Raw genomic sequence first — 68,951 nt, forward strand, 5'->3', positions numbered from 1 at the left:
GGAGACACTAATCAATCTATTCAAATCTATACAAGGAGACACCACTAGAGGCCCTCAGACGATTAATATACTCAAAGAGTTGGGACAAGAGGCAGGCCTAGGAAAAGTAGAAGATGGTGGATAAAAGCAAGTACATGATGACCTTGATTTGCCAACTATAGTATGAAAACAACCCGGATCATGTACCAGACTGCCTATTGAAAGGTTTATCTCTTATTAGGCCCTTTCATCAAAATATTGTGCCTTTGTTTCTCACCTGCACAGGATCAGAATTCCCAACAACATAAATGAAGCTCTAGGTAGTTCATAATAGAGACAGGCTGTTATGGAAGAGATGAAAGCCCTGGAAGCCAATAGCACTTGGCATGTCGTTGATCTGCCTAAGAGAAAGCAACAAGTAAGGTGTAAATGGGTGTTTACCCTAAAGTACAAAGCATATGGGAGCCTTGACATTTACAAGGCAAGATTGGTGGTAAAGGGTTTCTGCCAGGTTCATGGCATAGATTTATATTGAGAGATTCGCACTAGTAGCAAAATTGAACATCATTAAAATCCTTTTGTCCTTAGCAGCAAATCTAGATTGGCCATTACATTAGATGAATAGGGAGTTGAAAGAAAAGGTATACATGAAGCTGCCTCTATGATTCCGAGCAAGAGGGCAAATCAAGTGTTCAAATTAAGCAAGTTACTATACGAGTTGAAGCAGTCTCCCTAAGCATGGTTTGAAAGATTTACACGAGCATTAAAAGCTCAAGGCTATGTACAGGGCAAAGTGATCATATTATGTTTTTCAGACGTCTTAGTGGAAAAATCGTAGTCCTAGCAATATCTGTAGATGATATTTTTCTCACAAAAGATGATCTAGTAGACATTGATCAAAGAAATGAAATATTTCCTCGCAAATCAAAGAAAAGAAATCTGTATATCACAGAGTAAGTTATTCTAGACCTCCTAGAAGAGATAGATATTATGGGTTGCAAGCCTAGCAATTCCCCTATTCAGGTTATATAGCCTTAGGAAGATATCAGTGCATGGTGGGAAAATTAATCTACTTGTCACCCGCTCGACTTGACACTACATTTGCAATGAGTGTCCTAAGTCGACATTCCCATGACCCTAAACAAAATCATCCAAATCACCAGGGCATGGTCTCTTATTCAAAAAGATAGTCAAGAGGAAGATAGAAATGTTTACAAATGCTGATTAGGTACGTGATCAAAATGATAGAAAACATCTGGATACTTCACGTTTGTTTGGGGTAACCTAGTCACATGGCATAAAAGAACCAAAGTGTGGTAGGAAGTAGCAGCGCTGAAGCAGAGTTTAGAGTGATAGCACTCGAGAACTATGAAGGTAATCGGTAAAATGAGTACTCAAGGAGCTCAAGATGATTGTAAATCTACCTATTAAACTCTACTCAGACAACATGGCAGCCATCAATATCTCTCATAACCCTGTTCAATATGATCACATGAAGCATGTTGAGAGAGACAAGCACTTTGTAAGAGAGAAGATTGATGATGGGGTAATTGTTCTCAGATCCATACCATCAAAAGAATAGACAATAGATGCTTTTACAAAAAGACTAGCCCGAGGAAAATTCGAACACTTCATTGGCAAGTTGGCATGATCAACATCTATATTTCAACTTGAGGGGGATAATATAGCTGATTATAGGAGAAATTATAGGAATTAGTTGTAAATATTATTAGGAGATTTGATTGTAATCTGATTCTCTCTTTCTCTTTATTGTAATTCCTATGAATCCTGCCCATTTATCTTGGCCTTGATTCCATTATTTTTGTGCATATATCTAACTAAATTCATCAATGAGAATTACGGAAGAATTATTCAAGTTACCCACTAGTCAGGCAGATTCTTCCATTTAATGAGAAGTTGTAAAATTTCATCCCTTTTTCTGCACATCTGCTTGACTAGCTCTAGTTGCACTTACAATTCCAATTCTTTAGTTAGCCCTTCTAGTAATAGTTGAGCTGTAGTAGTAACTTTGAGGGCTGTCTTTAATTGGGACACACAGAAATACATTGTGAATTTTGGCAGTAGGTAGGAGCTCCAACTATTAAGCAGCTTCTCCAATTTTTTATAGAAACCGATACGACCCATAGTAATGTGGAGACAACTTCTCATTAGACCTCGTAGCAAGTGATTTGACTTGATATGGTTTCAACCTGAGGTAAATAACATCTCATACCTCAAAAGTGTCCTCTCTACGGTGGTTATCAGCCTGGTTCTTCATTTGAACTTGTGCCGTTTGCAACTATTCTTTACGCTCCTCTAGGATAGCATTCCTCTCTTGTAATTACTGGTCCACTTCTTGCACCCTTGAAGGTTGATCTCAGGTCCCTCCCATATAGAGCCTTGAATGGTGCCATCCTGGTTGTTTCATTATAAGTAGTATTATCCCAATATTCAGCACAATACATCTTAGATCATTTCTTATGCGTATTTCCAGCAAAACACCTCAAATAAATCTCTAAGCTTCGGTTTGCCACTTCCATTTGCCTATTGGTCTCCAAATGATAAGAACTATATTTAAGTGTACTTCGAGCCATGCTAAACAACTCTTTCAAGAACTGACTGATGAATACCCTATCTCAATCAATCACAATAGTGCTAGGAAAGCCATGTAACCTTACGATTTCCCCAAGAACACCTCAGCTACTGTTTTTACATCATAAGGATGTGACAAGGGAACAAAGTGGGCATATTTATGAACCAGTCTACCACCACCACCAGTATGTTGTCATAGCGACTGCTTTTAGACATCCCTCCTATAAAATCCATGCTAAGATCCTCACATGTAGCTTGTGGGATCAAACGAGGTTGTAACAACCCAGCTGAACTCAAAGATTCATATTTATTTCATTGGCAAGTGTCACATCCTTAAAATGTTTAGAAAGTATTCCAAGTGAAGATAATTCGCCAGACTGACAGTGACAAAATTTGCAACAGCATATCTTACTTTAAGTTGCATATTGCAACAAAAGAATGCTCTTCGAACCATGTTTGCTTCAAATGATTGGGTGTCTAGCTATTTGGACATAAAAGTGAGGGTAAGCAAGTAGTGGACATGGCTTTTAGGGATTCTAGATTTTGGTGTTTCATCAGATATTGCTTAAAGTGTGTGAGTCCGCTTGTCAAAGTTTTGAGACTTATAGATGGTGACTCTAGACCTGCTATATATTTATGAAGTAATGCATAGAGCCATAGAAGAGAATGCTAACAATTTTCAAAAGAAGGAATCAAAGTATAAAAAGCTGTGGAAGACAATTGTTACTTGTTGAAATTTACAGCTATATAGACCCCTACCATGTAGCTACCTACTTTTTAATCCTAAGTAAGTTTTACACACTTCAAAATTTAAATATTTATTGTTTACTAATTTAATTGTATGTTAGAAAAACATAACTTATTCATTGTTTTCTTAAGTTTCATTATGATGAAAAATTTAAAATGGATAGAGAAGTTTATTTTGGTTTATATGAAACTATTGAGAGAATGATTTCAAATAGAAAGACAAGATCTTTAGTTGAACAACAACTTGAGACGTTTAAGTCTGCTAAGAAGCTTTTTGGAAGGAGCATGGCAATAGATACTAGAGACAAAAAAGCAACCCAGTATCGTTTTCTAGTCTTATACTATTTATAGGAATTTAATTTTTAATCCTAATAATAAATATGAATTTGACAAAACATTCCTAATTATTTCTTTTTTTTTTTTTAGCTCTTTGGTAGGAAGGTTATGGAGGAAAAGGAAGGAGTTATAAAAAATAGTTATGAGAATTTTGAGTCTCATACGTAGTGCTACTGGATGTGAAAGAAATTGAAGCACATTTAATCAAATGCATACTAAGCAAAGAAATCACTTAGAACAACAAGCACTTGTATTTGTCAACTTTCAACTTGAGATGAGACAGAAAATTAGAGGGGAAAAAAAACGAGACATATGATCCAATCTGTTTATCATATGTTGAATCTGATGATGAGTTGATCACTGAAAAAGAAAATCCATACTTACCAGTGGATGATCATGGATATGATAGATATACATGAGAGTTTCACTCTTGATGAAGGAGCTTGAAGCAAAAAAGAGAGATATAATATTTTAAAACTAAACTTAAGTTGATTTATATCTAAATATACACCATCATGGTTTTTTCCTAGGTCCAAGAAAATTGAATATATACTATCATGCAAAGGAAAATCTATAGTAAGGCAAGAGAATAAGAATAAAGATAATGTTGAAGATGGGGAGGAGGGAAGAAGGTGATGAAGAAGTGACATTGTTAATGGATGATAATCACGAATTAAGTGACATTAATCTTGGAGATGATGAATGATTGATTGAATTTTATGTTTAGTGACTCTTGTCTTTTGAAGTTAGAATTTTGATTTTTGAACTGACTTTAGGGACCACTTGGGTTTGAAATTTCATATGTTGGCTCTCTTTTTTTTTTTTTTTAGGAGGCGTATAGCACCTAATATCTACAAACTTTTGATATTTTCTTATATAAAAATTACTTATATATCATCCTTAATAATTGTTCATGAATTGTACACAATTCAAGATTCAAAAAACCGGTTTTCTAATTCACGATTCGTATCCTGATTTGATAACCATGTTCTTAAGTAACCCAAGTGCCCTCCAAGAGGGGAATCATGGAACTGCTTGATAAGCTCAATTGTCTTGGAGGAGTGACGCGGCAGCACTTGCTTTCCTTTATAAAACACGACTTCATTTCTCATGGCATACCCTTTTGGTCCCTCCTAGCCTTGCATAAACTGCTGCATTATTTCTTTGAGCCCTTCATCCTGTAAATCTCATGTTTTAGTTCTATAATGCCATCATATTGCCAAAGTAAGAGTACCTAAGCTCCAAGTAAGTATCTTGCCTTGACAAAGCACCTGGCACTCGGTTTTCTTTCCTCCTCTGTCTGATTCGGTCTGTGTTTCTAGTGACTCAAGAAGCCTCAAACCATGGCATCTTCTCTTGATGGGTCCGACAGTTTGAAAACCCGAACTCCCCACGGGTTGAGTTCTGGTTTCGATGGTTCTTCAATATCCAATGTCTCGGAGAAACTCACATTCACCAATTATCATGATTGGGCTCAAGCCATTCAACTCGCCATTAGCGGTCACGAAAAGTTGGGTTATCTAACTGATGAAGCAGTGATGCCCTCCAACAAGTCGTCTGCCGTAGTGACCCAATGGAAAATTGACAATTCTCTCATCTCCTCTTGGTTAATCAATACAGTGTCCCGCCAACTCAAACGCAACTTCATGTATCTGCCCACTGTGAAAGAAATTTGGGATGCTGTGCGCGATTCCTATTCAGATGGGAAGGATCACTCTTGCCTCTTTGATCTTCAACACCATATCTGGCGATGTGAACAAGGCCCACGAAGCGTTATGGAGTACTGGCTTGAATTGGTTGCTCCATGGCAGGAATTGGATCTCTTAACTGAGGGAAGTTTGGACCTCTTCTGCTGATGCTGCTCATCACAAATGGAATGTTGACACCAAACGTGTTCTGCTCTTTCTAGCTGGCCTAAATACTGTATTTGATGATGTCCGTGGCCACATCTTAAGTCATACGTCTCTAGCTTCCCCATTAGAGGTCCAGTCTGTTGTTCGACGAGAGGAGTCTTGGTGACAAATCATGCTTCTTGAACCAAGACCGACTTCCTCTAATTCCTCTACCTTTGTTAGGAAGGGGCATGACCTTGCTACTCCTGGACGAAACCGACCCACGTGTGACCATTGCCACAAGGTAGGTCACACTCGTGACAGATGTTGGGACCTACACGACAAACCAGCTGATTGGAAGCCCCGTAAAGGTAAAGCTTGAGCCCACCAAGCTACATAAGAGGCTGATTCCCCAGCTCCTGTCTTCAGCAAAACAAATGACTCAACTCATGGAGGTTTTTAAAACTTTGCAAGCCGAATAGAAGCCTGTAGCTTTTGCCTCCATGGTTCATAAAGGTACATCCAAGGTTGCTTTGCATACTTCTCTTCCTTCTTCAAAGTGGATTGTTGACACTGGTACCCCTGACCACATGACCTCAGAAGCAGAAATGTTTGTTTCCTATAAACCTTTAGTAGGGAAGAAGAAGATTACCACTGCCACTGCACTGGTCTGCCTGCTCTAATTGCTAGAGTTGGTTCTATCAATATTTCGAAATCACTACACCTTGATTCTGTTTTACGTGTTCCTCACTTGGCTTGTAATCTACTTTCGACTTTACTATCTAGATGTTTCTACCGTGACTGCATTATGCTCTAGAATCAGGAACTCTGTTTTTGCTTCTGATGATAATAACCTTTTGTTATGGCATAAAAGGCTAGGTCATCCTAGTTTTTCCTATTTACAAAAATTGTTTCCCAATTTTTCATCCAATAAAGATTCTCGTTTTCATTGTGAAGTCTGAGTTAGCTAAACATCATCGTATTACTTTTTCTCCGACTGTTTATAAGGCTTCCCGACCTTTTTCAATCATTCATAGTGACGTGTGGGGCCCATCAATAATTCCAAATCGAACACATTCCAAATATTCTGTCACGTTCATCGATGATCACACGCGGATGACTTGGGTGTACCTCGTTAAGAATAAAACTGATGTTTGCAACATCTTTATTGAATTCTTTAATTATGTCAAGACTCAATTCAACACAACAATCCGAGTTCTTCACACTGATAATAGAACTGGGTACTCTAATCACACCTTTGGCACCTTTCTCACCCAACATGGCATTGTTCACAAGAGTAGCTGCCCTCATAGTCCACAACAAAATAGGATTGCTGAACATAAGAATAAACATCTCCTTGAAGTTACCCGTGCCCTTCTCTATACTCATAATGTCCTTAAATACTTTTGAGGGAATGCCATTCTCACTACCACACACCTCATTAATCGCCTTCCCAGCAGTGTGTTTTCCTATACTTCCCCGCTTGATGAACTTCGCAAAATGGGAGTGTTTCTCATCTCGATTCTACACTTCTTCTTCGTATCTTTGGGTGCCTTGTCTATGTTCACATTCATCATCCTTCTTCTAAGCTAGATCCCCGTGCCCCTCAAATGTGTCTTCCTCAATTGCTCTAACTTCCAAAAAGGCTACAGGGGCTATGATCCTGTCTCTCACCTTCTATTTGTGAGTCGTGATGTCACCGTCTCTCACCCTCAGTCTTCAATTCAGGGGGAGAGTCAGAGTGAATTTCAGTCTATAGAGTGCACACCCGAACCTATACCTCCCACTAACCTACCTATCAATGTGCCATCTAGTACTAGTACTCGACAGAAATGGGGCAAGACTTACTCACGACGGAATACTACTACAAATGACCGTCCTTGCTCTGAAGAAGTGCCGATCTCCAACCCAGTGATGGATCCTATAGAAGTCCATGATAATGTGAATCCTCCAGCTAATGTGAATGATAATCTTGACAGACCCATTGCCTTGCGAAAAGAGCCTCATACTTGCACCAAGCACCCTATTCAGAAGTATGTATCCTATGCTGCTCTTTCTTGAAATTACTATAATTTTGTGACTAGTCTTAAGAATATTAAAGTACCTAACAATGTGTATGAGGCATTTGAGATTCCTAAATGGAAAGCTGCAGTGTCAGAAGAAATGAGGGCCCTGGAGAAGAATGGTACTTGGGAAATTGTAGACCTACCAAGGGGAAAGAAACCAGTGGGCTACAAGTGGGTCTTCACCCCAAAATATAATGCAGATGGTACATTAAACAAGTTCAAAGCCAGATTAGTTGCCAACGGTTTACCTAGACAAACGGGATTGATTACAATGAAAATTTTGCCCCTGTAGCAAAACTTAACACCATTAGAGTTTCACTTTCAATCGCAGCAAATTTGGATTGGCCACTTGAGCAACTCGACATCAAGAACGCCTTTCTCAATGGTGATCTCAAAGAGGAAGTATGCTTGACACTTCCACCAAGTTTTGATGAAGGAAAAAGACACCAGGAATGCAAACTTAAAAAATCCATCTATGGGCTAAAACAGTCACCAAGAGCTTGGTTTGACAGATTCTCCACTATTCTTAAGGCTGAGTGATACAAACAAAGTTTATCTGATCACACTATGTTTGTCATGAGGAATGAAAAGTTAATAACCATCCTTATTGTGTATGTTGATGATATCATAGTCACTAGGAATGATGTTAAGGAGATAGACCGTATAAAGGTAGCCTTGAACAAGGAATTTGAAGTTAAGGACCTTGGAAAACTGAAACATTTTCTAGGGATGGAAGTAGCAAGATCTAAAGAGGGAATATATGCCTCTCAACAAAATTATATCCTAGATTTACTCAAGGAAACTGGAATGCTTGGATGCAGACCAAGCAGAGTTCCCATCAATAGATTAGAAAAAATGAACAAGCTACTAAAACCGAAAGAGAAGCTGCAAAAAGGAAGAAACAAGAAAAGGATGAAGTTGCTGCAAACAAAGGCCAATATCAACGACTAGTGGGAAAACTCATTTATCTCTCACATACTCGTCCTAACATTGCATTTGCAGTAAGTGTAGCTAGCCAACATATGCATTCTACAAAGAAAAAACATATGGATGCAGCTTATAAAATACTCAGGTATTTAAAAGGTACACCCGGCCAAGGGCTGTTCTTCAAGAAGAGCAATCTGAGAACTATTGAAATCTATACAGATGCTGACTGGACTGGTTCATAGGAGGACAGCAGATCAACTTCAGGATACTACACCTTCATATGGGGGAATTTAGTTACTTGGCAAGGTAAGAAACAACAAGTTGTGGCAAAAAGTAGTGCAGAATCAGAACTACAAGCCTTGGCCCAAGGAATCATGGAGGGGCTATGGCTGAAGCGAGTAGCAGATGAAGCACAAATACAGATAGACTCTCCTTTGAGACTCTTCTATGACAACAAGGCAGCTCTTAATATGGCACTGAATCTTGTAAAGCACAGCAGGACCAAACATGTTGAAGTGGATCGCCACTTCATTAGAGAAAAGGTGGAAGAAGGAATAATCTGTCTCTCCTATGTACCCACAAAGTTACAGCTTGCTGATATACTTACCAAAGGCTTACCGGAAGAAGTGTTTGAAAAGTTTGTAGGGAAGTTGAACATGATAAATATCTATGATCCAACTGGAGAGGGAGTGTGGTAATTATGTAAATACACTATGTAAAATTCTGATTTAGACTGATTCGTAGGAGAAAATTTCGGTTAGGATAGCAGGAGAGTATTGATGGGATATTGGGTCTCAAATTTCCTGATTTATTGTTGAGGATTTCCCTCTTGTAATCTATTTAATCCCAAGGCTCAGAGAATGTGAATATACCAGATTTCAATATACCGAAATTCTTCAAATGGTCATGGCAACTTCGAGTTCTTCAAATGCCTCTTGTGTCTTCTCACCCCACTGAATGAATATTTCTCAAGAAATTGGGGTAGTGGAGCTGTAATTCGACTGTGTCCCTTGACAAACTTTCTGTAGTACCCTATCAAGCCCAAAAATCCTCTTAAAGCCTTCAAATTTTGGGGCTTAGACCACTGCACCATAGCTGTGATTTTGGAGGGATCTGCTTAAACGCCTTCAACAGAAATTATATGGCCTGGTATTCTATCTAACTTTGCCCAAGCACACACTTTTTAGATTAATAACCAATTGACGCTGCTTCAACAACTTCAACGAAATTATGACAACTACACTAGATAATGAAACAAAACAAAAAGAAACTGAAAATGAAATAAACAGCACACTGTCACTGGTTTTCGAGAGACCATGACCTCTCCCATAAACCAATCACCCTGTCTACCTCCTACGTTGCTCATGCTACTTTTATTTCAAGCGTTCCACCACCCTGACATTGTTAGATGATCGTTAGGCTCCCTAGTTCCCAATATGCCCCTGACTTTGGCCTGCCTCCCCTGTTTGGGCCTTCTTTTATAGATCTAGCCCTAAAATGTAGTGTTAGGTAGAAAGAATGAAGACTTTGAAGCCTACTTCATATACTGGAAAAATTTCAATTTCACCTTTACTGTTCCAAGATTAAGCAAAGTTTGCAAACTGTTTGGTCAAATCTACGTAATAAATCAACATGCCCATGAAGCAAATCATATACAAAGCATTATGCAAAACATATGCGATCACTAGATTATCATTGAGAAGTGCAGAAAATTACCATATCAATTGCCTACTTGTATCTACAACTGGCTGTGATTTCACCTTCACAATAATAGAAAGAGTGGGTCAAATAAACGAGCACGTGACTATTTTACATTGCCATTAACAATGTAATACGATGAACAAAAGTATGAAATAGAATGAAGAAACACTGGTATATTTTCAAAGTCAAACATTTTTCATCATTTCACTAATAAGAATTTCTTTGATTGAACTGAATATTTGATGTAGCAAAATGCACAAAATTTTAAAATTGAATATACAGAGTTAAAAATGTAATATAGATAATCTATTCCTTATTTATTAGGTCCACTTATATTACAATTATTTCATTTTACCTTTCTGTCATTACTTAATATCAATTAGGTTTTGAATTTAAGGGATTAAAATATCACATTATAACACTTGATGATAGTCCCTCAGTTATGTATCTTGGTTTATCTAGCATTTTGGGAAGAAAATATACAGTGCTTGTACTGCATAGTTTGCGGATCAAAGTTCTTGTAATCCTTTCTCTTTTTAAAATTCAGCCCTGTATTCTACACGATAGCAGAGCCCTTGCCATTATGGTGTTTTGATCACAAGGGAGAAGAGAAATTATGTCTTCATCATTTTAAATGGTAATTCTCAATTGCTCCCAATAGTTTTACATCTCAATAATACTTAAGCACTTTTGCCATCATGCACATCTGAAGAATGTGACTATTCCAATACAATTAATCAGTGGTATTGTTACTTCCGAGAGTCCTCCTTCCTCTACTTTGGCCAAAAATTTCTGTTTTTGCCAGCAGAATCTACCCAGATTAGTAAAGAAACTTTTAATGGTATAAAGTGGAGGTATTTGAGATGAATGTATTATCATACAAAAAAATGATAAGATTCATATTGAACATAAATGAGGATGAGTTAGAGCGGTGTCTATTATAGAGCAATTGTAGAAAATCATTTGAGGTTCTTTAGACACATACAAAGAAGACTACTGGATACATTGGTAAAGAGGGCAAATCAAGCAATACAGAATCCTCTAAACAGGGGTAGAGAAAAACCAAACAAACACTCAATGAAGTTATTAGCGGGACCTTTTGGTTAGTAATATATCAAAAAATTTGTTTGTTAATAGAGTCCAATGATGCCATACGATCTGTGTAGTTAACTCCACCTAGTAGGATAAGGCTCATTGTTATCATCCCATAGCAGAACTACTCTTCTAACACCTTAACTAAGCCTAAACATAGATTTTATATTTGGACAACTATAATCCTGCCAACGACACACCCAAATCGCAATGCTAACAATGAAAATCAAGGGGCAACATTACGGGCCATAAACCCAACAAGGACAACTACCCACTTTGGAGTGGTATGTGACTAAGTACACTTGCGTGGGAAAGTAAGGTACTTGACCAATGACAAAAATGCTAGGCTCAACTGATCTGAAATATAAAACATGGAAGGCTAGGAATAATCAAGTAATGGCATGGCTGTCCAACTCTATCGAGCGACACATCAGTGGGACCTCCATGCAAAATGAAACAATTGTTGAAATTTGGGAAGCTGCTGCAAAAGCACATTCAACCCAAGAAAGTGCAGTAAAGATATTTGAGATCAAATGTGCTATTCATGAGGTAAAACAAGGGAAAAAGCCAATGACAGCATTTTAATAAATTGTCTAAATTTTGGAAGCAACGGGACCATTTGGAGATACACATCTGGAGCTGAGCTGAAGATATTGAATGATAGGTAAAGATTTTAGAAAAGACGCATATCTACAAATTCCTGATGAAGCTGAATGAGTTTTGATGATGTTCAGGTAAGGATTCTTGCCATTAGACCTCTTCCAACTTTAAAAGCTGTTTTTTCTAGAGTCAGAAGAAAAGAAAGTAGGAATAAGACCTAGCAAGGAATGCCTAGCAGCAGTGGAAAGAACTATGCTTGTGCTGGGCTACCATGTTGTCGAACTTCCAAAAACACCTATAACAGTTCCAGACCACCAACAAAGAATAATAACTTGAAAAGAAGTAAAAGTTTGTATAATCATTGTCAAAAGGCCAATCACACTAAGGACTATTTGCAATGTAAATAATAATGAACACAAGAATTAGTTTTGTTAGTCATACATTAGTTAGGTTCAGTTTGTGTTGATGACAGTTTGCCTAGGTTGAGCACAAATAGGGACTTGGGATTCAGAATATGCTATGCTGTTGCTTTTGCTCAAACTAAGCCGGTTCTGATCTCTCTCTCTTCTCTTCCCCCTTCATACCTCTTTCATCCCACTTCTGTATTCTTTAAGAAAATGTAGAGGTTTAAAACGTAATCAATATATAATTTTAATTTGGACTGATGTGGTCTTGGTGAAAAATGATAATCAAGAAGAAATCGCATCTGGGAGAGTGAACGAAGAGAGGTTCCATTAAAACATCTACGAGAGAATCAGAAGAAAAGTAGAAAACGAGACAAGGTGGATCTTCCTAGTTTTACTTTTAACAATATTATCATTATATAAGCGTGCGACTATAAATGTATTACTTTTGTCAATTCATTTGCTTGTTCCGTGTTCTAAAAGCAACATAACATACTTTATTTCTCCTGTTCTTTACATTACTGCATTCCCAGGCATAGTTTGTCTTTGCAGTGACTTAGCATGAAATTCATCTAATCAAGCATAGGGCCTACATTCTAAATAAAAATCATGCCTGTGATATGCTTGAAACTTTAAAGATAAGCTAAGAAACATCAAACAAAAAAGAAAAGGCAATTTGATCCAGCATTGAAACTAGATACCTCTCCAGATGTTTGAAAACTCCAATAAGTGTTTCCATTGGAAAAATCAAGAAAATAAATTTTCCCCCTATAACATCCAACAACCACCTGGAGAGATACCATATGTTAGAACAAATGGATAGAATCTATAAGTCCATGCAATAAAGTGACCTGATATGTTGACATATAAAAACCAACCTGGGAAAAGTCGCAAACAATTGCTGCAGAACATTCAACCCGTCCTTCCAGTTTGGTCTCCCACTGAACAGAACCACTAGACCAATTATTTAGCACAACTTCAGTACTCAGTAGTGCTAGAACACAAATTCTTTATAATTTTGCTATATAGTGCAAGCATAAGTATGCAGTCACAATACACCAACTACACACAACTTATTAAAAAAAAAAAAAATTGACCATGAAGAGGATAGAATTCATAACTACCATAAAATAAATCCCAGTGTTTCATTAATCAGCTGAAGAAAGTAAAGCAGAAGGATGAAGCAATACAAATTTACCAACAATTCAAGCAGCAATACAAAGAATCAGGCTAGGGAAATAGAGCAAAACGAATAGAGATGTCAATTCTTCTCTGGTCCAATCTAATTAAACTAATTATATTTTAGATCGCATAAGAAAAGTAGTTGAATCTTCCAATCTACAGTGATGTTTTAAGAGACTGGAAAAGAATATAAGACACTCCGTTGTTAACACATTTGTTAATAATTTCACTAAATAATTCACACATCGAGTATGTAGTAGTAATGATATAAGGCACATAGATTAGCACTGAAAATCTTCATCTATAGATCAAAGGAGTATGTACAACATGTACAGAAGAAAGAGGAAGAGGGGATTGCGCAAGATAAAGAAAAAGATTACATGAGATATGTCTAATGTATTTACTCCCCACGATGCTGCCTAATAACAATAAATACTATTTATGTACTTACTAGGTCAACCATGAGGCATTAACGTTATTAATATCAGTGAATATGGAGCAGCTACCCACAACTCAAAATAGACGTTGAATATCTACAAAACAGAGATTTATTGATCCTGTTAAGAAGCACAAGTTTAATATCAGCTAACTAATCAATATTTCTGTCTATTTTATACAGTGTTTTGTCATCTTTAATCTAGGATTAGAAAAGATTCTAGGGTTAGCTTATTCGCTTAGGTCTTTCGCTTATCTATATCCATTGTACTCAAAGCTTTATTCAAGGATTAATAATAATCAGAGTCCCATTTTCCCTATTCCTTCAATCCTTCAAATCCAAAGCAGCAGAAATGCGTCCAATTTAAATATAACCCTTTTAGATTGTGCTGAGAGTAGCAGCTGATTATTCCCATCTATAGGGATATTTTAAAAGACTACAAAATAGAAAAACATGACTAAATCTTTTTATTTCCTTACTTCTTTCTTTTTTTCTTTTTTTTCTTTTTGTTTTTTTTGGCCTAAGCCCACTTAGGAGGGTCCAATTAGTTAGGTTATTATTTAGTGCTTTATTAATTATTTTATGCATCATTTAAATTAGAATTAATTATATTAGATAGGATGCGTTTTTATCTCGATTTAAACTCGAATTTCAAGACATTAGGATTTAACTTTAGGTTTTATCTTGTACTTCTCTATATGTATTAAGCAAATACATCAAATAAAGCTTTGAAGCTGAGCATCAATTACTCAGCTAATTTCTCCTTTCCTCTTTTTTATTTTCTTCAGATTTCAAGTTTCCAATTATTTTCCTCAATCATTTCATGTTTTTTTTTTGGCCCGGGGGGGGAGGGAATCTGCAACATTCATGAAATAATTTGCGGTAACAGCTCTTGATAATTTCATTGATAGAAAAGTGTTACATATATAGGAAAAGGAGAGAATCAGATCTAATCTAATCCCTTAAACTCCTCCTATAATCTCAGTGAATATAATCAGAAATAAATTATAATAAAACTCAATAAAGCTTAGCATGATTCTAGGAGATAACAATCCTATCTATAAAGAGAAAACTAGGTCTACTACCCATACTTCCAACACTCCATTCAAGCTGGTGAATACATGTCAATCATTCCCAACTTGCCTATGAAAGCTTCAAATTTTTCCCAAGCGAGGGACTTAGTCATGACATTTGCTATCTGGTGCCTAGAAGGAATATAGGATAAATCTATCATCTTAGCCTCTATTTATCCTTAATAAAGTGACGGTCAATCTCTACATGCTTCATACAATCATGACGTACAGGATTGTTTGCTATGTTAATAGCTCAAACATCATCACACCAGACCTAATAGGATCATTAATTCCAATCTGCAGTTCCTTCAACAACCTAACCAGCCACATCCCTTCACAAATCCCTAAAACTAGTGCTCTATATTCAAATTCAGCAGAAATTCAAAATGCTACTAGTTGTTTCTTGCTTCTCCAAGTCACTAAGTTACCCAATATATGGGAGCAATACCCTATAATGGGTCTCCAGTTAGTTTTGAAGCCTCCCTAATCTGCATCGATAAACAACTCAATGCTTCTAATGTCCCTTTTTGCAAAGAATAATCCTTGCCCTGAGGTCTTTTTTTAGACATTTGAGAATCTTGTAGACAGCTGTCTTCTAAGAGCTACTTGACAATTGACTCGCTACACTGACTAGATAGCATATGTTAAGCCTTGTGTGAGACAAATAAATTAGTTTTCCTATTAGCTTCTGATATCTCTCCTCATTTATTGTTGTGCCATCAAGTCTAATGGTCCATTTTTGATTGAGTTCCATTGGGTAATTTGCAGGTTTGGCTCCCAACACCCTCGTCTCCTTTAGTAGGTCTAGGGTGTATTTGCGCTAAGACACACTAATTCCCCACTCCCATGCCCAAAAAATATCCTAGGGACCCAAGTTCTTTGATCTCAAATTCAATTGCCAAGTTTTTCTTCAGCCTTGCAATCTCTTCAGCATCATTCCCTGTTAGCATTATATCATCAACATAAACAAAGAGAGTAGTTATTCTATCTCCATAACACTTAATAAACAAAATGTGATCTGCTTGGCTTTGTTTGCATCCCCACAATTTAATAGCTCTGGTAAAATGTTAAAACCATGCCCTAGGTGATTGCTTTGATCTATACAAACACTTGTAAAGCCTACAAACCTTGGGGGAGTTGTTGAAAGTTCTCAACCCTAAAGGAGTCTCCATGTATACCTCCTCTTCAAGATCATCATTTAAGAAAGCGCTTTTAACATCTAGTTGATGAAGCGGCCAATCTAGGTTAGCTGTTGATAGGCCTGGCACTGAGATAAGGGCAGTATATGGTAGAAGGAGGCCCAAGCCCAAAGACTGAGGGACGGTTATCTAGGGTTGCGTGCGTAAGGGTGTGGACAGGGAGCATGTGGATGGTTTTGGAGAGCTGTTGACCTCTCGAATGTCAGGGAAGGTTTTATCCTTACTGTTCATCAATTTTCCTAGTCACCATTAGATATTTGCCGTTTTATTCTGTTTTCCCAGTATAGGTAGCTAGGATACTCAGTCTATTTTGCCATTTTTCCCCCTCCTTCCTCCATTGAGGGGGTCTTCTACTGTGAATCTTGGTTATTCAGAATAATACAGCGAGCTCCAACAATCTGGTATCAGAGCCGATCATCCAGGTATGGTGGGAACGAGAATGGAAAACAGACTAGAGAATGTGGAGAGAGTCATTGGTGAGTTTCAGAGAGCTAATGTGGAAGCACGGGAGGAACGCGCCTCAATGTAGAAAATCTTGGCTCAGCTTCAAGAGTAAAACGCGACTATGCTGGCCCTACTTCAGGACCTTGCTCGCCCCACGGGGAGGGATACCAGACACCACCATGAAGAGGAAATTACTGAACCCGTCAACTTAGAGGCCAAGGAGGTGAGTGAAAGGGAGAAGAAGGGTACTGAGAAGGATGTCCAAAAGTACCAGAAGCTCGAGATGCCTCTGTCTGATGGGGAGGACGCGATGGGCTGGATTTGTAGGATGGAACGCTACTTTATCATCAACGGAGTACCCGAGTCTGAGAAGCTTGATGCCGCTGTGGTTAGGTTGGAAGGAAAAGCGGTCAACTGGTTCCAATGGACCGAAGTTAAGGCATCCATTGGCAATTGGAAAGCATTCAAGAAAGCTGTGGTCGAGCAATTCCATTGCAGCCAAGATGGGGATAACTATAAGCGCATTGCGGGGTTGAGACAGACCAAGGGTGTGTTGGAGTTCAAGGAAAACTTTGAGTTACTAGTAGCGACCCTGCTGGATATATCGGAGGAATCATTGATGGGAATGTTTTTGAATGGGCTGAAGGACGAAGTCAAAGCAGACGCCCGCCTAATGAAACCCAGGAACCTTAAGGAGCTCATGGACAATGAGTACTAGGTTGAAGGGCGAAATGTCAGCTTGCAGAAGGTAGAGGAGAAGCGGGCTCAACATCTAAAAGGTGGGTCTCCATTGAAGTGGCCCAACTCCAAGCCCACTTACCAAAAATTTTCAAGCCCGCTGGAGATACCAAAACTAGAAGCCCCGAAGGTCACTCTTCCATCCCCTACCGCCCGTACTTTTGATGTTGTTGGGAATTTGAGGGAAGCAGTAACACGCAGAGGTCGCGGCGACTCTCAGAGGCAGAGATTAATCGAAGAAGAGAGCTGGGAATGTGCTTTAAATGTGACGAGAAATACAGTCTGAGCCACCGATATAAGGGCAAGCAATTCCGACTATTGGTTATTAACGAAGAGGATGAAGGGAAAATTGGGGAGGATGATTTTGAAGAATTAGTATAGGAGGCAGAGGGGAAGGCGATGGCTCCAATAGAGTTATCCCAAGCCATGGTGGTCAGTTTCTCCAGCCATCGTACCATGAAGGTCCGGGGGTTGTTGGGAGCAAAACCTGTGGTGATTCTCATAGATAGCGGGGCGACCCATAATTTATATCCGACAAGCTGATCAAGGAGGTGAACATGAGTGTCACTCCTACTCGACCTTACTCAGTAACAATAGGGGATGGCCGAAAAACCATTACCAAGGGAGAATGCAGGGACGTGGAGTTAGACTTGCAAGGAATTCAGGTCAAGCAAACCTTCTACCCTTTTGCTCTTTCCAACATCGACATGGTACTGGGAATTGCATGGCTAGAAACGTTAGGAGAGACTCGTATTAACTGGAGACAACTATCCATAAAGGTGAGTTTTGATAAGAAGTAGGTGTGTCTGCGAGGAGATCCTTCCTTGACTCGTTCGCAGACCGCTGGGTATTTAGTGGAAATCTGAACGATGAACCTACCAGGTAGTGACAGTCAGGAGTCAGCAGAAGAGATCAAACCGGCTATTCCGAAATTATTACAGGGTTACCCAAAGGTGTGTGAGTCATGGAAGGGGTTACCGCCATACCGTACCAAAGACCACTCCATTACTATAAAAGAGGGCGTCTCCCCCCTAATATTCGTCCTTATCGATATGCTTACAGCCACAAAACAGAGATTGAAAAATTGGTAAAAGAAATAATAGAAGCTGGCCTTGTCCGACCCAGTAGTAGCCCATATTCAAGTCCAGTTCTCCTAGTCAAGAAAAAAGATGGTAGCTAGCAGTTCTGTGTCGATTCCCGGGCCCTCAACAAAATTACCATACCAGATAAGTATCCAATCCCTGCCATAGATGAGTTGTTAGATGAACTGGGAGATGTGACTGTTTTTTCTAAATTGGATTTAAAATCTGCTTATCATCAGATCCGCATCAAACCAGGGGATGAGTACAAGACTGCATTTAGGACTCATGACGGCCACTATGAGTTCCTGGTTATGCCCTTTGGGCTCACTAACGCCCCGTCAACTTTCCAATAACTGCTGAATGACATATTCAAAGAGCATTTGAGGAAATTCGTTCTAGTCTTTTTCTATGATATATTAGTGTACAGCAAGGACGAGCAATCGCATCTGGAACACTTGAAGACGGTTCTGTCACTCTTGCAGCAACATGAGCTCGTCATAAATCTCAAGAAGTGCAGCTGACCCCTCTAAAATTGAGGCCATGGTCATTTGGCCCGTTCCAAAAGACATCAAAAGTTTGAGAGGCTTTCTAGGACTCACTGGGTATTATAGGAAGTTCATCAGAGACTATGGAAAAATCACAGCCCCTCTTACAAAGTTACTGAAGAAGAATGCTTTTTGTATGGAGCAATAAGGCTCAGGTTGTTTTTGAGAAACTCAAGAAAGCTATGGTATCTGCTCCTGTTCTGTCTATGCCGGATTTCCACCTTCCCTTTGAGATTGAGGCAAATGCCTGCGGCACTGGAGTGGGAGCAATGCTAATGCAGAGAGGTAAACCCATTGCCTACTTCAGTCAACAACTATCAAACAGAGCCAGGTGGAGTTCGGTTTATGAGAAGGAGCTAATAGCCATTGTCTTGGCTCTAAAAAAGTGGCAACATATCACTGCCAAGCCTTTCATTATCAGAACTGACCAGAAAGCTCTTAAGCATTTGCTAGAATAGCAGATTATTGCACCTAATCAAAAAAGTTGGGTATCCAAGCTGATTGGCTATAAATTTGAAATACACTACAAACCGAGCAAGGAAAACAGAGCTGCGGATGCCTTGTCAAGAAGGGACAGCTGTGAGGCAGCTCTGAATGCATTCTCACTGTGGCAATATGCAGATGTAGAGGAATTCGAAATTGAGATAGCCAAAGATGGAAAACTATATGACATTTGGCAGAGGATGCTCCTGGGAAAAGAGGTGCCAGTGGGATACTCAATCAAAAATGGTTGTCTAATGTACCAAGACAAACTGGTTTTGCCCCGAAATTCGCCCAAAATTGCCGCCTTAATATCTGAATTTCACAACTCACCTATTAGAGGGCATTCTCGGTACTTGCGAACTTATAAAAGGCTATCGGAAGTGGTGTACTGGGAAGGGATGAAAAAGCATGTGCAAGAGCAAGTATCAAGGTGTGAAGTGTGCCAACGCAATAAGTATGAGGCACTTAGCCCAGCTGGGCTGCTGCAACCACTACCGATCCCTTCACAGGTTTGGGAGGATGTGAGTATGGACTTCATAGTGGGGCTGCCGAAATCGAATAGTTTTGATACTATAATGGTAGTTGTTGACCGACTTACCAAGTATGCCCATTTCATTCCCTTATCACACCCCTTCTCAGCTAGTGAGGTGGCTGAAATCTTTGTTAAAGAAGTGATGAAATTACATGGGTTTCCGAAATCAATTGTCTTTGACCGCGACAGGGTATTTGTTAGTCAATTCTAGCACGAACTATTTAAACAGTCAGGAACAACCTTGAAGTACAGTTCAGGGTACCACCCCCAGACAGATGGCCAAACCGAGGTTGTTAATCGAAGCTTGGAAACATATTTGAGGTGCTTTGCAGGGGAATGTCCCAGGAGGTGGGTGAGGATGCTTCCCTGGGCAGAATTCTGGTTCAACACAACGTACGACAGATCCATTGACACTACCCCCTTTAGGGGCCTCTATGGCTGACCATCCTACTGTTTTCAAGTGGCAAGAGGATGGGTGCAAGGCAAAAGGGGTAAATGAGCAGATCAAGGAGCACAATGAGGTGTTACACCTCCTCAAGTCTCACCTCAAGCAAGCCCAATCAAAAATGCAACAGCAAGCTAATAAAAGGAGGAGGGATGTGGAATTCGCTGTGGGTGATAAAGTTTATTTGCGCATTCAGCCCTACAAGTTGAAAAATTTAGCCAAGCGCCAGCATGAGAAGTTATCACCCAGGTATTATGGGCCGTATGAAGTTGTTCAAAGGATCGGGAAGGTGGCTTACAAGCTGCAACTGCCAGAAACAGCCAGGATCCATCCTATCTTCCATGTCTCACAACTCAAAAAGTTGATTTTAGCCACTGAAACAGCACACCCACTCGCGGATTTCCTGACTGAAGAATATGAGTTGCAGGTTCAGCCATAAGATGTAGTGAGGGTAAGGGCAATGACCGACAGCACTCAACAGGTTCTGATTAAATGGCAAGATCTACCGAACTATGAGAACACTTGGGAGGACCTGCAGCATATCAGACAACAGTTTCCTCACTTTCCCCTTGAGGACAAGGTGAAACTTGTAGAGGGGGCGAATGATGGGCCTGGCACTGAGATAAGGGCAGTATATGGTAGAAGGAGGCCCAACCCGAAGACTGAGGGATGGTTATCTAGGGTTGCGTGCATAAGTGTGGGGACAAGGAGCATGTGGATGGTTTTGGAGAGCTGCTGACCTCTCGAATGTCAGGGAAGGTTTTATCCTTAATGTTCATCAATTTTCCTAGTCACCATTAGATATTTGCCGTTCTATTCTGTTTTCCCAGTATAGTAGCTAGGATACTCAGTCTATTTTGCCATTTTTCCCCCTCCTTCCTCCATTGAGGGGGTCTTGTACTATGAATCCTAGTTATTCAGAATAATACAGCAAGCTCCAACAACTGCCAAGGAAAGTAAGACCTTTATGGTGTTGAGTTTGGCAATAGGAGCAAAACTCTCCTAGTAATCAATGCCATAAGTTTGAGTAAACCCTAGAGCTACTAAACGAGCCTTATGTTTGTTTACACTACCATCAAGATTGTATTTAACAATAAAAACCCATTAACTACTCTCCACAATTTTGACCTTAGACAAATCAACAATCTTCCAGTTCTTATTTTTGTGTAGAGCTCTTAGCTCCTCCTCTATGGCCTGCTTCCACCTAGGATGAGCAATGGCTTCGCTAAAATTCTTTGGAATGGGCTCTGTTTCAACATTTGCAACAAACGTCTTTAGATTCGAAGACAATTGCTCATAGGAAACATGCCTAGCAATTGAATGCTGAGTGCAACTCCTCTTTCCCTTCCTTAAGGCAATTGGCCAATGTAAATCCTCAAGGCTTGCCCCAGGCGCAGATCCATGGTTTTGCATTGGTGATAGAGCAAGCTCATCACTATTTTGCTGCTGTTCTAGTGATTTTTCAGGCTCTCCCACCCTAGTCTAGGATAATTCAGGATTAAAGAGGGGCTCAAAAGGGTTGGTGTTCTAGAAAGCAAACCTGGATGGCTAATTGTTGACACTTTCTGGGCTAGTTCCTGCAGTACTTTCATGTGCTTAGATTGGGTTTAAGAAGAAATAGGGGAAGAGGGAATAGCATTAGGAGATGACAAACTGGGAATAGTATTAGGAGATGATGGACTGGGTGCTGCAAAATTAGGTGGGATTTGTGATGTTTGTGGTCCTTTAAATGCTGTTCAGATTGGGAAATACCATGATGATCATTCTCAGTTCCATAAACAAGCCATTCACTCACACTCTTCTCCCCCTAAATGGTTGTTTAGTTAAAATAAGGTTGATGTTCAACATATTTTACATTCAGAGTGACATACACCTCATTTGTAGCAGGACAAAAACACATATACCTCTTTTGGCTAGAAGGATAACCCAGAAAAACAGTTTTGATGGCTTCATGATCCAATCTGCCTCCCTCTTCATTAAAAAAATACGTTGTACATTCAAATATTTTTTGAGACAGTGTGTTAAATAAAGGTGAATTGGGATAAGCCTTTTGAAAAATTTGAAGAGGAGTATGGGTGTTATGTAATTATAGTTATAAATAAGAAAATATTTAAATATGATATAATTAGGATAACAAGGATTTAAATAATATTATTAGGATCTAGATAGTATTTAATTATATTAGTAGGATTTGGACAGATTAAGATATCTAGAAAATATTTAAATAATATTAGGATAATTACTTAGATTTATATCTATTAAAGCTTTTGCTTATAAGTATTTGTCATTCTCTGTAACTCAGTTTTGCAATGTGATTAGAAATTATTTAATTTCTCTTGGTCCTCTACTCCCTTCTAATTCTCCTCTGTTTCTATTACTCTTTTCCATTTCTCTTTCCTGTTTCTCTCTCCTATTTCTTTACTTTCCATAACAATGAAATTTCAAAACCTTTGATGGCATTCAATTTATTAGATAAGCCGAGGTTACAATAGTATCACCCCAAAACTTGTTTGGCACATGACTTCCAAACATTATGGCCCTTATTTTCTCTTAGAAACACCATTTTGTTGGGGTGTTCGAACACAAGAAGTTTGATGGTGGATGCCATGTTCTTCCAAAAAAGTTTTAAACAATAAGTTTAGATATGCTTTGCCATTATCACTATGAAGCATCTTTATTGAGGCTTGCAACTAATTTTGAACAAATTCATAGAATTTTTTCAAAAACCTCGGATTTCTGTCTCATTAAAAAAACCCAAGTGAACTGAGTATGATCATTAATGAAAGTTATAAAGCATCTGGCTTTAGAGTTAGTTTCAAACCTTGATGGACCCCAAACATCACTATGTATGAGAGAGAACAGGGAATGAGATAAATAGGAGTTTCTGACTTGTTTGGCAAGAAGACAAGTTTCACAATGGAAATAAAAAATGACCTTATTATCAATTATGGGAAACATAAATTGCACGTAGCTAAAAATTAGGGTGGCCTAACATAGAGTTTCACAACTTAACATCTTTACTTGTCAAAACAGAAAAAGTAGCTTGAGATTTATTTGGCAATGATCCCTGCAGGTAGCAAAGCCTATTCCATACCCCAGCACTACCACTCATCTTCCCCAAAGTCAAGTCCTAAAAATTACAACAATGTTTATCAAATATTACCAAGCAATTTATCTGAGAAGCAACTTTTCTGATAGATAACAGATTGCATTTAATATCAGGGATATAAAGAACATCTCTTAAAACAATATTCTCAAATACTATGATAGTTCCAGGCCCCATTACTTTTGCATATTGTTCATTTGCCACCTCAAAAATTTCACATACTAAAATTTAAGAAAATTGAGAAAACAATTCTTTGAAACCTAAAATATAATCAGTTGCTCCAGAATCTACCACCCAAATATTTTTGGGTTTAGTCTTACCACTAAGAGTATGAGTAAGGAATGTACCTACTTGTGCCAATGTAACCTAGGGGGTAGTTTTCTTACTTATTTTTTGCAAAGGTAGATCTGTGCTTTTCAAGTATCTTCCTTAGGACTAGGAGCTCTTTAGTGGTTAAGGTTTCACTTTCTGATTTTGCAGTACCAATCATCAATCCTTTCTTCTTATGTTTTAGATTAGGAGGTTTGCCATGAAATTTCCAACACCTATCCTTGGTATGTCCACCCTTGTTGCAGTGGTCGTACCATTTCTCTGACTTCTTTCCTTCCAAGTTTCCTTGAAAAGCCAAGGCTGACGCCTCTGGTGTAAACGTGACATTCTGGGTCAGCAACTTTCAGCTTTCTTCACACTTTATCAGGTTGAATGCCTCTTCCAAGGATGGAAAAGGTTTCATACTCATAATGCAGCCCCTTGTATCTTCAAAGGTGTCATTTAGATCGAGTAAGAACTCTTAGCACCTTTCTTGGTCAACAATCGTCTTCTAGTATAGTCCATCCTTGGTGCAAGCCCATTAATGAACCTCATAAAAATTTATTTGTTGCCACAATTTCACCAATGCAATATAATACCAAGTCACACTTTTATCTTCTTCAATTAATTTTTGAAGAAGACGTTTTACTTGTATCAGAGCCATTGTGTATTCCCTTACTAAATAGGTCAGCTTCGCTAAAGTCTGTCTCTCTAGCTGATGTTGCAAGCAAATAACTTCCACTAATTTCTGCCGTCATGGAGCTCACCAACCAAGTCTTTAACATGTTGTTCTCAACACTCCAAACTACATATTCGGTGCTGTCAAGACTTGGAGGTGTTGGTGATCTAGTCAAGCATTGCTCTTTATTCCTTCCTCGAACAAACATTAACACACTCTGAGACCATTGCAGGTAGTTATTGCCGTTCAGGCAGTGAGTGATCAGTACTATGGAAAGACAATCTAATGCTGCATAATTTGCACCGAGCCCTTCTCCTATTAAACCCGAGCCATGCTCTTGTGAGCTCTCCTCATTCGATGGTGGAGTACAGTTTCCAAAATAGATGGTGAAAGCGCTTGGCCCATTAGAGCTTATTTCAATGCCATTAATTGTTAGACCAAAGCTCCAATACCATGAAATAATTTGTAGTAACAGCTCTTGATAATTTCATTGATAGAAAAGTGTTACATATATAGGAAAAGGGAGAGAATTAGATCTAATCTAATCCCTTAAACTCCTCCTATAATCTCAATGAGAATAATCAGAAATAAATTACAATAAAGCTCAATAAAACTTAGCATGATTCTAGGAGATAACAATCCTATCTATAAAAGGAAAACTAGGTCAGCTGCTCATACTTCCTGCCATTCTCAAGGTAGTTAGCTAGGTCATCCAATTTTTGCAGATTTCATCTGAAATTTCACATTTTCCAATCCATTTGGGTATAATAGCATAGAATATAAAATTCACAAGGAATCATGATTATTCAATACTGATAGGAGAAAATTTGACTACGGGGACAAATATTTGTGTGCATTTTATAATGCATCTAAAGCTAAAGATTAAACTAATAATGCATCAAAACTAATTATGATCAACAAAAAAAATAGAAATGATTGACGAAAGCAAGTTAACAAACTATAATAACTTACCTTCGGGCATTTATACAAAGAAATTTACACGAGTGAGATCCAATGAATAAATAAATTTCAGAGCTTCTAAACACAAGCATCGGTGATGCATCAACACAAGACTCCATATAAACTTTCCATAAGTCTTTCATATGACCTCTCCTACTTCTAGGTACTTTCAAAGACCAAGTTGTTTGATGTGTATCAGTTATTCTGGGCTGCTCTTTAAACAAGACCTTGTTGCATCGACTAATTGAGCATGGTAGAAATATTGAGGAAGAACACCACGGGATAGACCCATCACCCTGTGATGTAATGAAGTCCATGGTAAGGTCCCTCTTCAAATGTTTGAAAGGAAGAGAACTGTTGCTGTCACCATCAGAAGCACCCATTGGTTCATGAAGAAAATCAGCATTTTCAAAAAGACCAGAAGAAATACGATTTTCTGAGTCTACATTAAATTTTGAACAAGCATCCAAGTCGTTATGCAAAGCGCATGATCCCATTTTTTGTAGAAGAGCCATGCATAACTCAAAAGGACTTGGATGGCAATAAAGGAGTCTCATATCAAATCCCAGATTGTGAGCAATATGTGCAGCAGTAAGCGAGTTTCCACCCAACTTAAAGAAGTCATCATTATTGCAAAGCTTTTCTACCATTAAAGCATCACAAAATGCCTGTTAAAGCAACTATGAATCAATTCCTTCATTTCTGCAGAGAGAACTATTGTTTGAAAGTAGGAGAAAATGGATTTAAAATTTTCAAAAGGAAACAAACTTGTTGGGGACACAATGATTTATCACAATATAGAGTTTAGAGGTCTACAAGTCATATTCAAAGCCATACCATTTCATGTGGGTAACTAACTGTACAAGACCACATATTTTTATTTTAGGGTTATTAATCATATTAAAGTAGTTTCGCTGGTGCATATGCAAAGGTGAATGATGAATACACATCTTTAAAACAAGCATTTTAAAAATAAATAATTAAATTTTGATAAAATTTATTTTATTTTTGTATGATATAATGACAAGTAAGAACTACTAAACAACAACATTGTAGAAAATAACCATTGTGCTAGAGTACCAAATGTGCAGTGAATGTGTGGAATTGGATTAACCTGATTTTATTTTATTAATATTCTCAGTCTTAGGTTATTTCTATATTTTGCTGTCTATCTCCAGTTGTCATATTGTTGACACTTGTTTAAAGGAGGGTCAAAGCAGAGGCTACGGTGGGTATGGTTGATACAAAAAGGTGTGTTGTGATTTTTCAGAGGAGCCTAAGCATTATTTTGGTATTTTGTCCCCTGTGGTAGCAGTAATCTTTTCCCTTTTGTTATCATTGTTAGTCTGTAAATTTCTGCAAAATATTATTGTCATGATAATTTTTCTATCAAGTCCATCTTTTTGCCTGCTCTATGCTCTATGAGATCCTTTTTTTCCTTTTTGCCTTTTTTTGTGAATGGCAGGCTTGCTTCAAAAGTGTCCAGCCCTTGCTCCCATGCTACCATTGGTGCCAAGGAAGAAAAAGTCCAGAGGATAAAGTACTTCTTTTGGTAAACAGAAGATAGATTGTCATGCAAAACTGTAAGAGCATACCTTCTTGACAACTTGTAGAAGGTTGCTGCATCCTATGCTACCAACCTCATCCTCAAAATGCTTAGTAAATAAAGTTGAACCTGTCAGCAACTCATAATTAACCTTACCACTAGCAGTCACAGGAAATGATTGCGTAAAGATGAAATCATTTGGAACCAAAATTGATGGAAGGTTATGGGTCATCCAGCTTCTGATTGAAGGTATTAATAATTCACCAGCCCTTTCTGCTTCTTTTAGTATTATAAATGCTTCCAGAAGCACAAGTTCACCTTGATTATTTTGACAAATTACAGCAGCATCATTTATATCTGGATGTTCCCTGAGTAAATTTTCTATTTCTTCCAGAGCAATACGCTGTCCATTCACTTTTATAATGCGGTCATTTCTTCCCAAAAATATAAAGTCTCCAGTCGGTAACTTTTTGGCTAAATCACCAGTTCTATAGTATAATCGCTTTTGATAACTATCAACAGAATCTCTGCAGCCATAATTCTGAGGCAATTCCACAAAGTCATCGGACAATAAATTAGGCACAGCATGGTAACCTCGAGCAATGCAAGAACCACCAACATATAGCTCTCCCTCATTTGATGCATCTTTTTCACCAAGAAGCAGCACATCACAGTTGGAAATAGGCATACCTATTGGCACAGTTGATAGCATCTCTGACTTCAAGATTAATGGCATCCTCTTGCAATCAAAATATGTACAATCGCCAGAGACCTTAACATCAAAAAAGAAAAAGGAAACAAAACATAAATAGACTAAAGTATGATGATGATGCAAAAAGATACAATCTAGGTAGATATCATTGGTCATAATTATTTGAAATTAACTACATGGTAATCAAAAGCAACAAAGAAGGACGATATCAAGCATATAGCCATTTTTGTATGTAAATATCAAATCATCAATGAAAGCAGCACAACTGGATAATTTATAAGAAGCCTTCTCACACATCGAACAATAACATTTATTCAAAACTTAAGTGTGCATTGCATAAGCATCAGAATCAGAGACAAAGAAAATTCAAATTGTAAATTTTCTAACCGAAATCTCAGACCAAAAAGATTTTCATCTATTCTCACCTCAGTACTTCCATATAAATTCAAGATCGATGTATTTGGTAAGACAGCAGAAAGCATTTTCCACAAGGTTAAGGGAAAATTTTCGCCGCTCAGCACAAGCAGTTTCAATGAACTTTGAACCCGCATGCCAGAATGATTTTGCAACCCAGGAAGAATTGTTCTCATTAATGATGGAACAGCTGTAAGCCTGTTAATAAAATAAGCCTATAGAAGTATTTAATACTATGGTGAAGATAAGGCGAAAGATAAGTGATATGATATTGTAACAAATAAATAATAGAATTATATGAGTAAGTTAGAATAATAGTCAGATACCAGCCGTTAGACTTTGCCTATATAAACAGGTTTATCTCTCATTCATAGTTATGTGTTGTATTGTGATCACCCTAATGGAACTCTCTTTCTCCTCTATCTATTGCCTTTGACTCTCTCCCCCTTCTCTCTAATTTCCCCTATTCTCTCTGTTTCTCTTCCCTTTCCATTCTTTCTCTCTCTTTCTTTTTGGATAACATAACAGTGGTATCCAGAGCCTGTCTTTCCTCAGCCCTACCCCACTACTTGGTTTTTTCTCTCTCATTCCCAATCAATTTCAAGTTTCATGGAGGAACATCTCCTCAACATCGAACAAAAATTGAATTCAGTCAATGGAACACAAGGCTCCGTCAATAAATTAAAAGAGGCCCTTCTTGGCTCGTCCATACAACTGCAAGAAATCATATGACAAAGGGACTTGCTTCATCTTCGACATCAAGGGTCCTTGGCAGAATTTAACTCTGAATTTGACGCGATTTCATCCAAACTCTCATTGCCTGAAGAACGGTTGGTCAATGCTTACATCTCACTGCTACAAGAAGACTATGTTGAACCAATACAAGAATGAGCAACAAGTCAACAAATTATAAAAAGGATGGCCAAACACAACTAGGGCAACACTCATAAGTCTTGGGCTATAAGGAAGGAAATTAACGACTGCAGCAATATACAAATTGTGTGACAAGAAGTCAAGGAATGATATCAGATCAATAAGGGCAAAATATACTAAAAAATGCTCAAACAGCATCATACCTGAATAAAATTTATCAAAGAATATGCATTGTCTTTCATCTCACAGAAGGGAGGAATAACTAGCACACAAGCAGTCAAAGTAGCACTGAGAAATTCTTGTAGATGGTCAACAAAGCTAATTGATGACTTAAACAACAGTACGTCTTGTCCATCCAGTGGATACATTTGTTGCATCCAAGAAAATCGATTTAAGAGACCTAAAAAGAGTGTGAAAAAGCGTGATGCTATAAACACAGAAACATTCTTCATCTTGGAACAGAAATATTCTTCATGTTGGACAAAATGTTGTTGAAATCATCCATCAAGCAAAAAACAGCTGGATAGTACCAAGGAAGAACAAATCCTAGAGAACGTAAAACAGAGATTTCAACAACTGCCAAATATGCTAAGTCAATGAGACTATGTTCGGACTTCATATTAAGGGAAATGAGGGGAAATGAATCAAAAGGGAAAGATAAAGACTGATAGGTCATTACTTCTCCCTTGTTTGAGATTTTTTTTTTTTTGAAGTCTCTTCAGCTCCATTTAGCTAGGTTTTCCCGAGGAGGTTAATTAAAGAACAAAGTTGAGAAAAATAAGTCCTATGCTTTCCCATAATTTCACATGTGCATAAAAAGGAAGAAGGAAAGCCATCCATTATTCTCTCACCATCATTGCCGTTAATAAGTGTCTAGACCAGCCATGCTCAATATCCTAAAATGGCCAGCAATTAACCTTATTTAACTCTAGCATATAAAAAATATCATAAAAAAACTTCTCAAAATTTTAAGGTGCAAAGTAGGGTTCATTCCATGTGTGCTGTAGAATAAAGTAAGCTGGCTGATGCAAAGACCACACTTTATTTCACATAAGTAAAAAATCATGCATTCATCAAACAATGAAATTTGCAAGCACTAAACCAAGTAACACAATACCCTGTTCGGTGCCACATACTCCTTTAGGCTTTCCAGTTGACCCTGAAGTGTACATCAGATAACAGAATGATCTCTTTTTATCATTTTCACAAGGCCATGCCAAATCTGCTGTGCACTCTGGAAGGTTTTCTTCCATAGAGAAGTTTAAAATAGCACAGCTGCTTGAATGTACAGCCCAATGTGAATCATCAAGCTGACCTGAGTTACCTTTACCAAATGAAGATCGGGACTTTATAATGAGATCAGCTTTTGAAGAAGAAACAACTGATTGTATCCTTCCGTAGGGCCAAAAAGGATCCAGAGGCAAGAAAGCTTCTCCACTCCTCAAAACAGAAAGAACAGCGACAATGTATTCCACAGAAGGTGACATATATATCCCCACTATCTTTGGTCTATACTCTGTTCCTGGAGCAGACACTGTTTTTGTTCTAGGCACGATGATTTTTCCTTCTACACCATCGACATCATCATTGGCTGGAAAAAAGGCATGGGAAATCACTGAGGTATTAGACATATCACCTTTACCTAATCTGGTATATAAGAGGATTATATTTAACAGCTAATATACTCAAACAAATAAATGGTGCTTAAAAATCTAGCAAAATCCTTGGTAGCATGTGCACCCAAATGGTATCTAAACAATATAGCACAATCCAAGGGATAGCCCCAGCTAGGACGCGTTACGCATATGCACCCAAATCAGTAGTTAGTGGCATTACGAATCAAACGGGTCTTTCCTAAAGTTCGCCAAAACAAAACTGAAGAGCGAAGTTACCATGAACTTCAAGTAGCTTAAAATTAATCACATTCCTTTCAACTTCGCAGAAGAAATATGATTGAACTTTTCCCAGTATAACAATGACCAAGCATGGACTACCCTCCAAGCACAGAAAGTAAAAGAAGAGCAAGAAGAAAACAGAGTGAACCTTGAGCTTTGGGTCTGATCAAATGGGGGTCATCCCCACCAAGCAGGATGGAGCGGAGGCGAGAGCTAAGGGAGTGAACGGCCTCCAGCATATCAGAGTACGTGTAGCAGGAGTCCCCAGAGTACATAGGCGGAGAAATCGATTTCACGAGCTTGTCGAAGGATTCAACAATGTCTCTCCCGAAAATGGATGAAGTAGAATTTTCATGAAGTTCCATGGAAACTTGGGCCGCACCGGAAGCATGTATTACTGCAATTTTGTCGGGGTTTGCTGAAGCTGCTCGGAAGAACTCGTGAGAAATGCAGCAATACTTCGCCTCTTCTTTGGTGTTTTCATTACTCATCGTTCTTGTCTGCTAGTTTGGAGTTTCAGTAGAGAAGGATGGAAACGGTGAATAGGAAAACCGCGACCAGTTCGCTTGAAGAAAAGTTGGTGCGCATCACTATATATTGCGAATCTGGCTTCTCTCCTTCGTCTTCCCGTTCTCTCCGCTGCCTATCCTCTCCCCGTGGAAGACGCCGTTTTCGCTTTAACATGGAGCCACGCGCACCGGCGTGCCTCTCCTCGCGGATACACACTTGTCACCGGGAGTAATTTTTGAAGGGAAACTTGAAACAAAGGACATAAAAAGAATGATATTTATCGCGGAAGATCTTAAAAATTTTAATTAATTAGAAGGATCAAAACATTAAATTATCCTTAACCAACTTTGTCACGTGCAAATCCTGGTCATCCTGTTTAAAAAAAAAAAAAAAGAGTCGTCATCAAATTTTAAAAGGTTAATTTTAAAAAACCTATAAAAAAATATAGCCTATAAAAACCGTATAGGATTCGAGAGTCGCTTCTGTGTGGAAAACGTGTTAAGCATCTCACAACACCTATGTAAGAGAATAGTTATCCTAAATCAACTACTCAAAATTAATATGACTATTTTATTATATTTCAATTGCCCTAAGAAAAAAGATAGAAATAAGAAAAACTTGTTATTTACAAGTAGAAAAAAATTATTTACAAAACTGAACTTGACCTAAAATAAAAACTTAAAGCCCACGTACCCTTTAGAAGGATTAAAGTCTACATAATTCAGGAGTAAAAATACGTGTTACTTGGTTGGTATTTTTTAGAAAATATTTATTCAATTGAAAAAGGTGTTTTTTTGGTGGGTTGGTATTTTTTAATATATGAAAACAAATTTTACATTTTTATTTAGAAAATATTTTTTTAAAGAAATTTGGATTACCCTCCCCGTGAAGGGTTCCATAGCCTCACATGGGTATATAATCATTTGAGCTTGTGAAAGTTCTTAAAACCTCACACAACTCTGAAAAAGACTTTTTATTTTATCATTTATTCATAAACACGGGGCCACAATTATTTTCTTTCTTTTTATTTCAAAGAGAAAATTTGCACAACTACATTGGCTGCGAGGACTCCCATAGTCTCACATGGTTTACCAATGAATCTATATACCTACGAAAGTTCTAAAAACCTCACATGGTATAGATTTAAAAAAAAAAAAAAGGAAGCGCTTCAGAAAATAAAGGGAAAGAATACCCAAAAACACTTTATTGAATTCAAGTTACACATAGTAGATAAGAATGTAAGTACACACCCGATGCTTTACTTATCAATTAGCTTGTCTCCTTTTTCACCGAAAAATTTTGAGTCTTCTTCCAACCCTTACTCTTCTATTTATAGGCTCTACCTAGGGTTTCATAATTTTTCTTTAATTTTCTTTTTAATTTCCCTCGATTATGACTTATAATATAACTTTTTATTTAAGCACCAAATTGTCATCAAATTGTGATTTTTTATTTTATTTTTTTTTTTTTAAATTTTCTCAATTATGATCCCAAGAGATATTTCTAAATTGAGGAGTTAATCATTTTAAGTGAAGAATTTTGATTTTAATTTTTGAATTTTCTTGTTTTCTTTTTTTTTTTTAAAGAGTCTATCCCGTATTTTCTAATTTGGAGGTCAATTAGCTTGTAATTCTTATCTTTTATTTTATTGTCATTTATTATAAGAGAGATATTCTTATTTAATTTTTCTTTTTTGATTTGCCACATGGTGGATTTCTCAAACTTAGCTTCTAAGAAAAAATCAAGGAGGATATTAATCTTTTATTATTCATTTATTTTTTTTATTTGTTTTATTTGTATTTAATATTTCTTGTGGGGCCTGACAAAATTAGGTGTTCAAAATTGCCCTCTTTTACTTGTTTGTAGGTGGGAGAAGCGAGTCTCTAGCCTATGAAGCAAATAAAGATAAAAACACGTATTTTGTCTAGGCAAACATGCAACACAAGAAGATAAAACCAAGTTGTCCCAGAGGCTAAAGAAGGTCTAGACAAAATACACTGTCCACGCCCCTCCTTACTTGGTTCATAAGAGAGAAGGTGAAGAAAACAAGCCAGTAGAACTAAACGTTCACACATTTTGCAGTGCCTATTTGCATAGGACTTTAGCAGATGCCTGCTGTTACAGAGTTTTAGAGAGGGTGCCTGTCGGTTTGTGTTTTAAGAGGTGCCAGCCGGTACTGGGCTTTAAAGAAGTGCCAACCGCTACTAGGTTTTAAGAATACTTGCCGCTACAGGGCTTTAGAGATGTACCAGCCACTACTAGGCTTTAAAAAGTGCTAGTCATTACCGCATTTTGAAAGTGCCTACCGCTACAAGGCTTTAGAGAGGTACCAGCTGCTACTAGGCTCTGACAAGTGCCAGCCATTACTAGGCTTTAAGAATGCCTACCATTATAGGGCTTTAAAAAGATATGCCAGTTGTTACTGGTCTTTGATAGTGCCTACCGTTATAGGGCTTTGAAAAGAAATGTCAGCCCTTAGTGGGCTTTAATGGTGTCTGTTGTTATATGGCTTTAAAAGTGTCTACCGCTACAAGGCTTTAGAGTGTTTTGAAAAGTGCCAGCCGTTACTGGGCTTTGAAGAGGCGTCAGCCGCTATTGTACTTTAAGGGTGCCTGCCATTACGGGGCTTTAAGAAGAGATGTCAACCATTATTGGGTTTTGATAGTGCCTGCCGTTATCAAGCTTTAAAAAGAGATGTCAGCTGTTACTGGGCTTTGAGAGTGCTTGCCATTCCAGTACTTTAAAAAGAGGTGTTACTGAACTTGTGATATCTCTTGTAATGTGGTGCATTATTGAGTAAGTGTGCAGATGAAAATAATACTTATGATGAAATGTCGCATAGGTTTTTGACAAAGATGATGATGGCTAGTATGATAATGATGTGTTGATGCAAAAAATACAGTAAATGATTTATGAGGTGATGATGCTAACAATGCTTTAATGATAAGATGGTGATGATGATTACAAAAGAGAGATGAGAGAGAAAGAGAGAGAGAAAAAGAAACTATGATGATACCTATGCTTTGTCGTACTCCTAACCAATAACCCCCCACACTCACACAATACTGTAGCATATTCATAATTGCATATTAAGCTTCACATGAATGCCATAGTTTGAGCCCTCTAGCATAAGTCTTGTTCTCTTCGATTTGCTAACCCCAAAGTGGAACTCTATTTGGGACTTCCACTAATGATTCTAAAGTCACACAAGTTATTTAGGAGTAAAGGACACCATTTATTATTACTATGAATATTTATCTAGACAAGACTTGCTTTTCCATCAAAAACTGGCTCTTATACAAAGTATGAAACAAGGGTACATGCGATTAAGAAGAAACAGTACAAAGAATCAAGAAGGATGAGGACCTATTTGAAAGAAATAGTCCCTTTGGGTGTCCTTCACTTTTGGTTCTGCGTAGACCCTTTGGGTGTCTTGTTTTGTTTCTAGACATATGCATTTTTTATTGAGTGATAACGAAGCCAACTCAAGTAAAACACAATCAAGATGCCTATATGATGGACGTGCCAAGTTTGTAGAGTTGATAGTTCCCCCTATCATTTGCATACGACTTTGGTTCGTTCCTCATCTCCATGTCTTGGTTTTTTTCTTTTTGCTCTAATTTTTCCATAAGCCACCCTTTTCAGGTTTTCAACTTAGTAAGCTTTTCTTCTTCTTCTTCTTTTTCTCTAACTTTTGCTTAAGCTGCCCTTTCAGATTTTCAACTTAGCGAGCTTTTCCTTTCTTTTTTTTTGTTTTTGTTCTAACTTTTTCCCAAATCGCCTTTTTGGGTTTTCAACTTAGTGAGCTCTTTTTTTTCCTTTTCTTATTGTTTCTACGGCTCTAACTTTTGCCTAAGCTGCCCTTTCAAGTTTTTAACTTAGCGAGCTTTTCCTTTCTTTTTTTTTCAAACATAATATTTCTTTACAGCATCTGTATTGATAGGCCTTGATAATTCTTGACCTTCATGTCTATCAAGATTAATGTGCCTCCAGAGAGAGCATGCTTAACAATATATGGTCCTTCACAGCTTAAGGCCCATTTACCTCGATCATCTTCCTGATTTGGCAAGATCTTCTTGAGGACCAAGTATCCTACTTTAAATTCCCTAGGTCGTAGCTTTCTATTACAGGCCCTTACTACTCTCGACTCATGACACATCGCGGAGAGCCTCTTCTCCTCAATCATGTTCAATTGCTCAAGTCGAGAATGTATCCATTCACTTCATCTAAGTCGGACTCGACCAATATTCTTAAAGATGGAATTTCCAATTCAATTGGAGTTACGGCCTCCATGCCATATGTCGGGGAATAAGGAGTTGCCCCAGTTGACGTATACATAGTGGTATGATACCCGTATAAGGCATATAGAAGCATCTCATGCCAATCTCTATAAGTCACGGTCATCTTTCCAATGCTCTTTTTGATGTTCTTATTTGCTGCCTCAACTGCACCATTCATTTACAACCTATAAGGTATCGAGTTATTATGTTTGATTTTAAATTGATCACATAACTCTTTGACTGTTGTCTCATTAAGGTTTGGTGCATTACCAGTGATGATTCTTTTTAGCAACCCATATCTCTAGATGACATTGACCTTCAAGAATTTAAGAAAGGTCTTCTGTGTAATACTAGCAAAAGAACTAGCTTCCACCCATTTAGTGAAATAGCCGCTAGCAACAAGGATAAAGCGGTAACCATTTAAGGCCTTTGGGTTGATCAGGCCAATAACATCAATGTCCCACATGGAGAATGGGCAAGGAGACACGTGACAATGTATCGAAGTTGAGGGAGCATTAGTCTTACTAGAGTAGATTTGGCACTTATGGCACCTCCTAACATAATTGATATAATCTTTCTCTATTATGATCCAATAGTAGCTGCATCTTTAAATTTACTTGATCATCGTGTGATTATTTGTGTGCAGACCATATATGTCGTCATATATTTCTATCATAATCCTATGTGCTTCTTTTAAGATCCACACAATACAACAATGTTCCATCAAAGCTTCTTTTTTACAGGATATCATTACTAATTAAAAAACCCATGGCCACTCGTCGGATGGCTTTCTTTTGGTTTTATGTAGCGTTCGGTGGATAAGTATGGTTTTTCATGTATACCCTGATATCATGATACCATGGTAGCTCATTATGCCCCTCTTCAATATTCAAGTAGAAGGTTGGCGACGTCCTAGTTTCAATATGAATTAGTTGGACATGGACCCCATAATTAAGCTTAATCATGGCAACCAAAGTAGCTAAAGCGTCAATGAAGCGATGTTTGTCTCTAATCATATAATGGAAGCTAATTGTTTCAAACTGTTTGATCAACTCTATCAAATACCCTTGATAGGGGGTTAATCTTGGTCTTTAGTTTGCCATTCCCTGGTTACTTGATAAATTATAAGAGCTGAGTTACCAAAAACTTCTAGGCTCTTAATATCCATGTCAATGGTAGCTTGAAGGCCTTGGTGCAAGCCTTGTCTTCATCCATGTTATTAGTGCAATTAAATTCTAGCTTAATGGCAACAGGAAATTGTTTTGTGCAAGGAAAGATAATTACTATCTCGACATTATTCTCGTGCATTTAGTAGTACCATCGAAGTATATTCCCATGCCTTCAACTCATTTGTTTCATCTTGATCCCCTCTTATGGCACATATGTCTTCATCTGGGAATTGAAAGTCTAGAGGCTAGTATCCACCTATAGGGTTCTCTGCCAAGTGATCGGCTATTGTACTACTTTTAATGGATTTTTGAGAAATGTACTTTATCATACTCAGACAATATTACTTGCTACTTAGAAAACCCACCAGCAATGTGTGGGTTTTGAGTGGGTCCATTCTAGATATTAGCCAACTAATATAGTAGAGCATATATTACCTCAACCTTTTTGTAGCCCATACTAGGCCATAACAAGTTTGCTCAATTGCTTGATAACGAGATTAACAATCATTGAACTTCTTACTCAAGTAGTAGATCGCTTGTTCTTTGTGCCTTGATTCGTCATACTGCCCTAACATGACATCCATGGGTGAGGACGTATTGTTAAATAAATAACTAATGGTTGTCCTAACAAGGGAGGAACTAGAATTGTTAGATTCAAAAGATGATCCTTGATCTTGTCAAATGCTTGCTGGTAGTTATTGTCTCACCTTTTTGTGGAGTTCTTTTTCAATAGTTTGAATATTAGTTCATAAGTTGAAGTCAAATTGACAATGAACCATGCAATGTAATTTAGCTGCCTTTGAACTTCTTTCTCTGTTTGGAGGGTGGCATTTCTTGAGTTGCTTTTATTTTTTCAGGATCTATTGTAATCCCTCTTTGACTTACAATGAATCCTAATAGCTTCCCAGATAAAGCCCCAAAGACACATTTGTTAGGATTCAATTGAAGTTTGTATTTGCACAGCCTCTTAAACAACTTACTAAGTAATGCAACATGACTTTCGCCTTCTGCAGACTTGGCTACCATGTCATCCACATATACTTTGAGCTCGTTATGCATCATATCATAAAAAAGTGCTACTATGGCATGTTGGTAGGTTACCCTCGCATTTTTTAACCTGAAGGGCATCATGCGGTAGCAATAAATCCCCCACCATGTCATAAAGGTGGTCTTTTCTTGTCTTCTTCGTCCATATAGATTTGCTTATACCCTGAGTACCCATCCATGAATGAGTACCTATAACTACAAGTTGTATTGTCAACTAGGACATCAATGTGGGGTAATAAAAAATCATTTTTTGGGCTGGCTTTATTTAGGTCTCTGTAGTCAACACACATTCAAACCCTACCATCTTTTTTTGGAACTAGAACAATATTGGCTATCCATTGTGGATACTTGGCTACTTCTATAAATCTTGCCTCTAACTATTTCATCATTCTGTCCCAAACCACTAATGACATGTTAGAAGCCAACCTTCTTAACTTTTGCTTTCTAAGCCTGATATTGGGGAATAAGGGGATCTTTTGAGAGGCGATATTCAAATCAAGACCTAGTATATCCTAGTAAGACTGTGCAAATACATCTATGTATTCTTTAAAGAGCTCTATTATCTGTTTCCTCTCTAGGTTATTCACTAACTTCAATTCTTTCTTTTCATCATCGGTGCCCATGTTTACTATTATAATTAAATTTCATATGGACACAATCGTCTTTCATCAGATTTAAGGAGTTTTGTGTATATTTGGATTAACTCTTCATCATCACTCTTGAAATCATGCATATCAATAGCGACAGGCAAATTATCATTGAAGGACTCAGAAATCCCTGTGTTGGACAAGTGTTCTGAAGAAATCAATTTCCTGGAGGGTGAAAAGAAAGAACGACAAATGAATAAAAAGAAGAAATGAGAAGCAGACAAAGAAAAATATGAATTTTATTCGCATAATGTTTTTTATTCATACTTCATATAAGAACTTTTGACGACTTTCATTTAAATAAGTTACTTTAAGGTAATAAAGTCAAAGTTGTCCTCAAACTCCTAAATTTCTAGGGCCTTTCCAAAATCATCAGCTGAGATCCATATATCTTTGACTAATTGAGGGAACCATTGTAATGGTTGGCTTGTTCAAGACTTCTGTAGGCTTTGGGAATGTTGTCTTTAAGTGGGGAATCTTATAGCATGCCTCAACCTTCAAACTTGCTTGCTCTTTCAATTGCCTTTGTAAGAAGGGCTCATAACCTAACCCTCAACATTTGTGATTTTTAGGTAAATTTATTAGGGATACGATGCCTTGAAGGTGTGCACCTAATCCTCCACCAAACTTAAACCCATTCTTTTCCATCATCTTGGTAATTATGGAATTGACATTTCTGCTATCCTTGAACCTTTCAACTTCAAAGCTTGAGAATATTGTCCTATTATCATGTTCAGCAGCATCAATATAGGGAAGAGAAGTTAGCTTACTCAGTATCCCCCTTAACTATTACAACCTTTCCATGGTCACCCCAGCAACATTGAGTATGATGGTTAATGTCCATGAGCTGAAAGTTTGCTATGAACTCGGTTGGTCCGATTTGTAAAGGCAATCAAACCACTCCTAGCACATCTCTTCGAGTACCATCGAATCCTCTGACCACCATGTTTCTCCCTTCGATCTTTGAAGCTTTTATTGTGAGATACTCAAATGTACACAATGGCAATACATTTAATACAGACCCTCTATCTATTAATACCTTGGCCACAATGAGCCCTCTATACTTTAGAGTAATGTCTAAAGCTTTGTATTGATTAGTAGTAGATCGAGCAACTTCTTCCTTCGTAAATGAGAGAGTAGATATTGCTTTCATAATATTCTTGATGCTCGCCGCCTTTTTTGGGGTTACATTAGACTGCACATATGATTCTTCTAATGATTTTTGTAGTGCTCGACGGTGCGATTCAAAGCTTAGAATTAAGGAAAGCACTGAGATCTTTGCTGGGGTCTTTTGTTACTGATCTATGATGCTATAGTCACTCTATTTCATTATCTATAAAAAATTATTTATCGCTTTTCTTCGAGTCAGAGTCCAATGGGGTTTCAATGTCAACATGCTTCTTTTTCCTAGTATGTACTGGAAGGTAAGCTCTTCCACTTCGTGTGACCCCTGTTGGATAAGTCACTAACTCCTTATTAATCTCAGTGTCCATTGCTTATCCTAAAGGTTTTTCTATAGTGCTATTATATCTTTATGGAACAGCATGATTACTACGATATGGGAATGGAGCTGGCACATTGATGGTCATAGTAGGCTGTTACCGTGGTGTTGTAATAGTGCAAGAGACAACATTAGAATTTTCTTTCAGAAGCGGTTCCTTGACAATGAACTCAACAGGCTTCCTATTCACCATGGCTATTTCTTCATCCTTATGAGATATGTAGCTTGCTGCTTTGAAACAAGCATATGTTGTCACATCCCAAAAATATTTTATCTGGACATAGAGAGTTAAAGTTAGGATGAGGGTTAATATAAAAAGTAGATGGAGAGATGAAACAACTTTTGATGTGAAACCCCAATAGGGCCAGGTTGGCATTTTCAGAATTATTAGTCTAGAAAGGGCAAAACAGAAAAATTTGAGAAAAATTATAAACAATTCCTGAAAAATAGTAAAAATATGAATTAGAGGTTTGGAACCTCGATGGAGGCCCTAAAGGTGAAATTGATATGAAAATAAATTCTTACGAAATTTTCCGAACACGAAGGTTTTTTGGAAAAATAGTGGGAAAACAGAGGAAAATAATTATTTTAAATAGTTAGAGGCCTCAATAATTTTGAAAAAAAATGAGTTAATTATCTAAATATTTATTTAAATTTATAAAATTGGTTTTAGGCCTTGGAAGCACATGAATTAATTTTGGGAATTTATTTCCCCATAGTTTTACCAATAGAAGCCTAATTGGGAAGAATTCAAAATAAATAGTTAGGGGTGGAAAAAATTCTAAAAATTTTTAGATCATATCCTTATATTAAAAGAGGATTTTTCATGGAGAGAAATAAATTTTTGGAGGCCTAGAAAAATTATGAAATGTTGCAAGTAAATAGTAACTGATAAAGTTTCAAAATAGTTTGGGATTGTGATTTGTTTTGTGGGTCATCTTTTTGGGCCATCCTAAACCATAAGTGGGTCCCACATTGGGCCGGGAGAAGGCCCAATTTCATGTAAGATCTAGACCCTTCATTATATTGGGATTTAATCTAATTTTGTACATGAATATCTTGGAATATTCTAGGGATTGGACACTTGGCTTGACCTGAACTTATTCCACACTTGATGGCAACCAAGTGCCCCTCTTAGGTGGCACCTTGCACATCCAAATGAGGGGGAGGCATATCTATAAATACCCCCCAAAATACCCAAAAAAAAAAGGCAGAAATTGGTAAAACTTGGGGAGGTTCTGTTCAACTATTATCTTGAGCTGGAAACTGAAATTTGTGAGTGATTTAGAACAAGGAATTAGCAAGCTATGGTCAAGGATTCCTCAAGGTATGTCTAAACCTCATCATGGTTAAGATTAAAACTTGTTTTGGTTAGATTTTTGAATGGAAATTCGAGGGGAAATGTTATTGGATTTTGGTATGAATGTTTGGTTATTAGGAAAGGATAGAAACCTTAAATATGATGTGGAATAAGTATGTTTAAGTGGTGTTTGGATTGATTTTTAGAAGAAAACCAAGTTAAGATTTTCTTAGGGTTCAATCCAACCAGAATGAAATGTTGGTGTAGGAGCTTGTTTTACCCTGATTTGATAATTCCAATGAGTTTAAAATGTATTTTGTGTAGGGAAATACTAAAAGGAAGAGTTTAAAATCATTGGAATCAAAAATAAAATTTTTGAAACATATATGTCCCTATCTGGCCAAGACAATTTGAAATAGAAGGAGTTTGATTTTCATAAATCTGATTGGATATTTGAAATCTACATGAAAAATTGTGTAAGAATGAGCCAAGAGGTGTTTAAGTTTGAATAATTATGTTAAAAAAAGAAAAGAAAAGGGGGATTTAAGTAGAGCATTGGTGTTTAAGTTTGAATAATTGTTAATACAGCTTGTAATTATGCTTGGATTGATAGGTATTATGGAGAAAATCAAAGGGAACTTTAATCTTTGAAGAAACCGAGTTGTATTAATCATCAAAGGTAGCATTGAATTATAATTTGATTGTTTATTTTGCTTGTTTAATATGATTATGTTGATTGCTTAGATTGAGGAACTTATGCTGTGGTGATGGTTGATTTTATGACATTTGATTGTGCTTTGGCCAAATGCATAGAAATATGTCAATGTGAAAGTATTGATGTTCCTCTTTGGGTATGATGCATAATATGATTTTATGTAAATTGAGGATGTCTTAAAGTTCTATAACATGTCACATTATGCATTGCTTGATTTGCATGACAATTATAGTTCATTGCTAGTGAGATTCCTATGAAATCTCATTCCTTCCTATGTTAAATCATGTACTAATTAGGAAGCGGATCAAGCATGGACAAGGCCAAGGAGCTAGTGTTAGGCTAAGGAAGTTATGTGAATTCCATGATGTTATATGAAGTTTATGTAATATTTTGATGAATTTTAATATAAGGTTGTAATGGATGTTGGATATTGTTGATTTGTGCCCCATGTATATATGATGTGCCCTAATGCTGAGAATATTGATTATACAATACTTGAATGGTATAGTACATGGAAAAGAGAAAGAAATCCAAGAAACCATGAATTAAGGGATAAAAATTACCCTAACCAGTAATAATCTTATGTCACATAAAATAATGAGTAAATGGACGAATTTAGACTTAAAATTTGGCAAACATATAGATCTCGTCCTTAGCGTTAAAACAAGTCATAGATCACAAAATTTAGAGTTTTGTGCTAAGAAATATGCCCTTCCAAAATTGGGCTAAAATACTGAAAAATTGAAAATTGACCATATAAACAGTGCAACTTGGTGAATCTTCTGACTCTGTTTCGTGATGATCTGATGCCAATCATATTTTTCCCTTACATTAGACATGACAAGCTTTAAATAAAAATTAGAACCACCTCATTTTGATTTTTCAACATTTACTTATAAATTTTCAAAATTGGCAAAAATTTCTGTGAACAGTGAACAGTGCTGGGAGGCTTTTTGTGACCTGGGGTCACAACCTGGGAAGTTGAGGTTGTGACCTGGAAGCAAAAATAGCCACTGTGACTTTAAGTCGTGACCTAGAAGTACTCAGTCATGACCTGGACTGAAATTTGAAAAAGTTTCAAATTTTTGGGGATTTTCTCCTGCCTAAGGCCTATACAATGATCCAAAGGGTTCCAACTGTTATAGAATATGGTAAAAAAGGAGGTATGACACATGTGCCATCAAAGTCAGTTGTGGGACTTTTAGGGCATTCAATCCACTCTGTGACATTCACTTGTTTCTCATTGTTAGGCAAAGGATTGGCATTGATAGTGGAACTATCATTTTTCTTTAGTTAGATATGATTAGAGTTAACCAAGTCTAACACATTCCTTTTGAATATGGGCAATCCTCTATTGAGTGTCCCAAGGCACCCGTATGATATTCACAATGGGCATCGGGATCATAACAAGATAGATAAGGGGGTTGTGGTTGCTTATAAGTACGTAGCCCCATCAATCAAGCTTCCAAAAACTAATGATACAGTTCAACAAATGTAACATCTGTAATTTATACCAAATAACTAGCTAATTAAAAGTAAATGGAATTACATTTAATGGCCCAAAGTTTGAAAAATTTAACCTTGAAAATTTTGTTCTTAAATTACTATTCATGGCAACCCATAATTTAGCCAAACTTTGAAAAATCAAAAGTAATTTTAGAAAAAAATTGAATGTTTCCAAGTTCTATTGGAAACTCTTTGGATTACCTTTGAAAAAAAATAGGTTCTAGGTAAATTGTTTTCAAATTCAAGCCCAGTTTCATTTTCAAAAAAATATTGTCCATTTGGTCATTTTGCTAATTTCTAGTATTTTTACCTAACTTTGGATAGGCATAACTTCTTGTACAAATATCCATTTTAGGCATGCTACTACCACTCATTTTAAAGAGAAAAATGAGATCTATTGGCATGTCAAATTTCATGACCTAACTCGCTCCATTGGTCATAGTCACATTGGTCAAAGTTTGACCCCAAAACATTGACCTTTTTCCCCCTAATTGCTCTGCCTCTTCATACTTAAGCTCTAACTTGACATATCATTCATTCAGTCATATAATTAGATATAATAGCATACTTTAGCATGTGTTTGCATCAAAATATAGCATAGGTCATCCAAAAAGATTATTTACAAATATCCACATATATTCAAGAAATACTACTAGGAAAATAAAAATACTTGATGGCTATTTTTGGCCGTACTTAATGGTTTATAACCATCAAATATAGAGGCATCAAATATTTGCTTCTCTAATATTTGGTGGTCAATAACTGTCAAATATTTTCACAAATACTTATTCCAAATACTTGATGGTTTAATAATCATCGTCAAGTATGTATTAAATATACTCGATGGTTATTTCTATAAGCGTCAAGTATTCTTAAAATACTTGATGGTTATTAATAAAAACCATCAAGTATATTTTCATCATGCTTGACATTTTTTACCAATAACCATCATGTATGTTTAAAATATACTAGACGATTATTATCTATCACCATCAAGTATTATGGACCTTTTTTCTAAAAAAAAAATGAGGTGACTTCTTCTTAGCAGCCCCTGCGTTTTGAATACAAAAGACAGCAACAAAGCAAAAATATATATATCAATCCAGTGAGCAAATTAGAAATAGAAATTGACATTATATTTGAGGAAACCAAAAGCTGTATTACTATACAAACGGAAACTTGGACAAGAGAAAGCAAAACAAAATTTGTTAGGTACTAAATCAAAACCAAAATTTGCTATTTACAAAAACCATAACAAAATTGTCCAAGTACCAATCTTCTCATCTATCTATTCTGTACCCACTGATAGTACAATTCCATTGCCAATTCTTCCAGAATTTCTTCCATTTGATTGGATGATATCGCGTAAAGTACTATATGCCAAAAAACAAAGAAATTGATGATGTTAGGTATAAATGAATAATTAACGTAAGTAGAAATTGAACTTTGAATAAATATATGTTACCTTAGTAAGGATTATGTTAGCATTGTGCATAAGTATCTCTTTTATGAACTTCATAACAAAATATCGACAATCCAAGCTCTTGTTTGGTTGCAGTGGGCACTGCAAAGAAAGGGGAAGAAAAATATATTAATAATAATATAATGATAAACTATATTTAGTTGAACAGTTAATGGTAATGACTGGAGGACATGCTAAGCCTTGATCCGTGCAGAACAGCCACAGAGCTATGAGAATACAATAAAATTAAATGTTAATGATTATTAAAAATTAGATAGAAAAAAGAAATTAAATTCAATGTGATAAAGCATATTCAAGATGCCTGTTAAATAGTGATTGCATAAATAGTCGATTGGCTGGATCCCTATTAAGAGAATCAAAATACCAAATTTTTGCCTTGGAGGAATTGATCACAATTAGCATCCAGTGTCCCTGATTTGACCGTGTCGTTACACCTTGGGGTCAAATGCAAGAAATTTATAACCGGATCCAAGAGATGTAGTATAGCAGTGCAATCGGGGTCGTGTTCACTTTTGGAAGCCTTTATTGATGACCTAAGCTAGACTAAATGCCATGCAATGCAATGAAATGGGGTTTTGGGTTTTAAGATTAAATTGAAATGGAACTAAACTATATGTAATTGAAATAAAATTAAGCTACTATATTTTTGCTATTTTTGATAAGATGATGATGGAATAGAAATGGATGATAGGAAACCTCTTGAAAATGGTTTTAATGGCAGTCATAGTTTACTTAAGATATTGGGAGTTTCATAAAATCATTAGGTTTTCTAGAATAACAACCTCAATGACTTATTGAGTCCAATGTTTAAATCAATGAAAACATTGTTAAGCTCTCCTAATGTGTAATTTGAGAATGATCATGCAATTGGTTCATTGCAACCCAGAATCAACTTAATATCAAAACATGACCATACAAGACAAGAGAGAATCAAGAGAGTTACAAGGAAGCATATATGTGGTTGCATATATTGAAGCATAGAATTCAATATTAACTAATTCAAACTACAAATGTAAATCATTAACCAATGATTACAGTAACAACCCAAGTTCCTAACTAGGAATTTACAACTCCTAAACTTAGAAAGCCATAAATCATAGCTAAAAATTGAAAACTGAAACTAAACTCCCCTTTGAAGTCTGGAAACTCATGCCACTCCACCATTCTTCAGGAGTTGATAAACCTTAGCCCTATATAACTTCAAGAAAAGCTCCAATCGAAGTGAATTTATCAGTAATGGCAACTAGAAGTGGAAGGGCATGAGACGGAGTGAAGGAAAGGTGAAGGAAATGGATAGGGAAGAAGATGGAGGTGGAAAGGCAAGAAGATGAGAGAATAGAGGTGTTAGAGGTGAGAGAATGGAGTATTTGGTCGAAAATAAGGTTTCTAAGGGTTTAAGGGGTCAATCTAGGTCAGATCATATGAGTAGAGGGTCTATTTTTGTGTTCTGGATCTGAATCTGACGTTACTGATACGAAGGAGTTGGTCACGGCAAACTCAAAAGTTTGCTGCGGTGAACTATTACAGAAAGGAGCTTCAATAAGATTTTGATAGTTGGCCGCAGCGAACTCAAAAGTTTGCCATGACGAACTATTCTAGAAAGGAACTTCAATGAAATTCTGAGAGTTTGTCGTAGCGAACTCAAAAGTTTGCCACGACAAACTATTACAGAATAGTCACTGAGGTACCTTTTCAGACTTTTTGTCACAGCACAACATTTCCTTAACTGCAACCAACCATTCCAGATTGAATATTTTGAGTTCTCATTTCATCAAGATTTCATATTTGCAATAGGGGATTGGGTCTTTATTTATCATTTTCCAAATTAAGGGTCCCAAATCGCAATTTCACATATTGGGGTCTTTATTTACCATTTTCCCATAAAAATAAGTTTCTTGAAGGTGGCTAATTATGGTGATTAAGGAAGTTAACCAAGACTAGGCTAATTAATCTTGGTATGACATAAGCAAGTGACATCATCATGATGGCATCATGTGGAGATATGGCATAATCATATGCTTAAAGCATAAGATTTACCCATGTATGAAGTAACAAAAAATAGAGGTGGAGATTTAGCCACCTACCCCTTGTAATTTTGTTAAAATTCAAGGTCAAAAAGTTAGTGAAAACCCTATAAATACCCCCTCTCACACTTGATTTCTAGCCAAGAGAGGATAGCAAGGGGAGACCTTGTTGCTAGGCAGGGAAATAGGCCAGGCCAAGCTTTGGTGAAATAGGCCTGAGCCTGTAATGATAATATAAAGCCTGAGCTTGGACCTGAGCCTGGATGTGGGCTTTTTTTTAAGGCTCGAGCCTGAGCCTTTCAAAGGCTTGATTAAGCCTGAAACCTTTTTAAAGACCTACTTACAATGTAGGCCTCTGGAAAAATCTCATGTTGTAGGCCTTAAAGTCCAATAGGCTTTGAGCCTACCAAAGCCAACATGTCCGTAGGCTTTTGGGAGGCTTCGAAGCCTATATATTTACAAATTGTATATTTTAAATAGGCTTAAAGCCTACTTAAAATCTATGTATAATTAAAATAAAATATGGTTTTTGTTATAAACAAATAATACTATTAGAATTTAACATAGATAATACAATATATTAAAATATTACAAAATAATAGCATGAGCATGAAACGAAAATTGAATAACACAATAATATCAATATTAAGATCTCATCTTGTGCTTAAAACCTACACATAATTAAAATAAAACCTAATTTTTAATACAAAAAATCATCCCGTTGGAATTCAATACTAATAACACAATGTATCAAAATATTATAAGATAACAGTATGACCATGAAATGAAAATTAAACAAATAACATCAGCATCAAGGTCTCAATATAATATCCTATTGTTCAGATGGCTCCTGCATAATAAACAAATTAATTTAAATTAAATAATTAGTACAACACAAAATCTAGCTAACATGATATAAATATAAAAATAAATTATGTAACATTATATTCATACCTTTAATTTCCTTTTCAACCCATATTTGTGACAAAGCCAGTCCCCTCCACATAAAAGAATTTCAATAGATTCTTTATTCAATCTAGCACAATATTCATCAATCACTCTTCCCCCAACACTAAATGTGGACTCTGATGCTACAGCTAAGATAGGGACATATAATATATCAGATGCTATCCTAGATAAAACTTTAAATTTTGTACTATTGTTCTTCCACCACTCTAAGGCACAAAATGATGAAGAATCAGAAGAAGGAATGTAAGGATCATCAGCAAGATAAGTTTCCAACTCTGATTTTGTAGCAGGAACTGAATGCCTTTGACGAATCATGTTCAACATTCGTTGCATTCCTTTATCTTTTTGTTGTACAGTAGTATTTGTCAAGGCAGTGCCATCAATATTCACTTCACCAGTTGTAGAAGATGACTCTTCTCTACACAATTCCATATACTCAAGATATAATTCTTCTAATGCCTTTTTTACTTTTTCCACATTTTGTGTAGCCTCACTTTTTGGTTTATATATTAGGGGGAAACTTATCTCAATAGCATCAAATTTGATTCTTGGATCTAAAATACTTGCAATAGCCATCAATAAATTGCATTCACCCCAATACTTATCAAATTTTTCTTTCATAGGTATTGCCATCTCATTCATAAACAAGTCAGAGAATCTATTGCCTCATCAATCACTTGTTTCACCCTATGAACCTCAACAAGATAAAAATTAGCAGTAGGGTATTCACTACCTGAAATGACATGAGTGGCATCATTGAAAACTTCAAACGAGTGACAAACCTCTCAATCTTTTCATAATGCTCAGGATCCGGTGCATAAGTATAATGTGGCACTTTTTCATTGTAGGCTGAAAAGGCATGCTTGAATTTCATTGCTATTGTCAATATCAAGAATGTAGAGTTCCACCTTGTAGGACAATCAAGAATGAGTTTTCTTTCTTTCAAACCCTTCAACTCTATAACTTCACAAAAGGATTTAAGCCTTACATCTGAAGCGTTTATGAATTTGACACTTTCACGAACTTTATAAATGATACTTTAATGGTATTCAGGCCATCTTACACCAACAAATTTAAAATATGTGCACAACATCTAACATGAAATAGTTGTCCATCCAAAACTAACTAATTGCTCAATGACAAATTTTCCTTCAAATTTCTCAAGCAAGAATCATTATAACTGGCATTATCAACAGAAACTGAGAATATTTTATTCTCAATACCCTGGTCTCAAACATTTAAAAATTGCATTTGCTATATCCACTCCTCGTCTCAGAGCAGGGACTTTGATAAAACTCAAAACTCTCTTTTGAAGATTCCACAGAGCATCAACAAAGTGACCAGTAACAACCATGTATTCAACTACTTAGTGACTTGACTTCCACATGTCTATTGTAATGCTAACCCTACTGACATTCTTCAATATATTTTTCAAAGTATCCTTTTCAGCCTCATACAATCTGAGACAATCATTTCGTGTTGTCTTACGACTGACTTTTCTAAACTCTAGATTTGCATATTCAAAAGCCCACATCAAAACTTCATCTTCTGCCATACTAAAAGGGCGTTCATGCACCATGACAGCTGTAGCAAAAATTTCTCTCATCTTTTCATTGGAGTATTTACTACCAAGAATAATAAAAGGATTAATTCCTGATTCACTTGATCAGCGAAATGATGGTGGTTTGCTTATTTTGCCGAGAGACAAACAGCTTCCGTTGCAAGCATTTTTCTAAATGCCTCTTGAGATGACTAGTACTAGCTCCCCTTCCACCAGTAGCTAGCTTTTCTTTATAGTACAAGCACATTGCTTTCTTGACTCCATCTGCAAGTTGAACTTCTTCAAAGTCTTTCTATACCTCTAAAGTTTTTCGCTGCTTCTTAGTGATAATAGATGTTTCTCTACCCGTAGTTGCTACTTGTTGAGAAGTAATATTGTTATTTTCTATTGCATTACTTGAAAGAGATGTAACATGTCTGCTAATTTGTGGTTCAGATTGGGCACTTTGAGGTTCAGGAGGAGTGGATTCAATTGCATTATTGCCGCTATCCATTTCAAGAACTTATCCTATATAAAAATAATAAAAATACCATATTCCAATAAAATAAACAAATAAATAAAAGAAATAATCAAAACAAAAAAAAATAAAAAAATCATATTCATGCTTTATTTCTCATCTAAAGAGGCTTATTATTACCAAGCTTGCTATAATAGTTATAAAAGCATGAAAAATAATTGTTTGTAAACTAGTACCATTTCAAGTGTTCTGCTAACAAATAAGATGCTTTATTATTGCCACTATCTATGCCAAGAAAAAGTGTTCTGTTTATGGGGAAAAAAGTTCCAACAGGCACTCTACTACTCTTCAATCAAATAAAATAATCAAAACATAAATAACTTCTAAATAACATAAGTCAAAATAGAAGAACAAACTAACATGTGCTAATATGAGAGAACTTTGAAAAAGCAACTCTAAGAGGCATAGGGGACCACTTTCAATTGTTTGGTTTGTCATCATTCAAGTAAAATAATCAACAAAACAAACAAGTTTCAAATAAAGCAAACCAAATCGTAGGGGACCACTTTCTAACTTTTGCTTTCTCTAATGGGTTTGCCTCTATTCATCACCATATATTATATATTCAAACACGCAGAACGAAGCTCTGGCAGATTGATAAAGAGACTTGTAATGCTTACTGAAAAATATAAAAGTTACTTGAAGCACGAGAGTTACCTATCACTATAGAGAGAGCAAATAATAGTTAGTGATAGACTGACAATGACTCGATGAGAAAATTGCATAAAGTATTTGCAAGATAGACTGAACAGAGCAGCAGAGCATGAATTAATAGATTGACAGCTAGGTTTCTAGTTTAGGTTGAATTTTCGTAGAAGGGACTCATCAAAATTCAAATGGACAAGGGTACTATTGTAATTCACTACTTATAATTATATCTATACATTAGAAAATAAGAATAAAAAAATATAAATATTATATATATCTCTCATGCAAATATAATTATACTTTTTATGCCTAAACAAGCCAGGCCTGAAGGCTTACAGGCCAGGCTTTAATAAAATAAGCCTGACCTATTTACATAATGAGGCCTTTAAATAGGCCTTGGCCTAGCCTTTTTAATAAACAAGCTAGGCCTTAACTAGGCCAGGCTATAGGCCCTCTGATAGGGGCTTTGCCTATTTCTACTCCTACTTGTTGCACTTGATTTTAGAGAGAGAAAAGGAAATCTCTAGTGAGAGAAAGTGCACACATGCTTAAGGAATTGTCAAGGTAAGCATCTATCTCTCTTGTGCTTTGATGCGGCGTTATTTTTATGACATTTCTATGTGGTTTGAATGGCCATTTTCCTATGGGAAAATACCGTCAAAATTTTTGAAAAATGGGAGAAAATAGCCAGGGGATTGAAATTAGACATTTGAAAAATGTGGAAATTGATTAGTTATGATTGAGTTTTGGAAACAAAATCCAACCCCTTAAAGTTGAGTATCAATTCGTCCAAGATGAGAAAGTGGTGTTAGAGTTGGATTTAATTCAATTTGATGCTTTCAATATGTTTAAATGACGAAATGTTGTAGGCAAACACCAAGAAAAGAAGCTTGGAAGCATTAAAATTAAAAATAAAAATTTTGGAATTAAATCCCCATAATTTGGTCGAATGAAGTTCAACAGGGAGGAATTGGATTTCATAAATGTAAGTTGATATTTGGTTCTACATGAAGAATTATGTAGAAATAAGTCAAGGGAATTAGAATCAAAGCTAAAAATAATAACCCAAAAATCAAGTAAAAAAGGATTAAGGACTATTATGATGAATGGATTAATAATGTGTGGTGCCCTATTGTGTTACTAATAGGTTTGGCATTAAAAGGAAGGGCGTTTGGCCAAGGGGGAGGTGATTGAAGGCCAGAGGATAAATATTAAAAGGGGTAGCTAGCATTTATTTTTAATGTTACATTGCATCGTGTTTATTACAATGTGTATGCTATTTGCTCTGCCATGATGTGGATGAAATTGTTATGTGATGTTATGTTTAACTCCATGCATGAAATGCCTTGGCTTATGCAATGTTAAGGGCATTGAATGAGAAAGTATGTTGTTCCTTTCCATGGCATATGCATCAAAGTTAAAGTATGTGATAACTAGAAACATATAGCATGTGATATCTTATTTGTGTGACATTTTGAATGTAATGTTATGCTACTAAGATTCTCATGAATCTTACTGTCCATATTCCAACAATTCCCTAGGGGCTACAACATCCAAAGCAAAAGGGCAAGGAGGTGATCAATGCTTGGCGAATTAATTGATGTTATGAAATGTATATGGTTTTGATCTTTTCTTGGATTATGTGGATGTTTGTAAAAAATTCTTTTAGATGATAACATGCCATATTGTGATCCAATTATATGCCAAAGTATGTTATTTTATCCAATCATGTGGTTGAATGATGGTATGTTGAGTTAGAATTTAAGTATGAAGAGGTAAAACCAAAAAGGAATAAAAGTCAACCTTTCAGGGGACAAACTTTGACCAACATGATTTTGGCCCAATGATAGAGTTTATCCACAAAACTCTCCAGTCTAAAAGATCTCATTTTTTTCCTTTAAAATGAGTGGTAGCACGTCTCAAACGGATATTTATACAAGAAGTTATGTCATCCCAAAGTTAAGCAAAAATGCTAAAAAAAAATAGAAAATAACCAAATGAACAGTAACTTTTGGAAATTAAACAGGGCCTGAATCTGAAGGCAAATTGACCAGTGCTTATTTTTCCTCAAAAGGTAATCCAAAGAGCTTCCAATAAAACTTGGAATCACTAAATTTCAATTTTTATAAAATTAATTATGAATTTTTAAAATTTGGCTAAATTGTGAGTTACTGTGAATAGTAACTCGAGAAAAAGATTTTTCAAAGTCAAATTTTTCACACTTTTGGCTATCAAATGTGATTCCATTTTCTTTTATTTGGATAGTTATTTAGTAAAAGTTAAGTTCTTACATAGAATATATGGACGATAACGGTCAAACATTTAAGGTGTGGTCAGAAGGAATATATTGTATGAAAAAAAAACAAATAGGGAATATACATGATTTAATCAGGAGCAATTTAGTATTTGTGTATTTATATTTTATTTTTGGTCTTCCAAAATAATTACAATTTTTAATATCCTTTATAATAAATATTACCTTCGGTTCTAATTATAAAACCTCATTTGTAGACTCTAAACAATGTCTTATAATTAGGACTAGAGATGGTATATTTTTTTCTACGTCCTTCCCTCTAATTTTCCCATGTTTTAGGAGTATTCTCAAATAATTTTTATTTTTGATACACTTATCACTCCAAAATATTTTTTAAAGGAGCACTCAGCCAGTATTATAAAATAATTTTTGATATATTTTGCATCTTAAAATATTTTTTTGTAGTATCCAATATCCTAAAATAATTTTTAGTATATTTAACACCCTAAAATAGTTTTTCGTTAACACCTAATATTCTGAAATAATTTTTAATGTATCTAGTACCATAAAGTATTTTTAGAATAGCACTTAAAGTACTTGTTGTTCTTGAGGAATACACTTCAGGATATGAGGTGCTACTAGAACCAAAAATTATTTTATGATACTAGGTTCTACTAAAAAAAATGTTTTAGAATGCTGAGTATACCAAATGTTATTTATGATACTAAGTTGGTGCTCTTGAAAAAATATTTTAAAGTGCTAAATGTAATAAAAATTATTTCAAGATATTGATTGCTATTGAGATAAATATTTTAGGTGCAAACTGTACCAAAAATTATTTTACAATACTGAGTAGGTGCTACTTAAAAAAAATTTCGGAGTGATAAGTAGATCAAAAATCATTTAAGAATAAGGTGACCAGGTCGCAAGTGGGTATTGGAGAGGATAGGCATGCGAGCGTCGTCCACGAGTAGAGGAGAGAAGTTATATTCACATATTCCCTACTTTTAAAGAGACTAGTTTAACAACTCAGGCCTTACACCAATACTAGAATGGCAGTTTGGGTTAACGATAGAAAAAGTTAGATTGGGTAATATGATTTATATTTGGATTGATTTCTACAAATAAGCAAGGCTATAAAAGTAGAAGATATTTGGATTATTATTGAAAAAGCGAGTTTAGTTGTAAAATGACAAAAAAAAAGTATGACTTTTATTAAATAATAAAAAAATGAAAAAATTATAAATTTACATATAAATTATCAAAATGGGAAGAAGTTGTATTTTATGAATAAAATATATTTAAATTAAAAATCATAGTAATGTGAAAATTTTTGAACCAAATAGTATTACATAATTGATTGGATGATATACTCTCCACAATTTACGTAAATATAATAAAAAATTAAAAATTAAAAATATTATTAGAAAAACTATGTTAAAATTATTTTCATTCAAGCAATACGAATGAAGTTAATGAGAAGGTGGAGCGTAGTTTGATTAGAATTGATGCTGGGGAGCTTGGATTGAAATTTTTTAGAGCTAATGATCATGAGGTTGGGCCAAGTGGTATAAAGCGCACTAATCAACTTGTTAAAGACTGCCAATCTACTGGTAAATTGGGCAAGGATGTTGAATGTCAAGTTGGAAAATCTATAATGAATAATATTGGGTCTAAGGCTATTGTGATTTGTACTAGAAAGACCTTAGCTGATGTCATTGAAGGAATGAGAAACTTGAGGCTCCTGTTAAAAAGAAGAGAGAAGGACAATGATACTGATTAGAAAAATAATGTGTCAATTTTTATTGAAGGGTTAAGCAAAGCCAAGGCAAAGATTAGAAGCGATGCACTGAAAAGAAACATAAGTAATCAAAAAATGGAAGATATGCTATTACAACAACAAAGCAATAATATTTTAGTAGAAAAGCTCATACTGAAGGGATGGGAGGTTGGCCTATAACATTTCCTATGACACAATGAAAATACTCTTTTGAAACCGTCAAGGTTTGGGGTTGCTTTAATGGTTAAAAATTTGAAGGATTAAATTTAAACCCTCATTTATTTACTTTATGGAAACTAGAATGAAGAATAAGAATTTAATGAAGATTAAAAGGAAGTATGGGATGAACAATGAGCTGTATATTGAACCTAAAGCACCTTTGTCTATAGTGCTCCTAAAGAGGGGGACAGAGAATTAGTGCGAAGAAGGTTCAGATCTTTAGCAAGAGGTGTTAGGGGTTCCTAATTATGTGTTGGAGATTTTAATGAACTTGGTTCTCAGGCTGAAAAGGAGGGAGGTCGATCTGTAGTAGTGAGTAGAATTCTTAAGTTTTAGCTTTTGCTTGATGACTATGGTATGATTGATTTAGAGTTTAAAGGTGCTCGATTGGCTCTAACCACTATTTTGCTTATGGAAATGTGCTTTTTAGAGAAGGGTTTAGTAAGGTACAAGGTTTTCATAGAAAATTGATTGGCTTTAACCACCATTTAATCATTGTTGATTGTTGCTACCAAGAAGAAATAGTACCAAGATTATTCATATTCAATGCAATTTGGACTAAGCATGAACAATTTAAGAGCGTTAGTGACCTTGATGCAAAATTCTTATGCCATTTTTGGAGAACTTCATGGAATAAATTAGGAACTAAGTTACTATTTTCCACTATCTCATATACCCAAACAGATGGCCAAATGGAAGTAGTAAGATAGTACATTAACAACATTATTGCCTCTAATTATTCAATAGAGCTTATAGAATTGGGAAAAATGTCTAGCACATATTGAATTTGCATATAATAGAATTGTTCATTGCACTACATGCTATTTTCCATTTGCAATTGTCCATGGTTTCAATCCTTTTGACTCTTTTGGATATTCTCCCTTTACCTTGTAATGAATATGCTAATCTTGATGGCAAGAAAAAGGGCAAAATTATATAGGACCTACGTGCTAAGGTTCGGGCCAATACTAAGAGGAAGAATGACTTAAAAGCACATGCTACAAATAAAGGCTGAAAGAGAGTTGTATTTGAGCTTAGAAATTCGGTGTAAATTGTAACATCCTGAATTGGCAAGAAAAAGACAGAAGTTGTGTTTTTAATTCCTATTCTTACACCATTAAGCCTTACCATTTCAAAATCACTAGCTATCATGCCATTCAACCTAAAACCATACTTTAACCATATTGTACAGCATATAATAACCAAAGATGTAATCATCTATAATCACACATAATACATAATATCATTCAAAATCCAAAACATAACAAGAGTTTCAAAGTATAGCCACCTCTTTGCTATTTCCCTTGGTGCTTCCATCCCCTAAATGGTTAGGATTTAACATAATAGAGTGAGATTCCAAAGAATCCTAGAAGCAAAGAACAATAATTATAGTATCAAAATGTAAGATTAATTCATGTTATATGTAAGCATTTAACTCATGCATAACCATGCTATCAATTTGCCATGAAAAGGGAGCACACAGCAACCCATTCAACAACTCAACTAAATATATTTACCAAGGAATCAATGCAAGGAGTTACTCATTTTCATGTTTAAACTTAACCTACATACACATAATACAAACAACCAAGAAAATTTAACACTAAAATTGGAAGTTCTTACTACTTCTTGATTGACTTGATTCCCTAGTCTCTTCTTCTTGTCCTTGAGTCTTTCTTTACCAAATTTCAGTGCCTCCTAATCAACAACAACAATAGCATTCCAATCAACTTCAACAATTCCATTAACACTTTAACTAAAACCCTAGCCCTTTAACCTTTATTTTAGGGTTTTAGCATCATCCATTTTAACATAAGTTCTAGATGCTTTTCCTACATAATTTTTCATATAGAATCCATATATAGATTTAGATTTATCAAAATCCAATTCCTTCCCCTATATTTCGACTTGGCCGAAAGGTGACCCTTGGAATCCAAAATTTTTGTTTTGAATTTTAATGTTTTCAAGCACATGTTCTTCACATACCCTTACATAATTTCACCTCCTAAACTTATTGAAAGTATCAAATCAACAAAAATCAAACCCTAGCTCAATGAACCAGGTTGGCCAAATGGTACCTCCAAGCTTCACAAGTTAGAATTTTTTCAAAACACGATTTAAACACCCTAATCCAACCATTTTCTACCTTCTAGTCCATATACTAACTTTGAATAATCCATATCTTAATATGAACCAAGTTAAATAGCACTAAACCCTAATCCTAATATTTCATGGATCAAACTCCATCAAAACCATATTTAAAACCATCATATTACAGGACACCGTAAAGTAGAAAAGAAATCCAAACTCTTACCTTGGTTTAGCATTTGATTTGACCTGGGATTTGCTCGATCTCCTCTCCCTCCTTCCTCCTTCTTCTTCCTACTTGGCCAAAAGTATGCTCCTTCTTTTCACTCTTGGTTTGGCCGAAAAATGGCCCAAGAGAGGAGGAGGTCACATATTTATAAAATGCCCAAAAACTACCACATGGTAAGTATTCCATTTATCTCCTAAGACACTTATCCTCTTCTTGTTCTATCTTCCTTCATGATCTTGCCACATTGATCCCCTTATGTGTCCCCTTATTCAATGTTAAAGGCCACCTCACATGTGCCACCTATTACATATGTGTGAAAAATATTAATTTTTATTCAATACTTCATTCTTCCTAGCTTATCCTTCAACAAATTATATTATTCCACTTAGGTCCGTACTTCTCTCATTTTGGTGCCATTTCCACCAGAAAAATGGGGGAAAAGTTTCTCCTACTAAGCTTCTACTTATTCCAGTGTACAATCTCACAGTATTGGTTGAATTTTTCTTGAATCCTATTAAATCCACTACCTCCAATAGCTTCCTTTTAATAAAAAGAGGAATTTTTAATTTTCTCAGATTTTATTTTGACCTCTAACTCCTTTAATTAAATTTTTCTCGAAATCGAGCTTTTACCAATAAAATCAAGCTTTAAATATTTTTAAAGCTATCCTTTGTGTCTCCAAAGGCTGAGAACAATTTTAAAATTCATAATAATTCAATAGATAATTTTTCTAAATTTTTTATGAATTATTGAGGCCTCCACATATTTTAAATAATTCATTTTAACCAATTTTCATGTAATTAGCTAAAAATACTAGTAATTATTGAAAATTTAAAAATAAATTAATTTCATACTATTTTCATCTTTCAAGTTTCAAAGACTGTTCTAAACTCTTTATTCTATTTTTCATAAATTTTTAGGGATTTTTGGGAATTTTAGACATAGTTTCCCATTCGACCCTTCCTTGACCAACATTTTAAAAATAATGATCAGGTCCTTTCCCGGGTTTCACTTCAAAAGTTATTCTATCTATGTTTCTACCACACTACCTCACCTGTCAATCCTAATTTCCTCATTTTTTATATGACAATTAATAGGATATGACATTTTCTTCCTCGTAAAAATAAATTTTGTTCTCGAACTTTGAAACGTACCTTTACATAAAGAGTTTTAGATACTTGCTTTTCATCTCATCTTCCACGTCCCACGTTGTCTCCTCATGAGTTGGGCCTTTCCATATCTCCTTGACCAGTAGAATCATCATATTTCGTAGTTGTTTGACTTTTCTATCTATGATCCATTCTGGTCGTACCTTAAAAGATAAGTTGTCTTTTATCTTGATGTTATCATGTTTGATAACATGTATGGGATCTAGTTGGTACTTATTCAATTGAGAAACATGGAATACATTATGTATTTGGCTGAGATTAAGGGGTAGGTCCAGTTGATCGGCTATAGGTCTAACTCTTGAAAGAATCTGAAACGGTTCGATATAGTTTAGAGTTACCTTCCGTGCTTTAAGGGATCGACCTACTCTAATAGTTGGAGACACTTTGAGAAAGGCATGATATTGATTTCATACTATTTTCATCTTCAAGGCCTTAAACACTGTTCTAGACTCTTTATTCTATTTTTCCTGAATTATGAGGATTTTTGGAATTTCAGACATAGTTTCCCATTCTACCCTTCCTTGGCTGACATTTTTAAAAATGATGATCAGGTCCTTCCCGGGTTTCACTTCAAAAGTTGTTCCGTCTATGTTCCTACTACACTACCTAGCCCTCGATCATCCTAATTTTCACATTTTTCATGAAAGAAAGCACCTGTTTGCTTGGTCCCTCTGCCAAGGACTTTAATTTTTCAGAAATTAAAGTAGGATCAACATTATACTTGCCATGCATGTGCTCTTTCAACCATGCCATGAATTGTTTGTTGTGTGCTTTGGTGTACCAACTTTCTAGTTTATTAGGATTATCCCTCTTAAGCTCATCAATATGCTTGTTCACATATTCCTCAATTTTTTCAGAGTTGTGCAATACATATAGGTGTTCTTGTTCCCATTGCTGATTTGAGATGATAACAACTTTCTCCATCTGTCCTTCCCTTACGCCGAGACATTGGAATCCTAATATTACTTATATTTTGTTAAATATTGGGTAAAAAACTTAGCAGCCTCTTTGAAAATATACCATTCTACGATACAACCCTTTGGCTAACTCCAATTTTTCACATACCCTTTCAATATCCTCATGTAACACTTAGTTGCGTACATCCATCTTAAATAAGCTGGGCCACACTATTGTAACTCTCTAGCTAAGTCAATGGTTGTGTGGGCCATAATGTCAAAAAATATTAGAGGAAAATACGTTCAAAGCTGACATAACGTAGTTATGATTCAGGTTTACAACCTCAGCAATTTTTTGGGAATAATCACTTTGCTACAAAAAGAATTAAAAAAGAAATATAACTTCGTGATTGTAGCTCACACTTTATCTGGTAAAATAGCCGGTATTACCGCCAGAATAAAGTTCTCCATCAAGACATGGTAGTCATGAGATTTTAAACCCTTTAGTTTCAAATCCTTCATTAAAATAGGGTTGGTAATGTTAGAAGAGTAACCTTCTAGCACTTTTACTGTAGCAAGAAACTCATAAAAACTAGTGTTCTCTCTTTTAGCTAGTGTGTGAGCTGCTGGATGAAGAAATTTATGAGTCCTCGTATCCTTTGGTACCAATTCCTTCCTTATCCCCATCTCTACCATGTCTAGCCCGCATTTATGCCATCTTTGGCCTTCCCTGAAATATGGAGTAACATGCAACAAGAGTTTCACATACATTTTTCTCAATATACATAACATCAAGAAAATGCCTCACATTCAGGGTCTTCCAATAGGGCAACACAAAGAAAATAGACATATTCTTCCACCCACTTGTCCTAACATGCCTTGTAAAAGGTTTTTCAAATTTACAATCTTTATCTTTTACCTTTTCAAAAATGTCCTTCCCGATCAACAATACAAGTGCCTTAGCTTTTTCTGCATTCCTATTGAAATATTTTTTAAATTGCCATTAAGAATGATCATGATGCAACCATCTACGATGTCCTATATAGGAATTTTCATATCATGCTTCTACCTTATGGAATATATGCTCTCTTCACAAATAGGACAACTAAGTTGCCTTTTAATACTATACCCTAACAGATTACCATATGTAGGAAAGTCATTAATTATGCCAAACAATAGGGCTGTCAAATTGAATGTTTCTTCCTTATACTCGTCATATACATTGACCCCACTCTCCCACAATAGCTTCAAGTCTTCAATTAATGGAGCTAGGTATATATGTATGTCATTTCCTAGTTGCTTTGGCCCAGAGATTATCATAGACATCATGGAATACTTGCACTTTATGCATAGCCATGGAGGAAGGTTATATATAAACAAAATCACTGGCCATGTACTGTGGGTATTGCTTTGCATCCCATATGGGTTCATCGCTTCGGTAGCCAATACAAGGCATAGATTTCTATCTTCTTTCCTGAATTCAGAATACTCAATATCAAACTTCTTCCATTCTAGAGAGTTAATAGGATGCCAAAGCATGCCATCTTTAACTTTTTATCCGCATGCCACCTTAAATCTCTCGCATCATCTACACTGCTCTACAACAGTTTGAATCTTGGCACAATGGGAAAATATCATAATGCCTTCTTCAGGATCTTCCTATTCTCTTGGTAGCACGAGGCATTACACTTAGGACACTTAGTGACTTATATTCCTTCCTAAGCAAAATACAATCGTTAGGGCAAGCATATATCTTCTCATAGCTGAGACCGACAGAGCGCAACACCTATTTTGCATCATATGTTTTGCTTAGAAGCTCATTTTCTTTCAGTGGCATTTGCTTAACAAGCGACAACAATTCTATGAAGCTTGTGTCACTTCACCCATTTCTTGCCTTCAAGTTATACAGTTTCAAAACTGCAGACAATTTTGTGAAGTTAGTCTAACCTTCATATAGAGATGCCACAGCATTACTCTTTAACCTCTCAAACATTTCTGAAGAATCCTTAAGTTCCCGTTCAATCGTGTTGGCCATATCCTCAAGGCGGTCAGTTTTATATGTACTTGTATCAAAATTAGTTAATCCACAGCTTTTACTATGCCCTTAACTACTATTACTTGTGTCTCTTATCTCTCCATGTGTTGTTCAGCACTTATAACTTTAATCAATTCCATTGATAATTAAGTGGCTCTCATATACCGATGGCAAAACCCACTTCAAAAGACAGCACTTAAGACAAAGGCAAATAATCCTACAGCAATCGTCAGTGTGCTCAGCTGCAAACTTAATAAAATCTTCTACCTCGTCCCAATATTCCTTTGATAATGATTGGCAGACACCCATTTCTTATCCATGGTGCCTAACTAACATGAACCATTTAGAGGAAAATGTGATTAGCGACTCAAAGATATTGTGAGAATTAAACAAAAATAGAAAATCAATGCATGAGTCGCTGTTGATCACATTTATCCCTCTTTGACAACTAGTAATTCTAGTTGTTAACAATTAGTAATTGAAAAAAATTCACTCTTAACTTAAATTTGAAACAAATTTAGTAGCATAAGTGCTTAAAATTTGAGTATTTTCTAGGCCTTATACCCTAATAAAGTATTCAACAGCAAACCAGTAGCAAGACAATTTCAATAACAACATTCTAATTAACTAACATTCAATAATTGGAAAAACATAAAACATATGGCCAGTAACGCAATTTCAATTACAAAAGCAAATAATCTATGGTAAAAATAGAAAACATATAACCCAAATGACTTCTTTTCTAGAGAACCCACATTAAGTATCCAAACAGAAATCATACTTGATGCACATTAAGCATCCAAACAGAAGTAAGTAGTTAGTATTATTTGGTGCATATTATCCACAAATTAGAAATAAGCAACACTTTCAAATAGAATAGAAATCAAAAGGCTAAATGCAGAACAATAATCCCATTCAACCCATAGAACACAAGTGAGCGAGCAATAAGACAGAATCAAAGGAGAACCCATGAGTTGAACCAAGAAAAATGCTGCTATTCAACACAAACCTATAAAATGCTTAATACACTAGAGAAGAATAAGTAACATAATTAACCTGAAGCAATAAAATCAGAAGAAAATGTGAACACAACATTCTCTTGTGATGTAACGATGCTTGATTGCAAAAGAGAAGAACCACGAACTCGAAAAAGCGATGATGATGGAGGAGGAACTACAAAATCACAAAAAGAAAGACCAAAAATCAGGTGAGAATGGGGATTAGAGCATTAGGAGGTCTAAGGAGAGTGTGCGAAATGAATTTGATTACAAACATTAGATGGTTTTGTGTAAAACCATCAAATATTCTTCTTTCTAACAAAACTTGACAGTTTTACACTGAACCATTAAGTATTTACAATAAATATTTGATGGTTTTTTGTAAAAACTGTCAAGTTTTGTTCTAGCAAATTCCATCTCATTGTTTTTGATAGTTTTTTTATAACTGTCAAGTATTTGGCAGCAAGTATTTATCATTCTGTAATAGTGAATATATAAGAATAAGATAAGAATAAAACTTAAACTCTAAATTAATAAGATGTAGAATATAAATATAACATGAAAAAAGGAGAAAAAGGTGAACTCTTGTACCTCATTTGCCAAATATGAATCTCTATTGTAAAGCCATGTTCCCTCTTAAGGAAATAACAAAGTTGCTAGCTAATTACTTCATGTAATGGACAAGGATCTCATCAACAAACATACCAATCCATTCTTAACTATATAGTCAATAGTTTCTTATAATAAAAAATATTTGAGCCATTAGCCTTCTAGGCTACATTATTTATAGTTTTAAAAAAAATTCTAATTGCCATAATTTTTCCTTATAAACAAACCATATACAAAATTAAAACTATATGGCTTCTAGCTATTTAATAAGATTAAAAAAAAATTAAAGATACATGACTTATAGATATTTAATTTAAAAATAGAAAAGCAAAGATATATGACTTCTAGCCATAAGATAAAAAGTCAAAGTTATGGGGCTTCCAGCAATTTAATCCCAAAATAATTAAAAAAAAAGATATGTAGCTTCTAGTCATAAATTAGAAAGTCAAAGTTATAATAGATCAAAAAAAGAAAGTCAAAGTTATATGGCTTCTAGACTCTAGTCATTTAATAAGCTAAAGAAAAATCAAATATGTATATAACCTCTGACCATAAGATAGAAAATTAAAATTATATGGCTTCTAGCCATTTAATAAGATAAAGGAAAGTCAAATATACATGGCTTCTAGCCATCAGATAGAAAATCATCTTTATATAACTCCTGGTTATTTAATAGGATAAAAAAATCAAATATATATGGCTTCAAGCCATTTTATAAAATAGAGAATCAAATATATATATATATATATATGACTTCTAGCTATAAGATAGAAAATCAAAGTTATATGACTTCTGTCCATGATATAGAAAATCAAAACTATATGGCTTCTAATCATTTAATCTGAAAAAGATAAAAAATTAGAGTTATATAGCTTCTAGCCATTTAATCTTAAGAAGATGGAAAATTAGAGTTATATAGATTTTGGCCATTTAACTTTAGATGGTAATCCTTTAGGAAGACTGCAAGTATTAATTGGAACTTCAGGTTTTATCAAAATAGTGACGGCAGGTCACCAAGGAATGGAGAAAAAATTCCTCCTATCACAATTAGTTCGAAAGGTATAATATCTATATCAAAATTAAATTGTAGTGCTAAAATGTAAAGCAAAATCTCTAATTTTAACCATGAAACTTAATGTATAAAACACTAGTAAAAGATCTTTTTGATTCTATATAATGGCTCAGATTATCCTAAAAGATTGATTACAGATATGAATATGTTAAAACACCATATATACGATGCTCGAGATATTTTCATTTGAATAGAGCAAATAGTACTCTTGAAAAAATCATAGCTAGAGATAATATAAAGAGGAAACCTTTGCATGCCTCCGTTACCTTTTGGAAGGCCTACGCCCCGTAGAAACTGTCTACCTGAGATTGTCCCTAGGCTTTATACTGAGGATCAAAGATATATCATATGTACCCTGTTTAGAACTTCGTGCTGATAATGTGTTATAAAACTAAAGAAAGAGTAGAGAAGAAAAGGAGAGAATTAGAAAGAAGAGAAGATCAAGGTATTTCTCATTCTATTCAATGTCTTGAATACTTGATACATGTCTTCTATTATAGGCATAATTTTACAACTTCATAGAATCTACAGATTATTTAATAATAGGAGATAATTGTGGGACCATGAAGATGAAATATGATAATAGAGATAATAGGAGAGACAAGAATATCATATATTATTATATTAATAACAAATCACTAATTTATCTCTATAATTCTACAATCATTTATCGTAAAAACTCAATACTTATCTTAAGCTCTAGTCCTTAAGTTTGCTCTACTTCCTACAATACCACTTTCATTTGAAAGTCTTTCTTTCGTAGGAAATACTTTTGAAGTGTTTTGAAGATGCAAGTCATTTTGAGTACCAAAATAAGCTTATAAGTTGAGCTCTCACCTATGAATGCCCCCGACGTAGCTGTTGCGGATAATAAAACTCGCTCTCCCTCACTCACTTGCAGCTAACGCTACTAGGGGTGGGTTTTTGATTAACATACCACGCTTATATATTATGGCATGTTAGGTCAGTTAATGGGCTCTCTTGTTTAAATTTTTTTTTTTTTTTTTGACTTTTGGTCTTATAAATTCTTAAATTCTCTTCCGTAATCTTTATGCTTCTCTAAGCTTCTCATAAAATCTAAAAGATTAAACTTCAGAAAAAATCACAATAAAATTTGATTAAAATACCTAAATTCAAATTAAGGCCTATATTTTAAATATATCCCTAATTAGGATATCAGTCTTAATTTAGGATTTTTGAATGTTGTTAAATGGCCAGAAGTTTTTCATTAATTAAAATGAAAAATTGATTATTTTACTCCCCAAGTGATCTCTCACCTCTTATTTTTGTAGTGTTTAAAATTTGTATATATATAACTAAAATCTTCAAAAACATTTAATAAAACATTTTAAATTTGAATATATATAGCCTTATAATAAATGTTTTTATTTTATGAGTGTAAATATTTATTTAAGATCTTAAATATTTTAATTACAAAAAATATTTAATATTATGTTCTTATAATTTACGCTAGCTCTATTTGTTTAAGCAAACATTGGATTCCAACCCAAAATTGTAATTTGTAACAACTTAATATAAAATATTTCTTGTAATTAAGATGTTTTAAAATCTTAAAAATAAATATTTACAACTTAAAATACAAAATATTTATTTAAAAGTTACTTATATTGTAATTTAAAATGTTTGATTAAAATATGTTTAGAGGTTTTAGTTATATATACAAATTTAAACATTATAAAATATTTATGTGTTTCTTTGTCTCAAAAAATAATCATAAGAAAAAAGAGTAACCATTGGGAGGGGTAAGATAATTAATTTTTTAAATTAAATAGAGATATTCTGATCATTTAATAACATTCAAAAATTCTTAATGAGGTCTCATGGCCTAATTAGGAATTTAGTATTTTAATTAGATTTAATTGGATCCTCCCTAAACTTAATTGACAATTTCAACCTATAATATCTAGATAACTAAAATTTTTAGGTGAAAACTACTTCATCTATGTTTATTGAACTTTATTATTTCTCTTTTATCTCTTTTCTAGCATTATGACTTGAGATCATATTTATATCTCTGATATTTAATTTATTTTGGATACATTTTCTCAAATAATTATATGGTAAATTCTATTTACCATGCAATAATTCCTCTTTAATATTTCTTAAATCCTAGAAATAAAATTGGGATGTCACAACTTACTCACTTGTTTGCTTACTCATAAGGTCAAATATTGCTTTTTGTTTAATTCTAGCATTCCTAGCTAAATCAATCTCATCTGCATGTGCATTACATTATTTTGTGTTGAGACCTCATCATATGCACAATTTCTTGAAGATGTAATGGATGGTTATACTCTTCCATAAAGCTAGTGATCTTGGATTTATCTTGCCAATTAGCTGTCATTTCAACTTTACAATTACTCTTGGTCTCAACACGATGATTATAGCCGAGGTGACCTTTTATTTGGTTTCGTTCACCTTCTTTTGAACAAACATATCTAGAAGCAGCCATTGTCTTTGGGTTAAAGTGTAAATATATTAATGAAATTTTACCAAATATGCGCTAGACACCACAAAAAATATTGAATGTAAAATACACATGAAGATTTCAAAAAGTTACAAAATACCATGACTATTAGCTATTGTAATGTTGACTACTTATTTGATCGAAAATGATGACATGAATACTGATGTGTCTTAGAGGGTTAGATAAAAAAGAGTAACGGTGAAAATATACATATGAACTTTTCCTAAATGGGTGCTTGATACTATAAACAAACTTTTAGTGCAAAAATGTTTATAATCATTCTAAAAGAACCCTAAAATGCTATAGTCATTTAATTCATCAAAGTTGATCTTTGAGTAAAACATTTGATCAAATAAGATGACACGGATCCTAAGCTGGCATTTCAATCTCCCTCTGATCCCAACAACATTCTCTCTTCACTGTCGCACTTTCATTGAAGAGGAGATAAGCTGAAGCTATCCAAAAAACTTACTCCTTTATTTCATTTTTCTAAGTCTATCCTTTTCGAAGAACAATAGTACTACCTCTTAGTTACTTATCATATCTCCTCTAGTTATTTGTTGATGAAGACTAAAGTGGAGCTAAGAGAGTAGCACTATTCTTCTTAGAACACGAGAGAATGAGAGGGATGAAATGAAGGAGTGGGTGACATGGAGAGCTTCACAAGTATTTTTTGCACCCAAAGTTTGTTTATGGTGTTAGGTGCATATTTGGCAAATGTTCTTAGGTGTATTTGCACCTTAACCCCCCTTTTATTCATATCCTCTAAGCCACATCAATATTCACATCATTATCTTCGGTCAACACAAATAGTTAACATTGTAAAATTAACTGTTATGACATTTTTGCTATCTTTTGAAAATATCATATGTATTTTATACTCAAGATTTATTCATGATGCTAGGCACACATTTGGTAAAAGTTTATGGGTATATTTACGCTTTAACCTGTTTTTTTTTTCCTTTCTTACTATTTGTTGACCCATTTTTCCTTACACTAAAGCCTTCTCTACAAGCATATTCATTCCAAACTTAATTATTAAATTCTTTTCCTAATCTAGGAGTCAAATTAGCTACCATAGATTGAAACCTACAAATACATTTATGTAACACACATAGCAAAAACTTCTAATAAAATTTGAAACTACATAAATTAAAAACATCCTAACAAAATCAAACATAAAAAAAGATGCAATGGGGAACAAAAAAAAATTCACACATGAAAGAAAATTTATAGTAGATAGATGCAACAAAATGAAAAAAAGCTTTCCTCAATAAAGAGAAGTTTGTGTTGAAAATTTTTTTACAATAGTAACTTTTGTGACATTTCTACAAAAATGTAAAAAAAATACTATCTGTTGTTTTAAAAAATATGAGTGATTTATTACCGCCTTAGTTATCTCTCTAAAAAATTTTCAAATCATTGTTTTTCTCTCAGATTTCAACAATTCAAAGGAAAAAAACAGTGATTTTTTTGCCTTACCCTTTTGGTATGAAGGTGAGTAGCCATCCAAGCTAATATATTTATTTCATATAAATGAAGCTAGCAAAATGTGGGAGAATGTTGAAGCATATCTATTTTTTTTAAAGAAAAGACAAAATAATATTGGATAATATAAGTTTATAAGTTACAAATAATCAGTAAAAAAAAAATGACATCCTAAAAAGCCATAAAAAAGTGATATCGAAATAAACCTAAAATTAACAACAAAAATAAAAAAACAAAGTTAAGATCTCTTGTCAAGTGATGTTGAGAGGCAATAAGAAGCCTACCTATTGATGATAGAATGAGGAGAATGTGATTTCTCGTGAAGTTAAACTCCCGTTAGTAGAAGTAGAAGGACGTGGTTAGGATTACAATAGATGAATGGGAAAGATTCATTTTTAATAGCTTGATGATAGTGCATCATATTAACTTCGTTTTTTAATATATAAGCTATTAATTAATTTGAGTAGTTTAATAAAATTAATTAACTTAATTATTTGTAATAAATAGGTGGTGCTTTTTTAAAATATTTTTACTAATCAAGAATATTATAAAAACTACTTAAAAAATAAATATAAAAAATAAAATAAATTAAATATTATATTTAAGATCAAAATAAAAATTTGATAAGTTCTTACATTAAAGAGATATTTGGATGGAATCAAAACCATAATTTTAAAAATACTTTATAGTAGTATATGAATTAAATATCTAGATGTGTTTATCTCAATTTATAAAATATTTTTAAGAATAGCTTTTAAAGAAGCCAAACATCTCCCAATAACAGCAGTTGGTAAGTTATTGGATAATCCGAACGGACAGG

The 68,951-nt window shown here is 35.3% G+C and overlaps 1 protein-coding gene and 1 long non-coding RNA gene across 12 annotated transcripts; one reads left to right on the forward strand and one right to left on the reverse strand.

The window, feature by feature from the left end:
* Window positions 1-2,128: 2,128 nt before the first annotated feature.
* On the reverse strand, window positions 2,129-31,641 carry LOC114756419 (putative acyl-activating enzyme 19). 11 transcript variants are annotated; one of them, XM_028945361.1, is made up of 11 exons: window positions 31,078-31,639; window positions 30,152-30,625; window positions 29,238-29,434; window positions 28,173-28,376; window positions 27,726-27,807; window positions 27,085-27,164; window positions 25,502-26,157; window positions 13,155-13,230; window positions 12,978-13,064; window positions 10,196-10,239; window positions 2,132-2,394 (listed from the first exon to the last, which is right to left on the reverse strand). In XM_028945361.1, the coding sequence occupies exons 1-11, from the start codon at window positions 31,418-31,420 to the stop codon at window positions 2,286-2,288; spliced, it is 2,352 nt and encodes a 783-aa protein (XP_028801194.1). In that variant the 5' UTR covers window positions 31,421-31,639; the 3' UTR covers window positions 2,132-2,285. The 11 variants fall into 11 exon arrangements, 10 of the variants coding, with proteins under 10 accessions (XP_028801190.1, XP_028801189.1, XP_028801193.1 ...); XM_028945355.1 differs by having other exon boundaries at window positions 27,354-27,807; XM_028945357.1 differs by having other exon boundaries at window positions 2,129-2,394; window positions 27,085-27,807; window positions 30,359-30,625; window positions 31,078-31,641.
* A 1,497-nt stretch (window positions 31,642-33,138) lies between these two features.
* Window positions 33,139-44,072, forward strand: LOC114756421 (uncharacterized). Its single transcript, XR_003741454.1, has 4 exons — window positions 33,139-33,235; window positions 39,652-39,657; window positions 42,476-42,480; window positions 44,062-44,072. It is a non-coding gene; the product is annotated as an uncharacterized LOC114756421 (long non-coding RNA).
* Window positions 44,073-68,951: the final 24,879 nt, after the last annotated feature.

The sequence above is a fragment of the Neltuma alba genome, unplaced genomic scaffold (assembly GCF_004799145.2).
Source record: "Neltuma alba isolate B1F8T4 unplaced genomic scaffold, ASM479914v2 tig00010403_pilon, whole genome shotgun sequence".
Taxonomy (NCBI): domain Eukaryota; kingdom Viridiplantae; phylum Streptophyta; class Magnoliopsida; order Fabales; family Fabaceae; genus Neltuma; species Neltuma alba.

Bases quoted from the DNA above. Each gene is read 5' to 3' on its own strand.
- LOC114756419 (XM_028945352.1), bottom strand. From the start codon at position 31,420: ATGAGTAATGAAAACACCAAAGAAGAGGCGAAGTATTGCTGCATTTCT. The intron at 30,626-31,077 runs GTTCACTCTGTT...CCTTTTTTCCAG, and splicing joins GATCAGACCCAAAGCTCAAG to CCAATGATGATGTCGATGGT. The intron at 28,377-29,237 runs GTATGATGCTGT...ATACTTCTATAG, and splicing joins CTTTGATAAATTTTATTCAG to GCTTATTTTATTAACAGGCT.